Source organism: Sorex araneus, chromosome 5 (genome assembly GCF_027595985.1).
Source record: "Sorex araneus isolate mSorAra2 chromosome 5, mSorAra2.pri, whole genome shotgun sequence".
In the NCBI taxonomy this organism is placed as follows: domain Eukaryota; kingdom Metazoa; phylum Chordata; class Mammalia; order Eulipotyphla; family Soricidae; genus Sorex; species Sorex araneus.
This window is the reverse complement of record NC_073306.1, coordinates 27751582-27812304: the sequence shown is the minus strand read 5'-3', so window position 1 is coordinate 27812304 and position 60723 is coordinate 27751582. Positions and strand designations below refer to the sequence as shown.

Here is a 60723-nt window from a genome sequence, read left to right as displayed (position 1 = left end):
CACTGCAGGCTCATTATCTGGAGGATTTAAACACTTCGCTTTTGCCAACGGTTAAGTTCCGGTGGTGGTAGTGGCGGGGGTGGGGTGGGGAGTGTCTCGCGCAAGCGCAGTGGGAAACCCAGCTACGCGGACGGCCCAGGAAGCCGGAAGTTCTCGTGGCTGGTTGTTGCTGGGAGACTAGAAGCGGACAGTTGGCAACTCCTTTGAATTGACTTAAGATTTCTCCCTAATGGCTAAAGTCAGATTTCTCCCTAATTTCTTTTTTTCTTATTCAGAGAAGGCCGAATGTCCAGTGCAAGGGTCTGAGGATACGGTACGGAGTGGTGTGGGAAGCATATGTTGGCGGGAAACCTATCTCTAGACCTCTTCAGCTTCTTTTTTTTCTTTTATTTTTGCTGTTGGGACTAAACCCGTTGGTGCTCAGTACTTACTCCTGACTCTGTGCTCGGGGATCAACCCCGGCGGGCTCGGGGGAGCGGGACTGGGTGGGGGGGAACCATGTGGGGTCCCGGAGAGCGAACTTCGTGCCAGGTAAACGCTCTCCGCCCCCGTGTTGTTCCCTGCGCATCGCTGGGTGTGGCCCAAAACATACACAGAAGAAACCTCAAAAATGTCCAAACTGTTGGGCACAAAGGAATGTGATTGAATTCATAAGTTGTATTTTAACTCCACAACTAATAATTAGTATTTTTAGGATGTGTGATGTCAATATTGGTGTGGTTATAGTTACATTCCCAACTAATTTTAGTGATTAGGCCTTCTCTGCCATTAATCCTCCTCCCCTCCCCCACCAGGGTGAGGAAGATGCAGGCAATTGAATCCAAGGCCCATGCATACAAGGCATTTACCTACTGTTGAGCGACATCCCCTGTCCCACTACTAAATTATTGCATGATTCTCCTAACCATCAAAGATTATTAGTCCTGTTCAATAATCAGGAGAACCATGGTTGAAGAGATAATAGAATGGCTAGGGCACTTGCATGGCACTGTTCCCCAGCATCCCATATTGTCCCCTGAGCACTGCCTGGAGTGATCCCTGAGCAGAACCAGGAAGTAAGTCCTGAGCACCACTTGAACAACTCCTCCCCCCAAAAAAAAACCCACCCCCCCAAAGCCTCCTCCCAAAATAAAACACACAGCTGGTTACTGCAGTCAAGATCATATGCCACTTAATTTCCTCTAGACTGTGCTTTTGTTAGAGTTTTGTTAGTTAGAATATTTGACGACTGAGCTGTTTGTAGGCTTTCTTATCCTGAATAAAACCATTTGGGAGTAAAAACAGGGTTGTGAAGACTTTCAGACTAGGTAAGATACCAATGCCCCCATTGAGTGTCACTGATCCTATCCCTGGAGGTGGGGGGCAAATTACTGGAATCTAGAGCATATATATTAAGGGCTGTTTCTTGGCTTTGAGGAGAGTAGGAAAGGTGTCAGCAGGCATGCTTTGGACAAAGTGTTGGGTAATCCCATAGTGGAGCAGAGATTGCCTGCTAGACTCCACATTAAGCCGAAAGGCAAGAAATCCTGCTGTGCTCAGTTACTTATTGACTTTCTCAGAAGGAGCAGAACAAAAGCAGTCAGATCCTAGAGCAAGTGTCTGTCAGCCAAGTGTACTCTGGGATAAGCAAGTTCTTTGTAAAAAGAGATCCAAGTATCACACCTTGTGATCTTTGCCAAGGGTTACATAAAGAGCAAAGGCTTTGGAGTGGCAGTTTTCCAGCATCTTCAGGGAAAAGCAGGGTGGCCAGCATGTGATGAGCAGAGTGAGGAAGGAAAAGTGTTATATATCTAGAGGGTCCTCTACACCATGTAAGGACTTGGCTACAGTCTTACAGAGTAGGGCACTTGCCTTGCATGTGGTCTACCTGGTTTTGATCCCCAGCACCACTTACGGTGCCCCGAGCACCACCAAGAGTAAGTCATGACTACAGCTGAGTGTAGCTCAAAAACTAAAAATAATTTCTTTAAGTCTTAAAAATAAATTATAGGAACCACTAGAAGATTTTAAATGGTGGACTGGAATGGCCTAATTTCAGGTTTTAAAAGGACCATGGTGGATGTTACATTGAGAGTAAATGGTTCACAGGCAAAATGAGTGAATGGTTAGAGAAGGCTGCTATGGTAATCTAGGGCAGAGACTGCTGGTAACTGGAAGAGTGGGAAATTTTAGATATATTTTATAGGATTTAAAGAGTACTTGTGTATATCCTATATAATTTATGGTTTTCTTTAGAATATTTTAAGGTATCTGAAAGAGAAATGTATACATATAACTTGAACAAAAAGGTTGGGATAAGTATAATACACAAATCCTCATGTAGTAGGCATGGCTGGTCATGGTGATATCCAAAATGTGCATTATGGCCTTAGCCCCACTGGGATGGACCCATATTCCTGGCACTGCAGCATGAGTGCTGAACTAATAGCTGTGTTAGCTGTGGAACCCCAGCCTTCTAAACACCTCTTAAGAGCACCCCCCACACACACACACACATACCCACTCACTGGGCCCTACAGTGCCACTCTGGCCCTACAGGCCAGTTTAAATAGACTAAATATATACTATGTTATTCTTTGATCCATGATTGTATGTATTTATGTTGAAATAGTATGTAGTGGTTATGCTATTGCCAGCTGCTGATAAAAACTTCCTATTTTTCTAATTTCTAATTGCTTTAATTTTTTTACTGAACTAGTTCCAAATTTCATGCTTTAAAAACATGTTTTAATGTGTTTTTAAAATTAGTATTATGAACTGTGCTATAACAAGAAAAAAGTTAAAAAGGGAAAATTCAATGCCAAATTCTATATCCTAATACAATCAGTTGTTTCCATTTTTTTCTTAATTCCCTTTACTTCCTGTCCACGTTGGACAGTCTATGATAATACCTGGTAAGTGTTCAGTCTGCTTATAGGCAGGCTGAGGGAATTAAAGGGCTATTGTTATCACCAGGAACAGGGAAGTTGGAATGAACTATCAGTTCTCATACTTGGCTACTGAGTTTCTCGAAACAACCAACTTCCTTTGCTCTTTTTACATTTCTGAGCTAAACATGGCCACTGCTTTTTATTTTTTAACTTTGGAGGGTTTTGGGGTGGTGCTCGGTGGGCTCTATATAGTGCTAGGATGGAACTAGTCTCCATAATATGCAGGACAAGCACCTTACCTCCTGTCTCAGGACTACTACTTTTTAAGGAAATAACTTCATTTTTAAGGGACATCATACTTGAAGGGATAAAGCCAATCTGTCAATTTTTGCAAAATTCCTTTGATACTATACCTCAGGATAGGTAAGAGTAACTATTTAGGGGTTGGAGTGAAGGTAAGACACTTGCCTTACATGCAGCTCTCCAGTACCCCATATGATCCCACAAGCCCACCAGGGGAAAATCCTGAGCACAGGCAGGTATGGCCTGTAAACCAAAAATATTAATTTAAAAAAATAACAATTTATGTATCATCTCATTTTGACTATTTTATTTTTTTTTTTGCTTTTTGGGTCATACCTGGCGATGCACAGGGGTTATTCCTGGCTCTGCACTCAGGAATTACCCCTGGAGGTGTTCAGGGGACCATATGGGATGCTGGGAATCGAACCCGGGTCGGCCGCGTGCAAGGCAAACGCCCTACCCGCTGTGCTATCACTCCAGCCCCGACTATTTTATTTTTTAAAGGATTTTTGGAATTAAAACTACAATGATCAAGTAACATACACCAGTAAATTATCTGAAAATATTACTTGTCCAAAAGTATTAGCTAAACTAAGTTAATATACCATCATTCTGATTTTACAGACAAGGACCAACCTACCTGTGTATGCAAAATTAATAAGTAAAGATGCTGGAAGATCTTTTTTTTTTTTTTTGCTTTTTGGGTCACACCTGGCGATGCACAAGGGTCACTCCTGGCTCTGCACTCAGGAATTACCCCTGGCGGTGCTCAGGGGACCATATGGGATGCTGGGAATCGAACCCGGGTCGGCCGCGTGCAAGGCAAACGCCCTACCCGCTGTGCTATCACTCCAGCCCCCGATGCTGGAAGATCTTAAAAGTCACCTCCCTTCACTCATCAAACTGCCAGTCGCAGAAATGGACCTCATCAAGCTCAGCTGACAGTTTTTCCCAGTAGGTGGACATACTATCTGTTGCCAGATTACTTTTAAAAAACCTTACATTCTCAGAAGCGTTAATAAAAAGATCCTTTGAAAAAGCATGCAAAGCAGTAAACTTAAATAACAGTAAACCATGCAGATCTGAATAACATGGATCTGTTTTAAAAACTACATTAAGCAGGACCAGAGTACATAATAAACATCCCTCCAGGAAAAAGGTCACATAATGGCTATGAAGGCCTCAATGCTAAGGCCCCTCCCACCTATGCTACCTCACGTCATCTCTTTCTGTATCACCCAGATTGATTTTAGAAGCCAGTTTCCAGATAAAACCAAGAAAGGTGGGGCCCGAGAGAAAGCTCAAAGGGCAGAGTGCCCGCTTTGCATTCCAGAGACTTGGGTTTGATCCTGAGTACCATATGGTCTCACAAACCCTGCCAGGAATAATCCCTGTGTATCATTAGGTGTGGCCCAAACCTCTTTAATTCCTGAAAGAAGGACATCTCTGAAATTATAAGGAAATAACTCCTCAAAGCTATCAAAGATAGAACTTGAGTGATAGGTACCAACTTAATCTAAATCTTCATGAACCTTGGAGTCCTTTGGACAGAGTAAAGCATGTTGTAACAACTATGTTGTAACAATTATGCTGTACAAAGTAATCAGACATAGTCCCTTCAAGTAGCTCTAAATCTAGTTTGGGGGCACAAACACAATACAAGAGAAGTAAAACAAGGATGGGTAAGTGTGGGGGAGATGGTAGTATGTGTAGAAGTACAAAATAGGGGCACCTAACCCATTCTAGGAAATGAAGAAACAGCTTCATGGAGAAGATCAAATCTAAGCTGAATCCTGAAAAATAAATTACATGAGAGGCATGCTCAAGAATGGGTAATGAGGGGTTGGAGCGATAGTACAGTGGGCAACCGGGTTGAGTCCCAGCATCCCATATGATCCCCCGAACACCACCAGGAGTAATTCCTGAGTGCAGAGCCAGGAGTAACCCCTGTGTATCACTGGGTGTAAACCAAAAAGCAAAATTTAAAAAAATGGGTAATGAAAGTATAAGGAACAGATGAACTATTTCTTCTAAAGGGCAGTTATGATAAACAGGATAGATGAAAGGTGACAGGACTCTATTTCTTAAATTTCTAGAGTGACTAGAACACAGATATACTTTGAGAATACTGTGTACAATGAGTGTGTGCTAACAATATCTAAGATCTAATATAGTTAGTAAAAACCATATAGAGGTAGGAGTAAGTTTTGAGGCTAGCCCCCGCTAAATATCTGAGATCAGTTTTCTCACGTATCACAGAAGTTACTGTGAAGAGGATCTGTGGAAACTAATCATCAATATTGTGTAGAAAGAATGCAGATTTACCACCTTTCCCTGTTGTGTTGTGATGACAAGAGGGCTACATTTCCTTGTGGTTTTCACCAGGGGTCACATACTTTGGGTTGTTGTGCTCACACTAAGTTGAAGTACATTAATGATCAAGGGATCCCAAATAGCAGTGCTAGGACCTCACTCATCATGTGGGATGTTTTTTTTTTTTTTTTTTCTTTTGGGGTCACACCCGATGATGCACAGGGGTCACTTCAGGCTCTGCACTCAGGAATTACCCCTGGCGGTGCTCAGGGGACCATATGGGATGCTGGGAATCGAACCCAGGTCGGCCGCGTGCAAGGCAAATGTGCTACCGCTCCAGCGCCCATGTGGGCTGTTTTGAGGATTAAAGTTTTGGCCTCAGGCCTGCCAGGAAGGTATTCTACCAAGTTCCCACACACACACATCTAAAAAACAAACAAAAACCATTGAAGCACATCTTATAAATCCAACATTATTCTGATTCTCAAAATCAGACAATGGTAGTAGAAAACTACAGCCCAATATCTCTGATGAACAGAGAAGCAAAACTGCAGCAAAATCTTGGCAAGCTGAATTTAACTGCTCTTCAACATAGTTTGGAAATTTCTAATGGAAAATTGGCAAAGAACAACCATTGTTACTTATAGATTACATGATAACATATCTAGAAAATGCCAAAGAATCTACCAAAAATTATTAGAAATAAATTAAATTAGTGAAGGGACAGGATTAAAAAATCAGCATCAGTTGCACTTCTATATGCAAATGATGAATTAGAAAAAAAGGAGCCAGGATAACAGTAAAGGGATTAGGTGATTGCATGAAGCTGACTGTGTTTCAAATCATTAACATCACATATGGTCTCATGAACACTACCAGGACTGACTCTTGAGCACTAAATCAGTAGTCCCTGAACACTGTTGGGTGTGGACCCCAAACAAAAAATAAAATATAAAGTGATAATAAATTATTATAGTATTGAAATAAAATACAGAGCCCAATAGAATAAATTGAGAGCTCAGAAATAATTATATGGACAACGAACATAACAAAGGAGTCAAGACTATGCAACATAAAAAGGAGAACATTTTCAACGAATGTTATGGAAAGACTGAACAAAATACAACAAAGTTAAACTAGATAATTATTTAACACCATTTACAAAAATGAACTGAAAGTTGATCGAAGACTTGAATATGAGGCCAGAAACCATGAAATCATAAAACGCAGATGATACATTAATGCACATGGACCACAGAGATGTCTTTGAGGACTTGAATGCAATAGCAAAAATGAATAAATGGAACTACATCAAACCAAAAAGCTCTTGTACAGTGAAAGACACCATCACAATAAAAGAAAAGCTAATACATTGACTGGGAAAGATATTTTCTCATCATACGTTAAGGAAAGAGAAGACTGGGAGGAGAAAAAAAGGAGTAGACAGGTGAGGGAGAGGAAATTTAAAATGGGGGAAAAGGGAGCTGGAGCTATAGTACAGTGGGTAGGGCATTTGCCTTACACACAGCTGACCAGGGTTTAATCCCATAGTGTTCCCTGAGCACCGCCAGGAGTAATTCCTGAGTGCAGAGCCAGGAGTAACACCTGTGCATAGCTGGGTATGGCGCTAAGAAAAACAGGTGAAAATTATCTAGTGTTATACTAAATTCCTCCCTGTAAAAAATACAAGCGCACACGTGCACAAGGGGGTGCTGTGTGTGTGTGTTGTTCAAGGGCTCTCTGGGCAGCGCCGCTCGAGTTCGGTGCTCTCAAGCCGCTGTGTATGGACCAGATCAGGATGACTCCTCCTTGTGCTTTGCTTCTGTGTGTGCCGCTGTGCTCTCTTCTGTCTGTCTCGCTATCTCTGTCATCCCTCCTCTGGTCTCTTTCAACCTCTCTCTGCCGTCTCTCCTCTGGTCTCTTCTAATCTCTCTTCTTCCTATCTCTCTCTCCAGAGCCCTTCTGTTTCTCTCTCTGAAGCCCTTCTGCTTCTCTCTCTGGAGCCCTTCTTGCTCTCACTTCTGACTGACTTTTACTTCTGACTCTGACCTGCTCTCACTTCTGACTCTGACTTTTACTTCTGATTCGCTTTGTGCTCTTTCTTTCCCCTGCTTCTGGCTCCAATGACTCCCTGATTCTCTTTCACCTTGTGCTCTGCTTCTGTGTCTTCTCTCCTACTTCTCTTACAGTCTTAGTTTATATAGCAATCTCATAGGGTGGTGACACAAAGGTGGGTTGAACATTAACAAATCAACAAAGAGGGGTAAGATAATTCCTCCAAGAGATTAACAAAATCTCATCTAAGGAGATTACTCCAGATTAGTAGGAGATCCACTTAAGGGTGGGATCCCATCCAGGATGTGTTGCTTTCTTCTTTCCTCAGCTAGTAATCCACTTAATTAGTTGTAGTAACTCTACTTCTAATATTTCTAGCAATATCATTCTGAATGAACACAGTAAGAGATACATAAAACTTAAAGTTTGGTTCTTCCTGAGGACATCTCACTATATATTCTAGACCACAGTTCTCAGGCCAGGTTAGTCTTTTTAACTCCAGCAGGGTCCTAGTCTCATCATTACTTTTGGATCATGACAGCATTTGTCTATGACCATGCTCTCAACTTATGGTTGATTATTGTGGCTCTTTGGCCTGGCCCATTTTGGTGCCAGGGTAGCTCACAGCTTGCCCTGGGTCCATTCTATTCCTCATTGGGACCCTGCTTATGGGGTGCTAGGAACTGAGGGCAACTGAGTTGAGAAAGCAGATGCCCAGGAGTAAACATTATTGGAGTCAATCAGCTCCTAAATTACAAAGCATAATATTAACTGTCTTCCTGTGTCCATACAGAAAGGACATTGCTTTAAAGTAAACTAAATTCCCTGAGGCAAGGCTGAAAGGAAAACCCAGTGTTACCCTACACCTCCCTACATGGCAAGTTTCTTTTCCTTTAACTTTCCAATAAACTTTGTTTTTTTAAAAAAAAGGAAAGAGGAAGGAGAATAAGTTAAAAATTATTTTTAATAATTTAAAATTTTTATTTTTTTATTTTATTTTATTTTATTTTATTTTTGCTTTTTGGGTCACACCTGGCGATGCACAGGGGTTACTCCTGGCTCTGCACTCAGGAATTACCCCTGGCCATGCTCAGGGGACCATATGGGATGCTGGGATTTGAACCCGGGTCGGCCGCGTACAAGGCAAACGCCCTACCCGCTGTGCTATCTCTCCAGCCCCTATAATTTAAAATTTTTATTAAAATTTTAATAAAATGAGGGACCAGAGGCCAGGTAGTTCAAAAGGCTGAGCACCTGAGGTAGTACCCCACCCGAACTCCAACACACACATACTGAATGGTGCCTTGACCCGATTAACCTTAGAAGTTGAGAAGGAGGTCAAGAATACTGGTTGAGGGGCTGGTTGAAGTCCAAATGGTTAGTCTTTAGAGATATCTATTTCATAGTTTCTTCTCAAAATCCTACTTTCTTCTCTTTACCCTTAGCAGATATTGCACCCTCTCCCCTTTTTTTTTGGCCACAACTGCTGGTACTCAGGGCTTACTCCTAGCAATGCTCAAGGGACCTTATATGGTGGTGCTAGGATTGAGTCTATATATATATATATATATATATATATGACATATAGTGCTTTGCCTGCCATACTGTCTCTCCAGACCTACTCCCATATACAGTTTTTATCTGTAAAAATAAAAATGATCAGAGGTCATCCTTTCTTTCATTAAAACTTCCCTGCAACTATACTCTTAGGCCAAAAGTTAGATATGTGGGGGCCACATCCACAAACCACCACTGGCTCAGCTATACTAGCTGATTTATCGGCCTTGCTCCAGAGACTCATAAATAAATCACAAAAGAGATCAAAAGTGGAAATCTTGAACCTGCTCAAATTGAACAGACCAAGATAAATTGGAGGGGTGTGTGTCAGCCAGGTGCCTGCCCAAGCAGTGCCTCTGGCAGCTACTTGCTCCCACAATCTAAAACCACTGCCATGCTCCAGTCAGACTCCACCTTCTCAGGACAGACATCACGGATATGCTCTCCTATTGGAAATTCAGATATGCGGGTCTTGTGACTGAAATCTCCAGGCTTTCTCAGGGTCAGAATGGGCTGCCTCTCCTCATTTCTTTGTACTCCTGGAAGCATCAGCAGTCTTCCCCAGGAGCCAACTTCAGCACCACTATGTAAGCTCTTCTACTGGCCTTGCGGCAGAGACCCATAAATAAATCTTGAAAGAGGTCAAAAGCTGTAGTTAATCTTGGACCCTCACAAGGCTGAACAGACCAGAGAAATTCAGAAAGGGGTGGGTCAGCCTGGTGCCCACCCAAGCAGAGCCCCTGGCAGCGCTTGCTTCCACAATTCAAAATCACTGGCAGCGCCACACCACCCCACCCCCCACAATTGTCAGACTCCACCATCTTGGGATGGACCTCACAGAGATATTAACCTATTGAAAATTCAGATATGCAGGTTTTGTGACTGAAATCTCCAGGATTTCTCAGGGTTGGGATGGGGTATCTCCCCTCCCCCTCCCCCTCGCTATATCCCCCTCCTTGTACTTCTCAAAGCCTTGGCAGTCATGTCCACACCTCAAAGCTGCCACCCAGTTAAACAAGCTACTCCAGCCTTACCTTCCCAATAAAAATTCTGAATGCCCTGAACAAACACAATAACCTCTTAGTACCTGTATTTCAAACCATAATGCATATAAGAAGAGAGAGGGGAAGGAGATATTTCTGTCAAAGAGGCAAGCTGGAGAGTGGGATAGTGGGAGGGAGACAGGTGACATTGGTGGTGGGAGGTGTGCACTGGTGGAGGGATAGGTGTTAGATCATTGTGTGACTGAAACCCAATCATAAATAGCTTTGTAATGGTCTATCATAAATATTCACTAAAAATTAAAAAAAGAAAAAAGGGGGCTAGTCTATGCTTTTCTATAAAAGGCAAAGACTAGAAGGCAATCCTAGAAGCTTAAATACAAACTCCAGTATAGTATTGCCCAGTAAGTTTATTTTTTGGTGATGGAAATATTCTGTATGTGCAGATATATACATATTGCCACTAGCACTTAAATAAAAATTATCAGTGAGGAACACTAGTTATTAAACACTTAAATAACACTTCAGTAACACTAGTTATTAAACACTTCAATTATCAGTGAGGAACTGAATTTGGGAGGTGGAAGGTGTTGGAACACATCCAATGATACTCAGGCACTCTTCTTGGCTCTATGCTCAAGATTAACCTTTGGTAGTACTCTGAGGAACTATATGCAGGTACTTGGTTGGATGAAACCTGAGTGGAGTCAGCAGCATGGAAGACAAGGGCTTTAATTGCTGTACTATTTCTCCTGCATTAGGAATTGACTTTTTTTTTTTGTTTTGGGCCACATCTGGCAGTGCTCAGGGCTTACTCCTGGCTCTGTGCTCAGGAGTCATTCCTGGAAGTGCTCTGGGAAGCATATGGGATGCCAGGGATCAAACCTGGGTCAGCCACATGCAAGGAAAGTGCCCTACCCACTGTTGGTCCTTCCTAGAATGGAAATTTTAATTGTATTGATATTATGCAATTAGTGACAGATGGCTACTGGATACCATCCAGGATACAGCCTGGATCTTATCTCCCTTTCCAAGCAAACTTTGCCTTTAACACTTATTCTCATTTCCACACTGTCTAGCTACACTTGTTACAGTCTAACTTCAAATTTTAATATAATGCTGATCTGCTTTGGATTCACTTTGGGTTGTCAAATCCAAGTAAGCTGTCTTCTTTTATCACAACGCATCACCACATGATCCTCTTCTCTGGTGGAACACCACTTTCTCCAAGTTTTCTTCCTACCTTTTCAGGCTTTTTTTTCTCAGCCTCTTCTCTCTCTCTCTCTCTCTCTTTTTTTTTTTTTTTTTTTAGCCACGCCTGGCTGTGCTGGGACACAGGGGACCATATGGGGTGGTGGGATTTGAAGCAAAGTTGGTGCATGCAAGGCAAGGGCATGCAGATGCAGGGGCTCAAACCCAGGTGAGTGCTCTACAGCTGAGCTCCAGCCTGGACCTCTCTCGCCCCAACATTATTATTATTATTATTATTATTATTATTATATTATTATTATTATTATTTTGGTCACATCCTGCAGTGCTCAGGGCTTATTCCTGGAAGGCTTGGAACCATATGGGGTGCCAGGAAAAGAACCTAGGTCTGCCGCATGTGAGGCAATGCCTTATGCGCTGTACTTTGCTCTAGCCCCTCTCACCCCAATTTTAAAAAGTTATTAAGTCTTATTCCTCAGTCTTGTTTGTTTCTCTATTATCCTCAATACAGTGGGCAGGGAATAAGTATCATCCATTGCAAAGGGACTGGAGTGATAGTACAGCGGGTAGGGTGTTTGCTTTGCACGCGGCCAACCCGGGTTTGATTTCTCCGTCCCTCTCAGAGAGCCCGGCAAACTACCAAGAGTATCCCGCCCCCTCGGCAGAGCCTGGCAAGCTACCCGTGGCATTTCGGATATGCCAAAAACAGTAACAAGTCTCACAATGGAGATGTTGGAGCAAATCGATGAACAACAGGGATGACAGTGCTACAGTGCTCACTGCAATTAGAATATAATCTTTAATATGTATATGCCATAATCATTTCTCTCCATTACCAAAGGGCCTGAATGTAAGGGCCTGACTTAGCCACCTTGCATTCTTTGTTTTTCATCCTCCCCCCCACACCTCCTCACTTCACAGAATTCTGGTCTTATTGGTCTTCTCCCAATTGCCCTAACAGGTCAGGTCATGTTTTAGGGGCTTTGCACAGCCTTTCTCCTTCAGGACACTTTATGCCCGGCTGTACCTACTCTTGCTCCTTTCTATTCTTAGGTCTGGACGCCTATTCTTAAGGCGTCAATGTCACCTCCTAGAGGCCTGTCTCAGACTACCTTATCAGAATCCCATCCATCCCTGGTCATTCCCCCCTTTCTCCCCTTTCTCGCTATTCATGTTCATTTGCATATACTCTCGTGTCGGCTCGCTCAGGTCGCCCAAGCCGACCACGGGTTTGGCTTGGCCGAGTGTCGAAACTTCTCCGACACGGGAGGTCGCGACAAAACACCTGCTCGACCCACGACTGAACCGGGTCACAGCCGCGAGAGAAGGGGCGGGGCCCGGCGGGGAGGGGGCCGCGCGCAGGACAGGGGCCGCAGCGGAAGCCCCGCCCCTTCCGGTCGCTCGGGCGGGCCCGGAGGCGGGGAGGCGGAGGGCGCCGGCTCGGCCCGCCCCTTCTCCCCGCCTCCCCGGGCCCGGGCGGCTGTCAGCTCCCTCAGCGTCCGTCCGAGGAGCGGTGTATGCTGAGCCGCTGCGGGCGTCCGCTGCTGCACGTCCTGGGCCCGAGCTTCCCGCTGCCGACCGGCCGGCCGTTTAGTCTCCGCCCTCAGCGCCTCATGAAGCCGCTGGTTGTGTTCGTCCTCGGCGGTCCCGGAGCCGGCAAGGGGACCCAGTGCGCCCGCATTGTCGAGGTGAGGCCCGGGCAGCTGACCGGATCCGGGCCCCGCGGGCTCCGGGTCCCGGCGCCCGTGGCGCGGTGGTCCGCGTGGCCGGTGGTCGGGGGTCCGCGGGCGCGCGGCATGTCGGGACTGGTAGTTCAGGATCGCGCGCCTCCGGAGCGCCGGGATCCGAGGGGGACCGCCGGGGGGTCGCTTTGTTCCTACGCCCCGGGTTTTTTCTGTGGGTCTGGACACCCAAGTTTGTCGGGAGAGTGGCCTGGGAGAGGAAATTCCGGGAGGCAGCGTGTCGCCGGCCGGGCCGTGGGTGCGGGCTGAGGAGCAGGATGTGGGCTTGAAGGTGTGCGCTGTCCGGTGTCCGGGGTGGACACCCGCGGCGCCCCCTCGCCGCCCTCTCAGCCCCGCAGCGTCGCCGCATCGAGGTGGTGTCCCCAGAAAGGAGCCCCGGGGGGCGCGTGTGTCGGTGACCCGTCCTGGGTCCCGGGCCGCAGGGGCGTCGCGGGCATTAGAGATCTGCGACCCGGCTCCCTCAGCACGCCCTGCCGCCACCTCACTCCCTGCCCGTCGCCAAGTCACAGAGTCACTTCCTCCCTCTGTCGCAGTTGCCGCCTCGGGCACGTCAGAAGAGGTGGTGCGCCCTGATTTAAACTCGGAGCAGAAAAAGCCTCCCAGACCCGAAGTGTGTGTTTCTTTGCCACCCCCTGGTTCGCTTCCCCGGAGTGATGTGGGTGACCAGGGACGGCCCGCTGGGCGCGCGCCGACGCGGTGACCCGGGACGCGAAGGGCTTGGAGAATCTGGGCAGTGTTTGGGTTTGGGAGACAGGGGGGACCAGAAGCAGGAGAGGCGGGCTCCGGCGGTGCCCGAAGAACACCCGAGAGTACCTGAAACGCGGTGACCCCCGAGCGAGCGTGGACTCAGAACTGAAATGACTGCGTCCTCTGTGGCGGGATTTGGCTGATACTAGCCGCGAGCTTTCACTTCTTGCCCTCTGGGTTCACACACCCTCCTCTTCTCCCACATGTTATATTGTCTCAGTTAAGAGCCTACATGCATATCTACTTCATGTGTGTTCTACAGCAGTTTTTTTTTTTTAGGAAAAAAAGGTAGGACTAATTCAATCAGCATATGCACAGACGTATAATATACAATATAGTCCAGTAGTAAAATTTTAAAATATTTTTGTTCTTTTCACTATTAGACACAGTGGCAGTTGAATTATTTTAAGGTCTTTTTTTTGTATATGTAAATAATGTGATAGAGGCAGTGACTTCAAGAGTATCACTGTATCACTGTCATCCCCTTGATCATGATTTGCTCCAGCGGGCCCAGTAACGTCTCCATTCATCCTAGCCCTGAGATTTTAGCAGCTCTGTTACTCATCTTTCCCAGTGGTGCCCGCATTAAGGCTCTTCAGGGTCAGGGGAATGAGACCCATCATTGTTACTGTATTTGGCATTCAAGAGTATCAAACAAATAAGGATTAAAACCTAACTTTGCCAATTACTGTTTCTTTAGACCCAAAGAAGTTATTTTTAGCTTGAGTTACTTTGTAAAAAGGAAGAAATAACATTGTCTCACATAAGATTTGTGACTATTAAGTGAGGCAGATATCTGGAAACATTTTTTTGTTTGTTTGGTTTTGGTTTTTGGGTCACACCCGGCGATGCACAGGGGTTACTCCTGGCTCTGCACTCAGGAATTACCCCTGGCGGTGCTCAGGGGACCATATGGGATGCTGGGATTTGAACCCGGGTTGGCCACGTGCAAGGCAAACGCCCTACCCGCTGTGCTATCTCTCCAGCCCCTAGAAACATTTTTTAGAGTCTTTTTTAGTTTGTTTTTGTAGCACAGCATAGATCTGTGCTCAGGGATTGCTCCTGACTCTGCACTCAGCAGTTACTCCCCGGTGCTTGGGGACCATATGGGACGCTGAGGATCAAATCTGGTTGAACTGGGTGCAAGGCAAACTCCCTACCTACTGTACTATTGCTCTGACCCCGCCCCCACCTTTTTAAAATTCTGAACTTCCGATTCCTAACTTCTGAGATTGATTATTTTTACTTTGAAGTAATAGTGTATTTTTTTTTTTTTGCTTTTTTGGGTCACACCCAGCGATGCACAGGGGTTACTCCTGGCTTTGCACTCAGGAATTACTCCTGGCAGTGCTTGGGGGACCATATGGGATGCCGGGGATCGAACCCAGGTCGGCCGCGTGCAAGGCAAACGCCCTACCCGCTGTGCTATCGCTCCGGCCCCGTAATAGTGTATTTTAAAGATGGTTTATGACTCATATTTGAAAGCCCTTAAATATTTTGTTTCTAAATCATAATGTGACTTTAAAAGACTGTGCCCAAACTATTAATATACTCTGGTAGGATACTACTTCACTAGACTAAAAATAATCCACATTTTGTAACTAGTGTTTATTCTAGTACTTAATAATGACATAATTATAGTGTGTGTGTGTGGTGTGGTGTGTGTGTGTGTGTGTGTGTGTGTGTGTGTGAGAGAGAGAGAGAGAGAGAGAGAGAGAGAGAGAGAGAGAGAGAGAGGATCTGTGTGTGTCTGTATGTATCTGTGTTGAGTGTTTTACTGCTGAGTAACATCCCTGGCTATTAACATATAAATTTTAAGACTGTTATCAAATAAGATTTTAATAATGGGACACTTTCTATATTATTGTTTTAAGTTCCTGTAGCTATATAAGCTTAATGTTTTCAAACTGTAGCTTTATTTTATTAAAATATTTGTTCTAGTTCCACTTGCTATAAACATGAAGGTCATAGCTACAAATTCCAAATAGTAATTGGTCACCTATCTGAATGAACAATAAAATACTTATATTCAGTTACATGGGAAGTTTTAAGTCTCTGAGAGATATTTTGACTCTGTATTTTATTTTACAGACAAAATTGAATATTATACAAGCAAACATAACTATTCCAAAAGATTGTAAATTTCTTAACTTCTTCTGTAGGGAAAAAGTTAGGGGAAAAATTATATAAATCCAGGTTAACCTCCTCTTTCCCTTCCCCAGTGCCATGCCAATGCAAATTTAGTTCACATGATAGATGAAATGTAGCTGAATTGTTTCTTGGTAAAGTTGATTTTTGACTCAGGTTGCCCCAAGTTCATCTTTGGGGGTCTGACTATGGAATGCTGAGAATTTCAGTGTTCTAATGTCCTAGGGCATTGTAGTTAAGAGTGAGGGTATGACCTATGGGAAGTTGATACATAATTTTTTTTCTTCATGGAAACTAAGTCTACCACAGTTATCTTTTAAAAGTAAAGAAACGTTTGTTTTTTGGGAGGTGGGAGGGAGACACTGACTTTTTATGTTTATTTTTACTGCTTTTTTGAGCTTTATTTGTTGTATTTTGTTTCTAAATCTGTATCAGCTAGTACTTAAATTGCTTTTGAAAATTATCTGTATTAAGCTATCAGTGGAAGTAAATATTCTGAAATAACTTGCTTGTTACTAAAAATCATGATCAAGGTACTGTGTCATTTTAAAATTTTATTTTATTTTTAAATTTTACAAAGTTGTTCCTGATTTACTACATTCAATATTCCAACACCAATCCCACCACCATTGCACATTCCTACCACTATTATTTCAATTTTTCCAATCATTCCTCAAACCTGCTCCTATAGCAGACACTGAATACTTTATTTTATATTGCTTGTATAATTTGCTAAAAATGACCAAAAAATGTTTCCTTAGAAGAAAGTGCAAATATTGTTGTATCTCACTATGGAGCCATTAAGCCCTGTAGAAGAGATTATTAACATGTAGTTATAGGTTAAGCTTTGTAAGTTTATATTTTCTTAATGGTTGCCTTCTACTTAACATCCCATCCAAACTGTCATTTTTTAATTTGAGAAGGTCAGACACAGAGGTGCATAGGGGCAGTTCCTAGCATCGTGTTCAGGAGTGACCCTCAGTGGTGCTCAGGGGGACCATAGTTCCTGCTAAGGATTCACACTGCATCGTCCGCATTCCCCCAAAAAGGCCACCTGCCCCTGCATGCAAAACAAGTGGTACATTCTGTACTTTTTCTGTGCCACCTTCTTATTTTTGATTTTTTTTTCTTTTTTTGGTCACACCTGGGGATGAACAGGGGTTACTCCTGGCTCTGCACTCAGGAACTACCCCTGGCGGTGCTTAGGGGACCATATGGGATGCTGGGAATTGAACTTGGGTCGGCTGCATGCAAAGCAAATGCCCTACCCTCTGTACTATCGCTCCAGCCCCATTATTTTTGAAAATTTTTAATTAAAATTTGTTTTGGCTCAAGAAAAATGACCATACTGTAACTTAAATGTTTTTGAAAATACAATAATTTTGCATTTAGTTGAAAGGGATTTGAATTAATTTTTTAATCAAATTATATAGAATAAACAAATTATTGTAAAACAGTTATCCATCTCAAATTTCTTTATATCCATACCAAGTTGCTTTCTGTAATACCCCCGCACCCAAATTCTTTTTTATTATGATTTTCTACAGGGTCTATTTGGATAACTCATACTTTGTTTTTTCTTTTTGGGTCATACCCGGAGATGCACAGGGGTTACTCCTGGCTCCGCATTCTGGAATTACTCCTGGCAGTGCTCAGGGAACCATATAGGATGCTGGGAATCGAACCCAGGTCAGCTATGTGCAAAGCAAACACCCTACTCGCTGTGCTATCACTCCAGCCCTGGGTAACATACTTTGTATGGCCTCCTAACCTACGGTATCACTATCACTGTCATCCCATTGCTCATCCAGTTGCTGGGGTGGGCGCCAGTAATGTCTCCATCTGTCCTAGCCCTGAGATTTTAGCAGTCTCTCTTTACTTGTCCTTCCCAATGGTGATGCATTGGAGGCTCTTTCAGGGTCAGGGGAATGAGACCCATCATTGTTACTGTCTTTGGCATATCAAATACGCCATGGGGAGTTTGCCAGGTTCTCTGAGAGGGAGAAGTAGACAATAAGAGGTCATGCGGCTGCATTTGCTTCTGGGAGCTTTGTTTTATAGTTTCTGGATCTTGGCCGTTAATGGGATTAGATGGCACTGGGGGCAGTTAGTGGGTGTGACTGCCTAGCTACTGGGAAAAGGAGGATCTGGGTGAAGGAGACCTAGTCCTGATCCTAGTAGGCTTGGAGATGCCAGCCTGGGTCCTGCACACCTGGGTTCCTCTGCCGGTTCCTTCATGCGTGAGGCTCATCGGAGCATGTGGAGAATGGCCGTGAGCATGGCTGTGGCTGGGTTCCGGAGGTCTTCGGCTGCCAGGGCTCTGCTCTGGGCAGGGAGGGAAACTCAACCCACCCCCTTCCGAGGGGCCACGGTGAAAACAGCCAGGCGAGTGGGCAGAAAACCCTGCAACCTACTATACTTAACTTGCTATACTTACAAAATGTGTATGATGTGAAAAATCAGAAAACATTATTTTTAAAAAGTTCTTTTTGTTTTCAGTATTCAATCAGTATTGAGACTGTTGTGCCTATTCATGAATCAGTTTTGTTGTCATTTGATTGTTTTTTGTGTATGTATTTTATTTGAGGGCCACACCTGTCAGTACTCAGGGATCAGTATTCCTGGTTCCGTGTTCAGGGATCACTCCTATCAGAATTCAGGGAATCATATGGGGTACCTGGGATCGAACCCAGGTCAGCCCATGCAAGGCAAGTGCTCTACCCACTGTACTATTTATCTGGACCTTCATCTAAGTCTTTTGTGTGCTCTTAGTGAATTATTGATATGGTTGTGAAAATATGCTTAGTATTCTAAAATTTCCAAGCTCCTAATTACAACTTGCCAAAGCAGATTATTACCTCTCATAGAAGAAAGTAGATTTAAAAATCCACTGGACCTTAAGAATGGTCTCTCTCTTCTTGGTAGGATAAGGTGGAGTAATTATTTTTTACAGGAAGTTTAAATTGTTGAATTTGTTCAAGGGCTGTAGCACAGACTGCGTACAGGAGTCCTACCCTGGCTTTAATCCCTGGAATCAGATAGTCCTCTAGCACCACTAGGTGTAGGCACCTCCACTATAAAAAGAATATTATATGTTATTCAGGGCTAGAGTGATACTACAGCGGGTAGGGTGTTTGCCTTACACGCGGCCGACCCGGGTTCGATTCCTCTGTCCCTCTCGGAGAGCCCAGCAAGCTACCAAGAGTATCTTGCCTGCATGGCAGAGCCTGGCAAGCTACCCGTGTTGTATTCGATGTGCCAAAAATAGTACCAAGTCTCACAATGGAGACGTTACTGGTGCCCGCTCGAGCAAATCGATGAACAACGGGACGTCAGTGCTACAGTTCTATGTTGCTCAGAATTTGGAGTAGAGGAGAATATATTTGAATTATTTACTCTGAAAACTTATTTTGGCCTTTACATTTTAAGGTACAAATATAGTTCATGCTAGTTGGGAATAGTTGAATTTCTTCTAATCCTGAAGTCACTAATATTAATCATCTGGTAACTGATAACTAAATGCTTTCCCATCTCTGTCTCAATATTCTTACAAATAAGGATGCAAATATTTATCTTCTAAAAAAGTAAAGCATATTTTTCCCAAACTGTGCTCAGGGGTCTGCAGATCACTTTAGGTGATGGTTGGCCTGGTTGCAGGCCTAATAGGTTGGTGCTCTGACTGGGCCCAGTGGTGGTAGGGCCACACCTGACAGTGCTCTGGGAACCATTCAGTGCTAGGGATCAAATGTAGGCCTTTTGCATGTAAGATATGCATTCTGTTCTTTGAACATCTCCCCCTGCTCCTATTTTATTTTTTGAACTTCCAAATGGACTGGAGCTATAGCACAGTGGGTAGGGTGTTTGCCTTACACGTGGCCAATGCAGGTTCAATTCCTCCGTCCCTCTCAGAGAGCCCGGCAAGGTACCAAGAGTATCCCTCCCACATGGCCAAGCTTGGTAACCTACCTGTGGCGTATTCAATATGCCAAAAACAGTAACAACAAGTCTCACAATGGAGACCTTGCTGGTGCCCGTTTGGGCAAATCGATGAAAAATGGGACAACAGTGCTACAGTGCAGAACTTCCAAATAGACTGTCCTATTTTTAACAGACTGTTTCATGGCTATGCTTTCGGGTCTTTCTATAGATTTAATTAATTTTTTTTTTTTTTTTTTTTTTTGCTTTTTGGGTCACACCTGGCGATGCACAGGGGTTACTCCTGGCTCTGCACTCAGGAATCACCCCTGGCCGTGCTCAGGGGACCATATGGGATGCTGGGATTCGAACCCGGGTTGGCCGCGTGCAAGGCAAACGCCCTACCCGCTGTGCTATCGCTCCAGCCCCAGATTTAATTAATTTTTTAAACAGCTGTAGAACATTCCATAATATGGATATTACCCTAGGATGGTACTGAGCGATATCACAGCGGGTAGGGCGTTTGCCTTGCATGCAGCTGACCCAGGTTTGATTCTGTCGACCCTCTCGGAGAGCCCAGCAAGCTACCGAGAGTATCTTGCCTGCATGGCAGAGCCTGGCAAGCTACCCGTGTTGTATTTGATATGCCAAAAACAGTAACAAGAAGTTTCACAATGGAGATGTTACTGGTGCCTGCTCGAGCAAATCGATAAGCAACAGGATGACAGTGACAGTGACCCTAGGATGATTGAATGATTGTACCATTCCTTTGTAGATGGGCAAAATAGTTTCAGGAATTATTTGCAGTGCTTAGGTAAACTTCCTTATAAATATAACATTGAGTGCAAATGCTTTTATTTTTACAAGTAAGTTACTTAGAAGTGGGGCTGCTAAGTCTGGATAGTGCATTTTAATTTTGTTTCATTGTCCTTTGGTACAATTTTATCGACATGTGGTCACATTTATTTATTTATATATTAAATCATATCCAAGAGGGCATTTTAGATATAACAATGAACTATTGCTAGTGGTGGCTCTGGAAATTGGGAAGCAAGTCAGGGTGGGTGGGTGGGCAGGTAGTCTTGAGAAAAGAGTGCTTTCTTCTACCCCTCGACCATTTGGATAAATGCCTGGTATATGTCAGAACTGGAAAATTAGCTGTGCGCACCTATACTGTGGGACACTCGTATCCCACCAGCTCATGAAGTAGCCATCAAACTGAGCATGAAGTTCTTCACAGTGTGAGAGATGATCTGTCACCCTATTACTCAGGGAACCATGGACTCAGGCTGGTGTGAGAAACTATTCTTTTCAAGAAAGGAAAGTCTGTCCTAACCTCAGCATAGGGGTTCCAGATCCATGTCCTTCCTTCGCAGGAAATAATTTCAGGAGGAAATAGTGAAACAAGATAGTTTTTATTGAATGAAATTAGAAAAGTTAGAGAAAGAAAGGAGTATCTGTTCAAGAAAGAACTCATGTTTCTCCAAAGTGGAAAAAGCGGAAAGTGTCATGTGCTCAAGGGAGAACATGTACTTGAAAAAGCAAGCAAGCAAGCAAAAATACATAGATGAATGTTCAGGAGTGAGAGTACAGTGAGTAGGGCACTTGCCTTGCACACAGCGAACTTGGTTTTGATCCCTGACACCCGTATAGTTCTCCAGACCCACCAGAAATGATCTCTGAGTACAGAGCCAGGAGTAAGCTCTGAGCACCCCTGGGTGTGGGCCCCCCACCCCCGCCAGCAGAGAACATTTTCAAGAAGGAACAAGGACTTGAGAGAGCAAACCAACAAACAAGCTAAGAGACATAAAGAGACTCTAGGGAGAACGTGGACTTGAAAGAGTAAGCCTGTATTTAAATTTTAATTTGTATTTGTCATTACTTTAAGATCATGCTTATTACAGTTCTATTAGCAGTATGATTTTTCTTTTTTTATTTCTTTTTCTTTTTTGGTGGGAGGTTATACCCAGCTTTGCTCAGGGCTTACTTGCTTGCTCTGTGTTTAGGGATCACTCCTGGCAGTGCTCAGGGGACCATATGTGGTGTTGGGTATTGGACTGAGTTGGCTGTGTGCAAGGTAAGTGTCTTACCCACTGTACTATACTTCTATACTATACTATACTAGAAAGATAGTATACTTCACTATACTATCTCTCTAGTCCATGATATCCATACCAGGATAACCATGGTATGATTATCATTCATTTTAAGTTTATTTTATTTATTTATTTATTTATTTATTTTGCTTTTTGGGTCACACCCAAGGCAAGGCAAACGCCCAACCCGCTGTGCTATTGCTCCAGCCCCTGACTCATTTTAAGTTTTGCAGTTTCTATTTTCAAGGTTTTTCTGAGCACAATTCTCATTTTCTCTAAGAAGTCCATTTAGATAAGCTAACTTAATTAACTTTAATTTCTTTTCCCTGGGTATGTAGCTCAGTGTGAGAGCACTTTGCTTGCATCTATGAGGCCCTGTGTTTGATCCCTGGCAATGCTTCCCTCCCTGTATTTGTGATTTATTAAGAGAGTATTTTTGAGGAATAGTCACGCTGTGTTGGTAATTTTTGAAATGAAAAAGGCATAGATATATGCTCTCAAAAATTCAGTGATTGGGGGCCAAAGTACAGGGGTTAAGGTACTTCTCCTTGTAGGCAGCTGACCCTTGTTCCATTTCCTGTACTACGTGGTTCTTTACCACCACTGGGTGTGACCACAAACTTCAGTGATTGGGGAGACCAGCTAATCAATGATTATTATAATATAGAGTGACAATTCTAGGATAGAAATAAGCCAACCAAATCATATAAATAAGAACATTTGGAAAGAAGCAGCTGGGAGGTTTTATGGAACAATGACCATTTAAAGCAGAGTTGGCCTTACCACCACTGGGGGCTTCAATTCTGAGTAAACCTACATAAGTGACATTAATGCCGAAATACTTCCTGAATGCAGTTTTTTCAGGGATTCAGACTTCTAGAAGCTCTCTATTTAGATCCAAGGTAGATACAGTAGAATTTCATAAAAAAAGATGTGAAAAATGTTGTAAATTTTAAGGTTTAGTATTAAAATGTTTAAGAATTGTTTCTCTTTTAGTTTTACTTTCTTAATTTGATTGTATGTCTTGTTTTGGAGTCACACTCTCTGTTCCTGGGGCATATGGTATCTGAGGATTGCTCCCAGAGGTGCTTGGAGAAACCTTCCAGTACTAGGCATTGAACCTGGGGCTCTTGCATGCACCCCCTCCCCTTTTTTCTTTTAATTGATGTAGGACTACTGCTATTTATTCAGCCGCTGATTAAGCTGATTGAATTGGGCATGAACGACACATTAATTAAAAAAATTTTTTTTTAAATAGAATATTCTTGAGATAGACCATTACAAAGCTGTTCATAATTGGGTTTTACTCATACAATGATCCAGTACCCATCCCTCCACCAGTGTACATTTCCCACCACCAATGTCCCCTGCTTTCCTACCACCATCCCCTAACACTCCACACCCCCCCGTACCCCGCCACCTCTAGCCTCCCTCTATGGGTGGGAGGCACTTTCCATCTTGCTCTCTCTATGCAAAGCCTTTTGAATTATCTCCCCAGCCCAAGATTGTAATGTCTGTTTTATTTAGAGACCACACCTGGAGGTGCTTAAACTGCTCCTGGATCTGTGCTCAGGAGTTACTCCTGGGAGTACTTTAGGATTATGTGGTGCCCAGGATCTAACAGGGATTCCTGCATGCTCTAGCTCTTTGAGCTATCTCACTGCCCCCACAGCTGATTTTTTCTCTCTCCTCCATGTTGATAGGAGTCAAACTGGGGACCTCATACACTCAGAGCAAGTATTCTGCCACTCAGCCACATCCCTACCCCACCAAGATTATAAAATCTTTAAGGGTGATGAAGTTATCTTGTGTTCTTGCTTATTCTGCTGCATACTGTTAGAAATGCCTACTCATCCTTCAGAGCTTAGTTTAATATAGAGTCCTAAACATTCTCAGTTTGGGGACCTTAATATCCAATTTTTTTTTTGTTTCAACCACTATAGTCTACAAGAAATCTGTTACAATTAGTAAGTATTAAGATTCAAACAATACTTAATAAGTGCTTTCTCACAATATAGTAGCTTTTAATAAATATAAATTAAAAGAGAAAGCAGCAATTTTATTCCATCTTTAAGTAACTGTAGTTATTGGTGGTTAATGCTTGTTCATCACTGCATAGTTTCTCAATCTTTGTGGGTTTTTTCTCCTGCTTTTTGGGAGTGGAGTGGGCCCATACCTGTGATACTCAGGAATTACTCCTGGCAGTGCTCAGGGGATCACATGGGATACGGGGATTGAACCCAGGTCAGCAGTGTGCAAGGCAAGTTCCCCACTTGTACCTGCTGGACTATTTCTTCAGCCCCAGTTTCTTACATTTTGGAATCAGTATGCTTTCATTCTCATTTCTTTGCACATTAGTTTTCATGTTTATCTTGCTTTTATCACTGTCCACAGAATTCAACATCATAGAGATATGTCTTAATAAAGAACATATTAGGGGGCTGGAGCCATAGCACAGCGGTAGGGCGTTTGCCTTGCACGCAGCCGACCCAGGTTCAAATCCCAGCATCCCATATGGTCCCCTGAGCACCGCCAGGGGTAATTCCTGAGTGCAGAGCCAGGAGTGACCCCTGTGCATCGCCGGGTGTGACCCAAAAAGCAAAAATAATAATAATAATAAAATAAAGAACATATTATCTGACGTTAAAGCTTAACTATTCTGAGCTGGCAATTTACTTAATTATCTAACAGATGACTATAATGCTGTTTCCTGAACATTTTAACCCAGAGCACATTTTTGAAATTGCTGTTGTGTTTAAGGACATTTTGGCTTATAGTTTGGGAATCAGAAAATTTAATGTTATTTTGTCCCTCATATTTCCCCTTCCCCCAACCCCCAATTCCACCCCCATTGTCCCTCACATTTTAGAGTAGGTTGAAATTCTCTTTTTATATTTTCAGAGAACTTCATTACATTGATCAATTTTGTGGTTCATTTTTGTTTTATGATTATTAACATCCCCAACAGGGTGAGAACCCTGGATTTCTACATTTAATTTCATTTCTTTAATGTCTAGTACAATGTCTTGCATCAGTGTTTAATTTTTTTTTTTTTGCTTATTTTTGGGTCATATCTGGCAATGCTCAGGGATAACTCCTTGCTCTACACTCAGCAATTACTCCTGGTGGTGCTCAGGGGACCCTATGTGATGCCTGGGATTGAACCAGGTGCAAGGCAAGCGGCCTATATGCTGTATTGTCTTTCCATCCCCAAAGAACCCAAACACTTTAATATTAAGCAAGAATTTGTATTTGTTTTTCATTCATTTTCCAAATAATTCAGAGTCAGATGGGGCTAGAGCCTGTCTCTACAGCTTAGGATGCAAGGCAGGAAGCATTCTGGACAGGACACCCTGACCACAGAGGGCACATCACATACACCTCTCTCAGACCAGGACAGTGGAGACATGCCAGTAAACCCAACATTCAGGTCTTTAGACATGGGAGGAAGCTGGAATGCCCAGAGAATAATCATGCACACATGGAGAAAGCATGTGGTCTCCACACAGATAGTAGTCAGGACAGACTGGAATTGACTTTTCCCCCTCAACATTGTGACAAAAGGATGTTTGTTTATCAAAACATATTCAAATACTGTTGTACATCTTCATATATAGGCATCTTCTCTCTTGCCTAATCTATACTCAATCTCTAAAGTTATAGATTGAAGCAATAGTACAGCAGATGTCACTTGCCTTGCAAGCAGCCTACCCAGATTCGATCCCTGGTACCCCATATGGTCCTCTGAGCCCCACCAGAAGTGATTCCTAAGCATAGAGCCAGGAGTAAACCTAACTCTTTAAAACAAAAAATAAAGTCAGTGAAGGAAATACCTTGACTAGTGTAGGTAGCTACACTTTGGTAAGCATTCTTAGTAACTAGACTGAAGAAAAATTGATTTGAAATAATGTGAGTAAATATCCAAGTATCACTTCTGTGTATTGTCTATTAGGCAATGCATGGACTTTGTGACTTGAGCCAAGTTGTTTGATTTTTTGCATTTGTTTGTTTGGGGACCCTGGGTTAGCTGCATGCAAGGCAAGAGCCCTACCCTCAGTATTGGCTCTTTAGCCCCAAGTTACTTAGTTTATATGCCTCAGTTTCTACATCTGTAAATGAGAGTAATAACACATACATATCTGCCTCAGGGATTTTAGGACTAAATGAACTAATGTTAAATACTTAGAGCAGTTCCTGACTTATGATAATTCCTATATAAGTGTTAGTTTTGTATTATTATTATTATTATTATTATTATTTTTTTTTTTTTTGCTTTTTGGGTCACACCTGGCGACACACAGGGGTTACTCCTGGCTTTGCACTCAGGAATTACCCCTGGCCGAGCTCAGGGGACCATATGGGATGCTGGGATTTGAACCCGGGTCGGCCGCGTGCAAGGCAAACGCCCTACCCGCTGTGCTATCGCTCCAGCCCCCAGTTTTGTATTATTATCACTATCATTTTTTTTGTGTGTGTGAACTCTGACCCATTTAAGACCCAACCTTCATTTTGGTTGATGGAAAAATTTTCCCCTGAAGTTGTATTCTGTAAAAAACTAATGCTCGCCTAGGGGCGAGTGCACTCTCGGCTCTCTGGGCGGCTCTGTCTCACTGCCCGCGTTCGGTGCTCTGGAACTGCTGTGTGTGGACTGGATGGGGACGGCCAACGGTCAAGGAAAGGCGAAGGAAGAACGAGGACCAAGCTGGTTGCTGATTAGTTACCGTTTATTCAATCTTCCATCTTTCTCATCTCCCGCACTCCCAGCTCTGCTCCGGCCTCTCTCTGGATCAACTGCTGCTTCTTTCTGGCTTCTCTGTCTCCTCCTTGTCTCTCCCACCTTGCCCTCTAGGCTACACCCAGCCAGGTAGCAAAATCAACATAAGAAAGCCCTTCCTGAGGGCAGGGCATTCCAAAGCCCTTCCTCACTCTTAAGGTTTTTTTCTTTTCCTTAGTCCAAGAACTTATTCACTTATGAATGCTAGTTATTTTTGTATGGACATAGCAAGGGATACATTGAGGCTTGCAAGGCAGCTCTCCTGGCAACATCTTGTCACAGCTCGACCACAGCACTCAGGCCAGATTAATCATTCCTCACCCTAGCAGGGTCTAAATCTAGTTATCACTGTTTGGATCATGACAGCATCTGTCCATGACCAAGCTCTTAACTTATAGTTAAGCATTAGGCACTTTGGCCAGGCCCATCTCGATGCCAGGGTAGCACACAACTCACCGCTTGCCCTGGGTCCTTCTCGTCCCCCGTCGGGACCGTGCTTTGGGGGTGCTAGGAAATAAGGGCAGCTGAGGCTTAGGTCAAGAGAACAGATGCCCTGGAGGAAAATATCATGTAGAGTCAAATGACTCCCAGGTTACAAAAGCATAACATTTGTTAAGTCTTCCTGTGTCCATACAAAAAGGACTTGTTCTGAATAAACTATGCAAAGGACTCAAGGAGAAGAGAAAAGTATTATTTACAAATCAACAGAACACTAAGAAAGAAGCTACAAGTAAACAAAGAGGAATAGGAGCACTGTAACGGGAGTAACCCAATAAACCTAAACTACCTGAAGCTATGTTATCCTACAGTATTCCATCCCAGTTCTTTAAGGTTTACCTGGAAAATGTTTAAACATACCTTATTTAACTTAAGTCTAATATTAATTCCTTCACTTTCCCCTCAAACAATGAAAATAGTTTAGGACACTTGACTCTGTTTTCCATTCTGTTCTGTTTTCTGGTTTTAAATTCTATATCAACTTTTTCTTCTTTAATCTGCACACAAATATATGTTAATTTAAAAAAAATTGGGGGGGACCCACACCCAGAGTGCTCAGGGCTTACTCCTGGCTCTGTGCCCAAGGATCTCTCCTACAGGTTTAGGCGACCATATATGATACAGGAATCGAGCCTGGGTTGGGTGTGCAAGGCAAGTGCCCTACCCTCTGTACTATCTCTTAAGCTGTTAACTTTTTTATAGCAGAGATATAATATAAAAAACATAGATATAATGCTATGTTTTTTATAGCAGAGATATAGTGTTTTGATTATGGTATTCATGTACCCTTTTTTATCCATTTTTTTTTGCATCTCAGTTTTCCTTCTGCAATAAGTTTATTTTTTAAAAAAAATTTTTTTTAGGGGGCCAAGTTGATAGCACAATGGGTAGGGCATTTGCCTTGCATGCGGCCGACCAGGGTTCATATCCCCTGTGTCCCATATGGTCCTTCAAGCACCACCAGGAGTAATTCCTGAGTGAGAGCCAAGAGTAACCCCTGAGCATTGCTGGGTGTGGCCCAAAAAGCAAATAAATAAATGAATGAATGAATGAATGAATGAATGAATAATTTTTTTATGGGGGTATTGAGGCTACACTAGGTGTTCAGGGATCACTCCTGGTGGACTTGGAGGATCATATGGTGTGCTAGGGATCTAATCTGGGTTGGCTGCATGCAAGGGAAGTACTCCACCCACTGTTCTATTGCACTACCCCAGTATTAAGTTTTTCTAAAAAATCTATTAAAAGATGTTGCTAGGCACAGTAAGGTTGACACATACTCAGGGGTTATTCTGGAGATTATAAGTAATGTGAGCAGATTGTCTTTGTCATAAAGGTGTTATTTCCAGAATGTCTTGCTTACAGTTTTGAACTCCAGTGTCTGGAGTAGGGATTCATCAAAATGTTTTCTTTTAAATCTTTGCTGTGTGCCTTTTGGGTTCTCTCAACAGAGTATGTCTCTAAATTTCCATCTGTTTCTAGGCTATAAAACTGAGCTGTTGTTTGTCTCTTTTTATAAGTCTTGACTTCCTGCCCTGCGGTGTGTTTCTGTGTTTCTGTATCATACTTTTATTTCTCCTTTGTTTAGGGAATGTATCACTTGCCAGAGAAGTTTTTATCTAAACATTTGAATTGATTTTTGCTGCTATACTTTCTTTTTTTGGTCTTTAGACCATGCTCAGTGATTCTAGGAGTTACTCTTGGCTCTGCACTGAGGAATTATTCCTGGCAGTGCTTGGGGGACCATATTGGATTCCCAGGGATCAAACCCTAGTCAGCCGAATGTGACACAAATGGCCTACCCTCCATACTGTTGCTTCACTCAGCTTCCAGATGTGTTTTTTTGTTTTTTTGTTTGTTTGTTTTTAAATTGAATCACCGTGAGATACAGTTACAAAGCTTTCATGTTTGAGTTTTGGTCATATAATGATCAAACACCCATGCCTTCACCGGTGCACATTTTCCACCACCAAATCCTCATCCCAACCTTTCTCTTGCCTGTGTGGCAGACAGTTCTACAATACTCTCTCTCTCTACTTTGATTACATTCAATATTTCGACACTGGTCCCACGATTATTATTTGGAATTTTCCCGCTACCACTCAAACCCGCTGAAAAGGCAGTGCTAGAAATTTATTTTGTATTGCTTGTTATGAATAGCATAAGATGTCTGCACTCCTGGAATTCTAAAATTTTAGAATAGGGGACTGGGGAGATCTCTGCAGCGAGCTGCTTGCTTGGTCCTGAGGTTCTTTTGTGTGTCTCTGGATCATGGCCATTAAGGAGCTTAAGTAGTAGCCAGAAGCAGTTTGTGGGCTTCATCTCAAGGGTCTATGGGGCCGTGCAGAGGGATGAGAAGGGCTGGCCTGTCACCCATCCCTCATCCCGTGAGGCCTGGCGTTTGCCATTACTGCTCCCTTGTACCTGGGCTTCTCATTGGGTTCTGGAAGATTCGGCCACCAAGATTTCTACGGGTCAGGTGGAGGGACAGCACCTGCTCCTGTCTGGAGTAGCCCAGTGAAATGGACCTAATGCAAAGTCTGGAGGCATTTCCGCAGCTTGCTGCTCAGTTCTGAGATTCCTTTGTGTGTGTCTAGATCACAGCCATTAAGGAGCTGCAGATATATGAACCCGCGTCAGCCGCATGCAAGGCAAACGCTCTACTCGCTGTGCTATCACTCCAGCCCCTGCAGATGTATTTTTTAATTAGAAGTTTTATCCCTCTGTGAGGCTGCTTTGAATTTCATTTTGTCTGTTCTCTTAGGATTTGGTATTAATAAAACATTTAAATTATTAATATTGCTTTTTGGTATTTTCTGTTTTACTTATTTATTAAAATTCTTTTGTAAGCACCAAATACTCCTGGGCTTAGGAGGACACTCCTACCAAACCTGTTGTTAACCGGGTTTTGTGAACCAAGCTTAGATCTTGTGATGCTGAGGGCCCCAAGACCTTATCCATTGATGCCTGAGGTACAGGGCATGTACTGCCAGGGACAAAACTCAGAGGGGAGCACATGCCAGGCAGATATTCCATCCCTTGGAGCCATATTCTTTTCCCCATATTTTCCATGTAAAGGAGTATGGATGGTTTTTTAAAATTAAAGTACATATACACATTTTTATAAAGTAAAAGTTCAAGTCATGGAAATTACAGCTGTTTTGAATTTTATTCAGTTAAGTCTTTCCCTATCTCAAGACTTTTTCTTGGAGCTGGAGAGATAATATAGGAGATGAGACACTTTTCTTGGATGTAGCGAACCTTGTTCAATCCTCAGCATCACATGCACCACATATGAGCATCGCAAGGGGTAACTCCTGAGCACAAAATCAAAGATAGCCTTGAGCACCAGTGATACTTAAAAAACAAACAGATACTTAAAAAACAAACAAAAGATTATTTTCTTTTGTACTGTTACTGTTTTGGCTTCTCTTTGACTGTTTTAGCACTTTAAAACACCTGGACTTTTGTTTTACATATGGTATGATGCAGGAATATAACTTTATTCCAAGATAGTAGACTATTTGTACTATAAAACTAGAGTATTATTTATAATAACAGTTGATCTTTCCCCCACTGAGTTTTTTGTTTGTTTTGGGGCCACACACAGCAGTGCCCTGGGGTTACTCTTGTATTTGCACTTAGGGGTTACTCCTAGCAGTACTATTGGCCCAGGTTACAGTTCCTGCCACTACATGTGGTCCCCAGAGCACCTCCAGGAATGATTCCTGAGCTCAGAGCCACGAGTAAGCCCTGAACACTGCTGGGTATAACCGTAAAAAGCAAAACAAACAAAAAATCAAGAATGATCTAAGAAAGGTTAAATAAATTTCTCATTGTCAAACAGGGTGGTGACACAATTTAGTTATTATACTTATAATTCAGAATTCTGAGTTATTTCATGCACGGTTTTAATTTTTTTATGATTCACTCTGATTTTGTGTGTTTCTCTAAATGTTTCTCCATGAGTTGAAAATTTTTGCAGATACCTAAGTGTCATGTAATAATAATGCATTCAGAGTTTGGTCTCCTTTATACATTTTTCTCAAATCCTCAAATTGACTTCTAAGTTCAAATAAATTTTAGTTCATAAAAAGAGGGGCCGGAGCGATAGCACAGTGGGTAGGGCGTTTGCCTTGCACGCGGCCGACCCGGGTTCGATCCCCGGCATCCCATATGGTCCCCCAAGCACTGCCAGGAGTAATTCCTGAGTGCAAAGCCAGGAGTAACCCCTGAGCATCGCTGGGTGTGACCCAAAAAGCAAAAAAAATAAAATAAAATAAAATAAAATAAAATAAAAAAAAAATAAAAAGAACCTGAGGTATTAGAATATTATTTTCAGGGAGCTAGAGAGATAGTACAGTTGGTATAGCATTTGCCTTGCACATGACTCACCCTTATTTAATCCCCGGCACTGCTGATGGCCCTCTGAGCCTCACCAGGAGTCATTTCTGAGTGCAGAGCCAGGCATAAGCCCTGAATACTGCACCAGGTGTGGTCCCCAAACCAAAAATAAAAATAGGAGATAACATTTTGGGGAGCTGGAGAGATAGTACAGTGGGTAGAGTGTTTGTCTTGCATGTGGCCAACACAGATTCAATCCCTGGCACCCCATATGGTTTCCCAAGCTCAACAGGTGTGGTACAAAAAAAAAAAACCAAAAAAAAAAAGATTTTTGTAAAAAGGCTCATTACCAGTTGCGTTCCCAAGTAGTTCTCTCTCAGAGTGACCTTTTTTACTTTTGGTATCCATTGGAGAAATAATATTCTTTTTTTTTTTTTTTGCCTTTTTTTGGGGGGGTCACACCCAGAGATGCTCAGGGGTTACTCCTGGCTTTGAAGTCACTGGCGGTGCTTGGGGGACCATATGGGATGCCAGGGATCAAACCTGGGTTGGCTGCGTGCAAGGCAAACGCCCTACCCGCTGTCCTATTGCTCCGGCCCCTAATATTCTTATTTTAATGTTTGCTTTTTAAAAATAAGAGACCGGTACAATTGTCCAAATTATGGAACCAGCTCCATACCGAGAGACTTTCAGAATGTGAAGTAGAAGCTCTCCCACAAGGGTCTGTGACTGTAGTTCTGTTGCTTTTTCCTGCCTTTAAAGGCTTTTCTTATGTCAGATATAGAGGAGATGGATACAGAGAATTTCAGCAGTGTCTGCTGTTTCTCTTCTTCAGTCAGCAACAAGAGAAAACGCCTTTGTTGTCCCTGATTATACCTCTCAGAGCCCTTTGAGAGGTTCCTGGAGGAAAAGCCTGAAAGAAAATGAACCTCTTATATCTGCTGTTCCCAAGGATTTCACATCATACAGATTAGCACTCATGGAGTTTATCAATTGTTTAAAGATTCTGGATAAATCTATTGTAGTAGGTTCAGGCCACATCTTTCTTTTTTTTTTTTTTTTTTTAGCTTTTTGGGTCTCACCCGGCGATGCACAGGAGTTACTCCTGGCTTTGCACTCAGGAGTTACTCCTGGCGGTGCTCAGGGGACCATATGGGATGCTGAGGATCGAACCCGGGTCAGCCGCGTGCAAGGCAAACACCCTACCCACTGTGCTATCGCTCCAGCCCAGGCCACATCTTTCGGTGTGTTTCCCAATGTTAGTGAGTCTTAGATCATACTTTTTTGTTGTTGTTTCTGGGCTACACCTGGAGGTGCTTAGTGATTATTCCTAGTTCTGTGCTCAAGGATCACTCATTCCTGATGGGCTTGGGGCCATATGGGATGCTGGGGGAGTCAGCCGCATGCAAGATATATACACTATCTCTGGTCTGCCAGCTATTTAGTACAGGGAATAGAGCTGGGGATGTAGCATGTACCCACGGCACCACATGGCATCCAGAGCATCACTTGGTCTAGCCCTGGAAGTTCCCCAAGCAGCACCACCAGCTGATTCTGCTGTACCCTGGCATCCAAGCAGTGTCTAAGCAGTGTCACATCCTTGGGCCCTATCAGTTCAGTTAGCCGAATTTAGTCAGCAGTGGCTCCAGGGCCTCTTAAAGTACTTCTTAGGATCCCCCCTTCTCCTCTCTGCCCTATAAAGTTTAGTGATTAACATTTTGAAGCAGGGCCAGAGAGATAGTACAGTGGATAGGGTACTTGCCTTGTATGTCATGACCTCGTATTGATTCCCAGCACCCTGCCAGGAGTGATCTCTGAGCACAGAGCCAGGAAGTCCTGAGCACTGCTTAGTGTGGCCCACAAAAAACTATTTTGGGGGGCTGGAGCAATAGCACAGCAGGTAGGGCGTTTACCTTACACACGGCCGACCCAGGTTCAATTCCCAGCATCCCATATGGTCCCCTGAGCACCACCAGGAGTAATTCCTGAGTGCAGAGCCAGGAGTAACCCCTGTGCATCACCAGGTGTGACCTAAAAAGCAAAAAAAACAAACTATTTTTGAATTTTTACTTTTGTATAAAGAAATAGTAACTTATAGTTACAGAAAACAAATAGTAAAATACCATTTATGTAATAAGCATGTTCTTATACATACATTTAAAATATACTAAAAGTATGATAAAATTACTGACAAAGTATTTTAGTTCTGCCACAATTTGGTCTCTCGTCCTTTAAATGGTTAGATGTGTATTCTCCAATGTCACAGGAACTGAGGTAATGCTAGGCTCTTACCACCTGCAATACTATTTGGGTTGTGGCCATGAGTGTGTTGTTTGTAGGCTCTGCAGTGGCTACAAGAATTGATTATTGATTAACAAGATCAGAGAAGTATTTCTTAAGTTTAACAATACTGTGCATATTGATTAATATTGGAACTATTCAAATGATCTTCTCTGAGTTCCTGAAATTCATACAGGTGTCTGGGCCTGATCTTCAACTTGGATGATTTTCTGTTTCTTTGCATGGGCAATGAGAACAGCTGAGATGAAGTAAAATAAAATACTGGAAATTACCAACATTTAATGAAACTGAAATGTGGACATTCCGGTTCACAAATGCTCTCACTCCCATTTGGTCTATGAAATAGATCACAGAGTCTTTAATTATCTGAGATGCCTTGCATAATGTTAGCAGGCTAATTGGGCCTGTACAAAGGAGGAGGCAGTATGTTTATTGGATTCAAACTCACCCAACTCTAAGTTTTATTTGTTGTTGATTCTTCAAGCAGACAGTGTCACTGAATTCCATAGGAAAAAGAAAAATTATGCAAATACCAGAATTACCTTTATGTAATAGTAGGGATCAAGTCACTTTAGCAGGTAGTATTGAATCAATATCTTGTAGCCTACTTCTCCCTCTGGGAGAAACTTCTGAGAGTTTCCTGCCCACATGGGACAGCCTTGCAAGCTTCCGATGGTGTATTCATATGCTAAATCCAGTAACAAGCTGGATCTCATTTCCCTGACCCTGAAAGAGCCCCCAGTGCGACATGACATCGTTGGGAGGGCTGAGTCATAGATTTCTAAGATCTCAGGGAAAGGATAAAATGAGAGGTTATTGAGCCCGCTCGAGAAATCACTGATTAACGGGATTTCGTGATCGTGATTGAATCTTTTGTGAATCTCATCATCTCATCAAATTACCCCCCTTGAAACAACATTTATCCTCCCTTTTGTAGATATTCAATAAGCATTTATGAATTAAAATCAAAATTTAGGTGCTGGAGAGATAGTACCTCAGTTATGGGGCTTGCCTTGCACATGGCCAATATGGTTTCAATTCCTGGCATCCCATATGATCCCCCAAGCTCTACCAGGAGTGATTCCTGAGTTTAGTGCCAGGAGTAACCCCTGAGCACTACTAGGTATGGCCCCCAAACCCAAACAAATAAAAAATTCCAAATGTTATCTGAGTTAAAGCTTCCTTATATGAAGAGAAAACATTAAAGATAATAAAATAATGTTATAATCACCCACGTTGGATTATATCCTTCCTTTTCTCTTTTGCAGGATTTAAGCTTTTAATATATCACTAATTAGGGGACCAGAGAGATAGTACAGCCTCACCAGGAGTGATCTTTGTATACAGAGTAAGTCACCAGGAGTTGCCCCAAAACACAAACAAAATTGTTAATATTTGTCTAGTTGTAGTAATATAAAGGACCATTTTGTACTTGTTGAGAACATGGTTCTTTTTCCCCTCCCTCCAAACCTTAGTGTGTGATATAAAAGTTACTGAGTTGTGTGTGGGAAATGGAAGGTAGTTAAGATAGAGGAGCTTCCATTATGACAGTACTAGTTGGAAATGATCACTCTAGACAAGAACTGAGTGTTGAAAGCAGGTAAAGGGATATACATGATAACCTTTCAGCATCTGTATCGCAAACCATAATACCTAAGTTAGAGAGAGAAAAAGAAAGAGAGGAAGAGAGGGAGAGAGGAGACGTGCCTGCCATAGAGGCAGGGTGGGGTGTCGGATGGCTTGAAGGGGTGGGAGGGAAACTGGGGACACTGGTGCTGGGAAATTACACTGGTGGAGGGTGTTGGGACACTGTATGACTGGAACGCAATTATGGACAGTTTTGTAATGCTCTATCTCACGGTGATTAAAAAAAAGTTACCGAGTTGCTTTTCAATTTTTTAAAGGAGAAAATGAAAGTGAAAAATTTAGTTACTCTAAATGAGTTGAATTTATACATTTGTCAGTAGGAAATTGCTCTTTTTTTGTTTGTTTAATGGTAGCTTGTGATTATAGCTATTGTAGTTTATAGTATGTGTAACCTGCTGTGGTTTTGAATGTTACTCTTCAGACTATAGTTAGTGACCCACTAGGCTTTAATTGCTAGAAAATTTCAGAGAATGTGAAATGTTTTGGTTAAGCCTGGGAAATATCTATTCTTGCTTTCCTCAGAATTGGCATCCATGACTACTTAATGTTAGCAGAATGCTTTGCAAACATGTTCTTTAAAGTCTAGCTGTTATTAAAATACCATAATAACTAGTGTGTGATAGTTGTTTTTCTTTTCTTTTTTGGATAGAAACCCTAGGGTAAGAAGAAAGCTTAGGAAAAAATCTTTAAGGAAAATATAGTACAAAAAGTTAACTGGTAAAGGGGGCTGGAGTGATAGCACAGCGGGTAGGGCGTTTGCCTTGCACGCGGCCGACCCGGGTTCGAGTCCCAGCATCCCATATGGTCCCCCGAGCACCGCCAGGAGTAATTCCTGAGTGCATGAGCCAGGAGTGACCCCTGTGCATCGCTGGGTGTGACCCAAAAAAGCAAAAAAAAAAAAAAAAAAAAAAAGTTAACTGGTAAATATGATTATTTTTAAGGGAAGAATTTTTATTTATTGTTAACTTGTTTGTTAATTTTTTGTTTGTATTTTTAACTTTTTTTCCCCCCTTTTGTCAGATTTAGATTTTTTTCCCCCCTTTTGTTGTTGGTTGTCATTTGGTTGTGGGGGACCACACACACTTGATTATGGTTCACTGCAGATTGTGCATTTTATTGTAGCACCAGGGAACAGTACCATCAGATTGTACCCAGCATACGGGATGTTCCCAGGGATGAAACTGTGGCTTCACATTTGCAAGGCAGACACTCTACCATTGGGCTATGCTTGGGCCTTGTTAATAGACAATTTTGAAAAATGGAATGTAGATTAGAAATAGAAAAGCACATATGGGTTTCGCATGGTTACATATATTTAAATCCTTTGGTTTCCTTGAACCTTGCAAATAAGGTTGTTTTCTCTCATTTGGACAGCTGTATAATTATTCTTTTTTAAAAAAAATAGCATTTGCATACCTCTACAGTTTGCAACTTGTTTCTTTAAAAAAAATAAATAAAGGGAGGGTGAGGGAGGTATTCAGGAAATGCCAAAACCATTTTAATGCAATATAAAGTTTGCAAGTTTGGGTTCTCCAATGTCAGAAACTAGTACATTACTAATTTTTGGTGTTTTAAGTGTATATGTTGTTCCGACAGCAGAGGCAGTTTGTACAGAGCAGTCAGTATTGTTATTCCCAGAGCATTTGGCATTGTTTAGTATTGTTTATCCTCTGCATTTATTCAGTATTACCATATGCTGTAATCTCTAGAACAGATGAGAGCATCGGCAAACAGATTTCCATGCAAGAGTCAAGTGAGCAGTGGAAAATGAAGCTGCTATAAAATCTTGTGGACATAAGTGTGTGTGGGGCTGAGGGTAGGTAAGATAGAGAAGAGATCAGTATGACAATAATAGCTGGGAATGATTATGCTGGACAAGATCTGAGGATTAAAAGTAGGCAAGGGGTATTCTTTTTTTTTGCTTTTATAGTCCAAGGTGTATTTCACTTGTTTCAGAGACTTTCACATTATTGAATTTAAGAACAATTTATTAAGGTACAGCTATTTTAATGCTATGACAGTTAAGTGCAGGTTTCAAGGTAGGAAATCTTAAATTTAAATGAGTTTATGTCCTGCAAGTTGTAGGAACTCAATTAGCCCCAAAAAGTAAAATATTATTGAGTTTTTAAAAACTGATATAGGAAACTAGAAGCAGAAAATTACAGGGTTTTTTTTTTTCCATGTGTGCTGGAAAAAATGTGTATTCTTTCTTTTTTAGGATGCAAAGCCCTATATAGATTAGCCCTCTCTCTTCTGTCTCTTCCTTCAAAGCCAGTTTTCTTGCTGAGTTTTAATCTTGTTGATCTATCTAAAAGTGATAGGGCAATGTTGAAGTCTCCAACTACTATTGTGTTCCTAGCAATGTCTCGTTAAAATCTGTTAGCAGTGGTCTTAAGTATTTATCTGGTCCCTCATTGGTGCACATACATTTAGGAGTGTGATTTCTTACTGCTCAACATATCAGTAAGGGATATTCTTGATAACTTTTCATAGCACTGTAGCACTGTCTTCCCGTTGTTCATCAATTTGCTGGAGCGGGCACCAGTAACGTCTCCATTGTGAGACTTAATTACTGTTTTTGGCATATTGAATACACTGCAGGTAGCCTGCCAGGCTCTGCCCTGTAGGCGGTATACTCTTGGTAGCTTGCTGGGCTCTCCGAGAGGGACAGAGGAATCGAACCCGGGTAGGCCGCATGCAAGACAAATGCCCTGCTGCTGTGCTATTGCTCCAGTCCATTGATAACTTCACTGTCAATATTGCAAACCACAATGCCCAAAAGAGGGGGGGAATGGAGAGAGGGAGAGGGAGAGGGGGAAAGTGAGAGAGTGGGGGGAGGGAGACAGAGAGAGAGAGAGAGAGAGAGAGAGAGAGAGAGAGAGAGAGAGAGAGGCAGGCAAAGCACCTGCCATAGAGAGGCAGGTAGGGAGTGGGGGGTGATGGGAGAGAACATGGGGACACTGGTGCTGGGAAATGTACACTGGCAGAGGATGGGCGTGGGAATACTGTATGACTGAAATCCAATCATGAACAGCTTTGTAATGGTCTGTCTCTAGTGATTCAATAAAAACGTTTAAAAAAAATCTTGTGGACAATAGTTGGAGAATGCTTTTTGAATATTGTTTATAGTAAATGGGAAAGTAGGTCACACCTCTTTTTTACACTAATGTTTTCTACACTCATTCCAAACTTTTACTTATGCTTACTGGTCAAAGACATTTACAATGATGTGATATGGAAATAATTTTGAAATAACAGTTTAAATAATTAAACAACTTTGTATTCTTTCACTTTCTGTAAACAATGGGGAGGGTTTTTTTAAGCTTACTATAACAACAACACATTTGGTAATTTCTTGTAATGGAAGGGGTTGTATGACTCTAAGAGACATGAAAAACATGAATGTTCTATAGTTTTTGTTTATCCTAATCAAATTTTATGTCTAATTTTAGTCAGAAAAAAAAGACAGTTTAGAACTAGTTTTCCTGTTATCTTACTGTTAGCTTACTTTAGTGAACAAGAAGTTTAACCAAAATTTTTTGGAATAGAAAAAGAGTAAATAGTGTGTGTGGCTTCTCTAATTCAAACAATTTTTTTCCACCATAGCCTGGATAATTGGAAGACTCTTCATAAAATGTACAATAGAAACAATCTACTGTAATAAGGGTTGGGAGTGTGGGGCTGCCTTAAATTGTAACACTAAAATTAAAGAGAATTTGAGTTATCAGATATTTATAATACTCACAAAGATAATATAAAAATTTAATTAAATAAGCGTACAAATTTGGAATAGGTTTATTGTTGGCTTTATTTGGGAGGGTTTGTTGGGGCACCATACCTGGTGATGCTCAGGGTTTGCTTAGTGTTCAGGGGATCATATGGTACTAGAATTGAACCCAAGCCTCAGGCATGCAAAGCATGTCCTCCAACTCACCGAGCCATCTAATAGTCTGTATTATCTATAATAATGATCACTAGCCAGAGAGATAGGTCAAATGATTGGGGTATACAGGAGCCCAGGGTTTAATCTCTGGCACCTCCTGGTACCTCAGGCACAATGAAACAACCTTGAGCTCCAAAATAAGAATAATCACCAGCACCATTGGGTGTGGCCTCCCCAGTTAAAAAGTGATCACAATCATACGGTACTAGCCATCTTTTATAGAATATTCATATTTATTTTCTCAACCCTCTTTTAATCCTCACTGTTAATTTATGAAATAGTTAAATTCTCAAGTTAAGATGAGACCTCTCTAGAGAAGTAGGAAGTGGACTTAGTTGGTTGGTTGATTGGTTGATTTTTGGGTCACACTGAACTGTGCTCAGGATTTACTCCTGGCTCTGTACTAAGGCATCACTCTTTGTGGTGACTGGGGAACCATATGGAATGCTTGAGAGATTGAATTTGGGTCAGTCATATACCAGGCTGGGTCATACCCCTTGAACTCTGTCCCTAGGAAATGGATTTCAAAAATGGTAAGGAAGATAATGCTAGGTAGAGAGATAGTGATATTCCTGGCACCAGAGTGGTCATGAAATCTAATTTTATGGAGGATATAAAATTTGTACTTTTAGCTGAGAAAGAGGAAAAACCAGAATGGGATTTTATTTTAAGTTGAATCACTGTGAGATACAGTTACAAAGCTTTCATAATTGAGTTTCAGTGATACAGTGATCAAATACCCATCCCTGCACCAGTGTACATTTTCTACCACCAATGTCCCCAGTATCTCTCCTGCCACCCCACTCCACCTGACCCCCTGCCTCTTATAGTAGACAATTTTCTTTCTCTCTACTTTTGAGCATTATGGTTTGCAAAACAGACATTGAGAGGCCATTATGTTTGGTCCTTTATCTACTTTCTGCACACACCTCCCATCCCGAGTGATCCCTCCAACCATCATTGACTTAGTATCCCTTCTCTGTCCCAGCTGCTTTCTCCTGCAGCTCATGAGGCAGGCTTCCAACCATGAAGCAATCTTCCTGGCCTTTGTCTCTACTGTCCTTAGGTGTTAGTCTCATGTTATTTTATATTCCACAAATGAGTGCAGTCATTCTTTGTCCCTCTTTTTCTGACTCATTTCACTTAGCATGATACTCCCCATGTCCATCCACTTATAAGCAAATTTCATGGATTCATATTTCCTAACAGCTACATAGTATTCCATTGTGTAGATGTACCATGTACCATGTACAGAACTAGTTGTCTGTTCTCAGGCCCTTGGGTTTTTTCCATATTCTGGCTATTGTGAACAGTGCTGCAGTGAACTCACAGGAGCAGATGTCTGTGTTTTTTTGCACCCCCAAGATATATTCCCAGAAGTGGTATTGCTGGGTCATATGGAAGCTCAATTTCTAGTTTTATGAGGAATGCCCATATTGTTTTCCAGAAAGACTGGACCAGTTAGCATTTCCACCAACAATGAAATTTCTCCCCACATCCACACCAGCACTGGTTGTTCTTGTTCTTTTTACTGTGTTCCAGTCTCTGTAGTTTAAGATGATATCTCATTGTTTTGATTTGCATCTCTCTGATGATTAGTGATGTAGAGCATTTTTTCATATACCTTTTTGTCATTTGTATTTCCTTTTTGAGAAAGTTTCTGTTCATTTCTTCTCCCCATTTTTTGATGGAGGTTTTTTTTTCTTGTACAGTTCTACTAATGTCTTATATAATCTGGATATTAATTCCTTATTTGACGGGTATTGGGTAAATAATTTTTCCCAGAATGGGATTTTTGTAAGTGGTGATGTATACAATTAAGATATGTTGGATTTAATGAAGGGAGGCAGAGATTTTATAGAGGATGAATGCAGCCAACAGTGATCAAAATATTTTTTAATTGCATAGATTTTTGTCAATATTTCTTTAAATATTCTTAGTAATATTTAAACTTTATATTTGTGAAGGAATGTGATGGGATGTTAATAGCATTGAGTAGTTACTTAAATTGAGAGATTTTTTGGTGTGTGAACATTTACCATTACCATTTGTGGTTAAGGTTATTTATTAAGCAAGCTGGAATTTATAAAATTTCTTCAATATTTATATGATATCAAAAGCAGAGCATGCTTATTATATAAAATAAGTGCATAAAATTAAACTGAAGGAAAAAACTTTATAGTTGTACCACTGGGGTGAAATGTATTCTGATATTTTCCCCTTATATATTGTTTCTTTCAGAAATATGGGTACATACACCTTTCTGCAGGAGAACTACTTCGGGATGAAAGGAAGAACCCAGATTCACAATATGGTGAACTCATTGAAAAGTACATTAAAGATGGAAAGATTGTGCCAGTTGAAATAACCATCAGCTTATTAAAGAGGGTAAGGAGTGTAAATACCAACCAACTTAAATCAGGAGGGAAAAGAGAAATTTAATCAACTTTTCTTTTGACTAATGAAAAATTAGAGTATTGAATTTCTAGCTTGTGAGAGCTGTCATGGTATTTAAGAATGGCAGAACTGGAAATTCTGCTTTCACCTAGGAAGAAATTGGACTGTGTAAGGATCTTGGTCCAGGATTAGCTAAAGCTTAATATTCACAGGCATACATTTTATCCTTTTTCCCAATATATGGTCACTTTTTTCCATTTCTAGGTTGTCTTTCTTTACCTTCTCTCTCTCTTTCACTTTCTTTATCTCCCTCTGTCTCTCTTTCTGTCTTGTGTGGGGTATTATTTTGTTGTTGTTGTTGTTGTTGTTTTATCATAGCATCCTTTGCATGACCCACTATGGAATTTCATTCACAGACTTACTCTGTTACTCGTTGGACTATGAGCCCCTCGAGGACCATAACCTTACTCTTCATGGTGCTGAGTGTGGTCCTTGAATGTTTGCTGAATGAGTATAACATTAATGAACCATTTCAGATAGTTTTCACTATCATTATTGGGATAGAAAATGATGTAGCAAAAATCTCAAGGCATTCTATAGATGTGACTAGAGAAGCAACTAGCTACTGGGATAAAGCCAACCCTCAGAAAAGAAATCAAGAATCTTAAGAGTCATTGTTCTTTAAGAAGTAGGAAACATAGTGAGAACTGAGGGGACAGAATATCAGTTTACTTTAGGATAGGGACTTCTCTGAAGTTTGTCAAAGTCAGGTCTCTCTGGGACTAGTCAGTGGTGAGGACTTGGAGGTGAAAGATCAGCATTGACTGTTTCAAACTTTTCATCGTGAAGTGTGTTACCCTTGTCCTCCTTAATGTAATTTTTCCTTTGTTATCTGTTTTAGGGTAGCCAGTGATACTTATATTTACTTAGCTTCACTTGAAAAACAAAGAGTAATGACACCTACGCTAATAATGCTAGCTAGCAGTCTCTACTTATCCACAACATTTTATTTTACATCTTGAATTTTAGCCAAATTTTAAACCTTGTAGAAGCAACATCATTCCTACTGCAGCAAAATGAGTTAGGAAAGTGAAAGGGAAAACAAAATAAGGTCTCATGTGGTAGGAGCAAAGATAAGGGTCAATGCTTATCTTTTTCTTAATGCTATTCGTGAACATTTATGCAAAATAGACATGAATGTATATGTGAAAGAGATGTAAACTTACTGTAGACAATTTATGAGTTACTGAAAAAATGGTGCAATAGCACATGTAGACAATAGAGACTTCACCTTGAGGCAATCATGTTATTACAGTGGACCATTTCCTTTAATTCTGTTTTGAAGGCATCCTTCGCTCTCGATTTATAATTTAAAGAATACCATCTACCACCCTGCTTAAGAAATTGAATTCTGTTTTAGTATTGAATTTAAATCTTTCTTTTCCTTTAGGAAATGGATCAGACAATGGCTGCCAATGCCCAGAAGAATAAATTCTTGATTGATGGGTTTCCAAGAAATCAAGACAACCTTCAAGGTTGGAATAAGACAATGGATGGGAAGGCGGATGTTGCATTCGTTTTGTTTTTTGACTGTAATAATGAGGTAATTAAAAGTCTTTAACTGCCCATGTAGGCTGTAAGCAACCATTATTCAATTAATGTAGAAAATCAAAGTAATTTTTTACTTAAGTTTGCTTGCATTTTATATATATATTTTGCTTTTTGGGTCACACCTGGCGATGCACAGGGGTTACTCCTGGCTCTGCACTCAGGAATTACCCCTGGCCGTGCTCAGGGGACCATATGGGATGCTGGGATTTGAACCCAGGTCGGCCGCGTGCAAGGCAAACGCCCTACCCGCTGTGCTATCTCTCCAGCCCACTGCATTTTATTTATTGAATGATATATTTTAATTGGTTGATTGAATGTATAGAATAGTATTGTTTTGCTGTTGAAATAATAAAAGGTATTTGGTTTCAGCAACCTTGTGGACCTAAAATTTGCTTCATTTTCAAAATAACAAGAGTTTTATTTTGTTTCAAAATAAGAGGTTGGGCTGGAGGGATAGTACAGCCAGTAGAGCCCTTACCTTTTATGTGTGCAGCCTGGGTTTGATCTTTGGCATCCTATATGGTCTCCAGGGCACTACTAGGAGCAACCCCTGAGCACTGCTGGGTGTGAGACAAAGACAAAAAAAACAAAAAAGGTTGGTTTGTACAATTTTATTAGGTAATAAAGCTGAACTATTGTTTTCTTAGGTATAAGAGAATGTCTCATCTTAAGGTATTATTTATAGAAAAGAAAAGAAACATTTCTGGGAAGTTGGGAAACCCTTTTTTTTTTTGGTTTTTGGACCAAACCAGGCTCAGGATCATTTCTGTCAGTGCTCAGGACCATGCAGTATCCAGGATCAAACTTGGGCCTCTAACATTCAAAATATGTGCTCAGCCTCTTGAACCATTTCTGATCCAGGAGAGCTTTGTTTCCAAGAAACATACAGTACTAGAAAGATGGTACAGCAAGTAGGGTGCTTGCCTAGTAAGAGGCCAACCTGTGTTCAATTAACCTTTGAATAACTAAATTAATTTCTCGGAATCATTTAATTAAAAGCCCCGACTCTCTTTGCCAGCTGAAATAAAAACTTTAATTAATGCCAATAGCCATAAAGAGTAAGAATCGAAAGTAGTGCCTTACGCAAGTTGACTGCTTTTAGGTTTAGAATTGAGAATGTGCCTCTGGTAGAGAGAGACTTGCTGTAGCCTTTAAGTTGTTTTAAAACTCCTTTCCCAACCCCCCAAAATATGTTTTCCCTTATTCTTCAAAGTTAACTTCAGAATGTTACCACAGCTTTATAACTAAGGAATGTTTATTCACAACTAACAAGGGATACTTCATTCAAATGCAAATGTTGACTCAAATGTTTGGATATTTATGGAATTAATTGAAAAGTAAGCAAAAATGGAACAAGGTTTGAGGCATGTAATTCATACCTAATAAGTTAATAATATATACTAGATGGAACCATATACATACAGATCTTCTTTTTATTGCGGTTTAAAAAAATACACAGGAAAAACTGAGTCAGGAATTAATTTTTATTACGTTCTGTACTTACTTAACCTAGTTTATATAAATTGAACCACATGTTTAAATTTAAAAGGACCTGAATGTTTATTAATAAATTAGATACATTGAATTTAACGCAGACTTTTTTTTGGGGGGGAGTAATCTTTTAAACCTTGATTCTCTTTTCTACCAGATGGAAATGTATATATTTGTAATTTTAATAACTTTATTTTTCTTTTTAGATTTGTATTGAAAGATGTCTTGAGAGGGGAAAGAGTAGTGGTAGAAGTGATGACAACAGAGAGAGCTTGGAGAAAAGGTACTGTGTAGTTTTTACACATCCCAAACTGAGTTTGGAACTTGAGTAACATTAAATAACTGCTTCATTTTGGTTCAGAAAAAAAGGAAATATTATGACTTTTCTAATAAATGTCAGTTGAGCCAGACCCAATGTTGTCTTCTGAGATATCCTATGAATGGATGCTTAGAACTTTGCAATATTTCTTTCTTTTGCAGAATTCAGACCTATCTTCAATCAACAAGACCAATTATTGACTTATATGAAGAAATGGGCAAAGTCAAGAAAATAGATGCTTCTAAATCTGTTGATGAAGTGAGTATCTCTAGCTTGCTTAAAAAATATCAAGTAAAAATGATTTTTGGGAGGAGCTTGGCAAAGAGAATGAAATATTATAGAAAATAAGATGTTTCCTTCCCCTCTCCCCCTTTGTGGGAACTAAAAGTAAACTAGACTTTTTCTCCATTTTGAATAGAATTTAAAACAGACTTTACAGCTTCAGACTTGATCTTAAGAAGTAGGTTGTTCACACCTAATCAGAGAGAGAGAACAAAAGGGAATACCCTGCCATAGTGGCAGTTTGGGGTGGGGGGAGATGGGACTGGGGAGGGTGGGAGGGATGCTGGGTTTACTGGTGGTGGAGAATGGGCACTGGTGAAGGGAAACGTTCTCGAACTTTGTATGGGGGAAACATGAGCACAAAAATCTATAAATCTGTAACTGTACCCTCACGGTGATTCACTAATTAAAAAAATAAAATTAGGGGCTGGAGTGATAGCACAGCGGGTAGGGCGTTTGCCTTGCACGCGGCCGACCCGGGTTCGATTCCCAGCATCCCATATGGTCCCCTGAGCACCGCCAGGGGTAATTCCTGAGTGCAGAGCCAGGAGTGACCCTTGTGCATCGCCAGGTGTGACCCAAAAAGCAAAAAAAAAATAAATAAATAAATAAATAAATAAATAAATAAATAAAATTAAAAAAAAGAAAAAGAAATTTGACCCCCCCCAAAAAACAAAAAAAAAAACCCAAAAAACAAAACAAAACAAACAAAAAAAAAGAAGTAGGTTGTTCAGGGGCCAGAGAGACAGTACAGTGTGTCAGGCACTCCCTTTGCATGTGGCAGACCTAGGTTTGATCCCCAGGATCCCTCAAATCTGCCAGGAGTAATCCCTGAGTGCACAGCTAGGAGTACTGGAGGTGTGGCCCAAGAACAAAGTAAGAAAATAAGTAGGTAGTTCATTAATTTTCCTCCTCCGCTCCCTTTCCCTTTCCTTCCCTCCCCTCTCTTCTCCCCCCTCTCTCCCTCTTTCCCTGTCTTCCTCTCTTCCTTTGTGTGTGTGTGTAAGAGTGGGGCAGTGTTTGGGCTATACCCCACAGTGCTCAGGGTCTATTCCCGGCTTTGTGTTCAGGGATGACCCCTGACAGTACTCAGGAGAACCATATGTGGTGCCAAGGGTCAGACTGGGTCAGCTGCATGCAAGGGAAATGCCCTTATCTCTTCTACTATCCAATTTTGAGATCTTTTCTCAAGCATTAGAAAATTGGTGTTTTGTGAGCTCTGATTTGGTTTATGTTCATTCGTTGAATCTCAAACATGAATTACAAGTCTTCTAGCTCAAAACTCTTAGGCTCCTTTTTTCTCTTTAATCACAGAACACAAAGCTCCATAAGTGCAGACACAGCATTTCTCTCTTCCTTCATGATTCACTGGTCTATAAAATGGGGTTGTTTTAAACCCCAGAAGATAGTTCTTATTTCTCTTAATTAATATCTTTTCTTTAATACCTTGAATCTTAAGCTTCTGGATCAGAGGCTCCAAATTTACTTGGGTTGCCATCCCCTTTTCAGAAAAAAAAAAATATCACCCATTGCTCCCCTGGAAATCTACTTTCTCTAAGTAAACAAACAGAAAGTGCCCCCCAATTTCTCCTAAACCTACTGTGACACCACAGGATTATTCCAGCCGAATCCCTCTTTCCCTCTCTTGGGGAAATACTGCTTATGACCTTTCATCATTATTATAAATTCATTCTTTTTAAAATTCTACTTCTGTATGGAGAAATATGAAAACTTAAGTGTTTTAGAATTAAGAAAGAAAAGCCACTTCAGTTTGCATTTGATCAAATTATGATCACCCATCAGAGGGTTTTTGTTTTAAAAACACTGATATGGGGCTAGAGAGATAGTGTAGTGGGTAGGGTACTTGCTTTGCATGCAGCACACTTAGATTCAGTCCACAGCATCTCATCCTGAGCATTTTCAGGAGTGACTCCTGAGACAGGAGTAAGCCCTAAGCACAGCTGGGTATGGCCCAGACTGACCCCACCACCCAAAAATCCAACAATAAAATTGGGACTTGAGAGATAGTACAGTGAATAGGCCTTGCATGTGGCCAATCCAGGTTCCATTCCTGACATTCCCTATAATTCCCCCAGCATTCTGGAAGTGGACCCTGAGTTTAGAGCCAAGAGTAAGCCTTGAGGTCACTGGGTGTTTTGCCCCCAAAACCAAAATAAATGCATCAAGATTAAAAAAAACCCAATAAAATTAAATCTAACATTCTTACTATTTTATATATATTTATGGCATTTTGTTATCTAAAGCAAATTTGAATAGATAAAAAATTAAATGTTTTAATGGTCCATTTTGAAAATCAATGTAAAAGTGGCTGATTTTATTATTTTTAATTGAGGTAACGTTTATACATTATATCAGTTTCAGGTTTATATCATTGTAATTTGGTATCTTTATATACTGTAGCATTTAATCAAAAGACTGGTTTCCATCTATCACCATTCAACTATCTTGTTATCCGTTTGGTTCTCTCCTCACCACTACTGCTGTAAAAGTAACTGTTTTTAGTAGAAATTAGCTATATGACATTTTAATAATACCCACTTTAATAATTATTATCTGTTTCCTTTATAGGTTTTTGATGAAGTTGTGAAGATTTTTGACAAAGAAGGCTAACTCTAAATATGTTTAAAATTCTAGAAATCATGCTTGAATATTGCTTTGATAGCTGCTATTACAACCCCTTTCTAAGGCGATTTTAATATTTCTTAATTATATCTCAGTTAATGGTGGGAAAATATGTAGTTAAGATAAATTACATTAAAAAAATTTTTTGATCCCTGGAATAGACAGTGAATTTGGGTCTAACTTTGTTTTAGCAATGGTGCTCACAAAACAAAGAAGGATATCACCTAGTTCTTTGTTTTTATTCAAAGAGAATATCCCTGTTATAGTTTGTGCCTTCTGTGAGCAGAATTTTTAGTATGTGTACGCATCCCTCTAGTAATCACAACTAGGTTTAAGGATTCCCCTTTCTCCTCTCTTGCAGGTTTTAAATTTCCAACCTGCTAAGTGAATTTGTGGACCAAATTCCAAAGGAACATTTTGTGTAGTCCTTGCACTATGTGTTTGGTAAACAAATATAGAAAATGAATTCCTAGTCATGTTTTAGTATTTATGAAATAACTGAACATTTCCTATAGAAAGATAAGAAAATTAGGCATTGTTTTACCACAACTTGTACAAAGTTGTGTGAGAGGGTGTATTTTTTGCATCCCAGGTATTGGGATGGGGCATTGGGAGTTCACAGCCTGGCAGAACTGTCAGATTCATTCTGACATAAATCTGAGGGTAAGGGGCAAAGAGCCCTCTAATAACATGTGTTCCTTATGCTCATATGTAGTGTTGTTGATAATTAGGCTGATTGACAAAATTCTTAGCAGGGGAACCTTGAAGAGCATGTACTAGATTTATGCTAAAATAATTCATTTAGTGTTTTGATAACACTTCTTGTTTTTTTTGTTTGTTTTCTAGACTAAATAGAGGATTAGTAAGAAGAAATGTAATGGTTAAATTTCCCGTTTGTATTTTATTTTCTTGGATTTTTTCCCATAGTTACTTGTTTAATAAGATTTCAAAATCATTGCACTTTGGTAATAAATAAATAAATATATCTTATAAATGTTTGATTCCCTTCCTGGCTACTTTTATTCATTAACTTCTTTTGGGGGGCATTGTGTTAAAGGTATAGAATACTTTTTTTATTTGGTGTTTTGGGTCACACCCAGCAATGCTCGGGGTTACTCCTGACTCTGTATGCAGGAATTATTCCTGGGGATGCTTGGGATACCATCCGGATGCTGGGGATCGAACCAGGTTCGGCCACATGCAAGGGAAACACCCTACCTTCTGTACTGTTGTTCCAGCTGTAAAAGGTTTAGAATTTTGAAAAAGACCATTGAATTTAAAGTAATTTTTCCCAAAAAAATCTCTGAGAAATTTGTTTTCTCCTTTTTTTTTTTTCTGTCATCACTAATGCAAAATGGGACTCAAGGTTCTAAATATGAGACTAGAAATATTTCTCATTTTTAGCACTTACACTCTTTGGTACACAGGGTTAAAATCAGACAGGAAATTTGTCTTTGTGTAATTAGATTTTATAAAGTCATTGGGAGTAGTAAGGACATTTTACGAATGTTGTAGTTGATATATCTGTTTCAAAGTATGCCATGAAATTCACTTATTATTGATACTTTTTTCAACATGCCTACCATTGGAAAACAAAGCATCCAAAAGTACTGTAATGTACTAAAATTCATACTGAGATTTTCTTTCTTCAAATAGATTGTAATGAATTCTTCCCTAGTGATTCAGTCCAGCTAATACAAAAAGACTTTACTGATGTTTATTTAAATAGCAGCATGAAGTAAGGGTAAAGAGTAAGATTTTAAGACTATTCCTACTCATGTAAGTGAAAAAATCCATCAAGGAGGAGATCTAAATATTTATATTGAAATTATAAAGTAACATTAAGGTTGTTAAAAGACTGCTGAGTCTAGGTGCTTTGCTTCCTTTCATCAAGTATCTCTGTGGCATTGGAGAACAGAGTATGAAAAACATAGTAATTACAAAATTATGAGGTTTTGCTTTTTGTTTGCTTTTTAAGTAGAAAAACATGTTGGCAACTCTTTGGAGTTGATTGCAATAAATCTGTCTCCACTAGTTTAGTTTTTCTGTTTGTTAAAGATACAGTCACAGGAAGATTTTGACATTCTTTAAAGATTCCAATGAAAGCCTTGCTATTTTTAAAAATTAATGTTTTTCCATTTAGTGATGTTGGATGTATATTAATTATTCAGTAAATAATCCCAATAAAGTTTATGTTACAGCCTTTGCTTTTCACTGGTTTAGATTTGTGTTCTCTAAAGCGTATTGAAGAGCAAAAAGTATCAGATTCAAGAAAAGGTCTTTGCACAGTGAAAGCAGAGTTCAGGATCCAGGAGGATTTTCTGCTCTGTGTATTATGTTTGTGCATCTTGAATGAAGCAGAAAGCTTAAGTTTCTCCCACTCCTTCAAGAAGTGATTTGGGCTTAGGCGTGAGCAGCCTACAGCACCAGTTGTTGGTGTCTTTGAGGGGGAGTGAGCAGGAGGCTGCGTGTCTTTTCTTGGGCTCCTGGCTTCTCCTGACTCCCAGTGATTCCTGGAGGTAACAGTGGTGGGAAGTGGGAAGAACTGGCCACACTAGCCTAGGGCAACATCTTTTCCCTGGAGATTTAGTTATTTATCTTTGAACACATGCAAATGAATTCTAAGCATTCATTTGTATTTTCATAGAGCCATGCCCAGCAGTACTTGGGGGCCCAAGAGCACTCTGGGCAGTGCTCAGACCCGGGGAGGGGAGCCCATTGATGGACGCACTTGGCAGTGCTGGGGATTGAACGTGGGTCCTTGCACGTATGTGCTCAATCACTTGATCTGTCTCCTTAACTCCAAAGCACTTTTATTTCAGTGAGAGAAAGGGAGTCCCAGAGATACACTGGATAAGGCACTTGCCTTGTACTTGCATGCGACCAACACAGTTTCAGTCCTTTGCACCACATACAGTTCCCTGAGCACCGCATAGAATAAGGAGCAGAACCAGGAGTAAGCCCTGAGCTCCTCTGGCTGGGGGACGGGGTGGAGGGTGGGGAGAGATCTTGAGTTGTTTATTGTGGATGCAAAGGAAAAGATGAAAATGGTCTTATCTGGGAGGCCAGAGCGGTAGTACATCAGGTAGAGCGTTTGCCTTGCACGTGGCCGACCGGGTTGGATTCCCAGCATCCCATATGGTCCCCTCAGCACCGCTAGGAATAATTCCTGAGTGTAGAGTCAGAAGTAACCCCTGAGCATCGCTGGGTGTGACACAATAAAAAAAAGAAAAAGAAAATGGTCTTCACCACCTGCCTCTTTTTGTCTTCACCTGTGACTCCTCTGTGGTCAATCTGGGCCCCGGGTGTGCGGGTGTGCTCCCTTGGGTGTGCTTCTGGTTGTGGTGTGAATTCTAGACTTCTCAGTCCTTTTTGTTTTCTTTGGTTTTTTTTTTTTTTTTTTTTGCTTTTTGGGTCACACCCGGCGATGCACAGGGGTTACTCCTGGTTCTACACTCAGGAATTACTCCTGGCGGTGCTCAGGGGACCATATGGGATGCTGGGATTCGAATCCGGGTCGGCCGCGTGCAAGGCAAATGCCCTACCCACTCTCAGTCCTTTTTGTCAACTTACCAGATCCAGTCTCTTATCAGGGTTCAGTGCTTTTATGGGATCTTTAATGTCCCTGCTTACTAGAGCAAATCTTGCTCTCTTTTGTCCCTCTTCAAAAAGGCTTTTCTTGAATGACTTGGTCCTCCTGAAATCCAGACAGAAGAAAAGTGAATTTAGTAATTTTTATCCTATTTAGAGGGACCAGAGCAATAGATAAGCCTTTCTCTAGGTCAAGTTGTTTTCGTCACAGAAAATCATTTTTGTTGTTCTTGCTGTGCAGCCACAATGGGTGGTATTCAGGGCCCATTAGGGCAGGGATTGAATTTAGGACCTCACACATGCAAGACGCGTGCGCCACCATATGAGTACATACTCTGGCCCAGGACACAGACCTCCTGTAGACAGGGAAGTCCAGATATACTGCAGAGGATTCTTCCACATCCTGCTGATTAGACATGCAGCTCCGCCTTCACGCTCTCAGTGACAGGAACTCATTCCTCAGCAGCCTGCTTCATTGTTGGGGACTCTGACTTTCCAAGATTTCCTTTGCTTCTGATGTCCTCCTGTCCTCACACCCATACTGAGAACATCGACTCTCTCTCCCTCCCAAGGTCTGGAGAAGGTGGCAGTGCTCCTTTTAATACAGTGGCAGCCAGTAATGCAGGATGAAACTGCCCTGCCATGTCCAATTGGTGCTCAGTGACACCTCTGCAGTGGGAGAACATTGTCATCTTTCTGCAGTGCTTCTCTCTTCTCACCCATGAACCTCAGAGATGGCAACTAGGCATCTATTTGACCTTTCAATTTGGATAAAGTTGTCCTGGATTTGCTGATCCTTCCAGCACATCGAGGCGATCTGGAGGAAAGATTTTCCTTTACGCAGCAGGGCAGGGAATTTCCAGTACCTACCCCTGTCCTTTCATTTAGGATGGTGATTCTCAAAGTATTAGATTCGTTTTCACCTGGAAAAGAGAAATGCAGATGTGGGCTGCTGCTTGCCACTCCAGAACGGGAGCCAGGAGGGAGGGGCCAGGAGGCTGGATTGAGCAAGCTCTCTGGGTGATGTAGATGCATTGGAATGTTCAGGAACCACTGATTAAGACTCGCCTGGGAACCTCTTTTTTTTGGTTTGTTTTTAGGCCACACTGTTCTGGCTCTGTGCTCAGGAACCACTCCTGGTGGATTTGGGGAAACCTGGAATGCTGGGGATCAAACCTGGGTTGGTGTGTGAAGCAAGTACTCTACCCACTGTACTATCCTCTCCAGCCCCTCACTTGGGAAGCTTTTAGAATTTAAAGGAACAGACCTGAGATTCTTCTCGCTCCTTCTCTCCTTTTCCTACCCCTCTTCCTTTCTTCCAGCTTTGCTCACAGTCCTGGGGCCATTCTTCCCATCACAGAAGGTTTTATGGTTTGGCGCTTAGCCTGGCAGTGCTCAGGGGGCTGCTAGGGCTACACTGGCATTGGGTATGTACCTGTATTGCAAACCATAATGCACAAAAGAAGAGAGAGAAAAAAAGAAGAAAAACGTCTGCTGTAGAGGCCAGCTGAAGAATGGGAGAGGGACGTGGAGGGGGGTTTGGGGTATGGTGGGAAGGAAATGGGACATTGGTGGTTGGAAATGTACACTGGTGGAGGGATGGGTGTTGGGTCATTGTATGATTGAAACCCGATCATGAACAGCTGAACAGCTTTGTAATGATGTCAAGTTGATTCAATTAAAAATTTTCTTTTAAAAAAGAGGGCATTGGGGGCCGGAGCGATAGCACAGGTAGGGCGTTTGCCTTGCACGCGGCCGACCCGGGTTCGATCCCCGGCATCCCATATGGTCCCCCAAGCACCGCCAGGAGTAATTCCTGAGTGCAAAGCCAGGAGTAACCCCTGAGCATTGCTGGGTGTGACCCAAAAAGAAAAAAAAAAAAGAGGGCATTGGAGGGGCCGGAGTGATAGCACAGAGGGTAGGGTGTTTCCTTGCACACGGCTGACCTGGGTTCGATCCCCGGCATACCATATGGTCTCTCCAGCACTGCCAGAAGTAATTCCTGAGTGCATGAGCCAGGAGTAACCTTTGTGCTTCCCTGGGTGTGATCCAAAAAAAAAAAAAGAGGGCATTGGAGTATCACTCAGTACTAGAACATTTTTTTTTTTCTTTTTGGGTCACACCTGGAGATGCACAGGGGTTACTCCTGGCTCTGCACTCAGGAATTACCCTTGGCCGTCCTCAGGGGACCATATGGGATGCTGGGATTTGAACCCGGGTCGGCCGCGTGCAAGGCAAACGCCCTACCCGCTGTGCTATCTCTCCAGCCCCAGTACTAGAACATTTAACTTGCATATTTGAGGCCCAGGGCTTAAAACTTAGGAAGTAGAAAACAGCTACAATGTAATCCAACATTTCCGCTCTGGGTATGTATCTGAGGAATAGGAAAACGTATCACCAAAAGTTTTATCCACCCGAATGTAAAGTACATCATTACTGACAATAGCTAATATATAGTAACAACCAAACCAAAGACTGAATAAAGATAATGTAGTATGTACACATAATAAAATACTATTTAACTATGAACAAAGATGAAAATTTCCATTTTGCAGCAAATGGAAGGACCTCAACTGGATTATCAGAATCAAAATAAGCCAAAAAGTGAAAGTGCTAAATTATTTCACTCGTGTACAATTTAATGATTTAAAACTAATGATCCAGCAAAATAAAAAGTCAGTAGCCATTGACTACAAAACTAAGATTACCTGAGGGAAAGATGGTGGGGTGGGAGGCAGGGGATGGCTTTATTTAATTAAAATTTTTTATACACCTGGAAATGCTCGGCTCACTCATGGCTCTGAGTTCAGGGATCACCCCTGGCAGTGATGAGGGAAGGGCACTCTGGTGGTGGGATCGGTGTTGGGACATTTAATGCCTGAAACAACTATATTATGGACAACTTGGTAAATCAGTGTTATAATAAAACATTTTTTAGTAGGGCTGGAGTGATAGTACAATGGGTAGGACATTTACCTTGCATGTGGCTAGCCCAGGTTTTATCTCCAGCATCCCATATGGTCCCCGAGCACTGCCAGGAGTGATTCCTGAGTGCAGAACCAGGAGTAACCCCTGAACATTGCTGGGTATGACCCAAAAAGCAAAAAAATTATTTAAAATATCCCTCTGGTCTCAGTCAAAGGGGTCAGCATCTCTAAAACTTGGCTTGTTAGAGTGACCAGTTAGTTCAACTGACACATCAGATCCTTGTCTGAATGTGATTAGATTGTGATAACGCATTCTTTATGCATGTCACTGGTATCTGTGTGTCAGCCAATGAAACAATGACTACAAATTAAACAACTGCTTTCAAAAATCAAATATTCAAGCTATGGATATAGCCATAAAATTTCTCAAACCATAAGTTAAGTAAGAGAGCCATGTTCTTGAAACCCACTTTCATCAGCAAAATACCCAAGAGAAAGGAGAGGGAACAGGTTCTGGGCTCTTGAAGATTTAGAACTAAGAAGTGGTGTTTGGTGGGAGAGCTTCTGGGTCACAGGAGGGAGCTCCTGTAGGAGCCAACCTGCTTGTGAACCCATTGAATCTGCTTCTCTGTACAGGTGCTCTCCCCAGCCCCTCCCCCAGCCCTTCTAGTTTCTGAATCTTCCATCAGCACATGGAAGCAGCACGCTTAACTTCACACTTAAGCCCATTCTGAGTCTTTCCAAGTATGTAGGCTGAAGTCTCAGCCCCAAATACAGGAAGAGCCAGTCTGCTTGACCGTGACGCCTACTGACAATGGCACACACGTTCTTCCTGACAGCTATTCCATACTAGAGCCTTTTCAGTGGGATAATTCTGACTCCTCAAAGTTAGCTATTACATTTTAGCATCCCACCCAATAATATGAATGATGTACCCATTTTGACCACTATTGCATTTGAAAAAAGGATAATGATTGTGTTTTGTACACATTACTTTGTACACAGACAAGTTCTATTAAAAAAAAAAGTCTTACATTTGATCAGCTCATACATATATAGTAGGCGCTTAGTTTGCAGGCTGGGAACTGACCCTAGTAGGTGAATCAAGTGCTTTAAGTCATGTGCTTCTCTCCAGCTCCAGCAGGTGTCTAGACTGAAGTCCTTGCCTCCCTGGTGACCTCTCAGGGCCTGGGTGAGGTGCTTACCACAATTTTGTGGAGGTCAAGCCACCAGTGTCAGATGGGATGAATTTGGGCTTAGAGGAGAGGAATAGCATATTCCAGAGAGAAAAAATCGTGCTTGCAAACGGAGGGCAGTGGGACGAGAAAGGGGTGGGGCAAACACACTTTATTGGAGGGTGTATGCAAGCAATGGGAGCATGATCATGCAGAGATAAGGTGGAGGTAGCCAAATGGACAAGCCTCCCTCACACTTAAAAAAAGAACAACTTTACATATTTTTTCATTGAATCACCTTAAGATACACAGTTACAAAGTTGTTCGTTATTGGGTTTAAGTCAATGTTTCAACACAGGTCCCTTCATCAGTGTATATTTCCCACCAAAATGTCCCCAGGTAGTTATTGTTGTTCTTCTTCTCTTCCTTCTCCTCCTTTTTCTTCTCCTCCTCCTCCTTTTCTCTCTCTCTCTCTCTCACTCACTCACTCTGTGTGTGTCTGTCTGTCTCTGTCTCTCCCTCTGTTCTTTTGGGCATTATGGTTTACAACATGGGTACTCAAAGGTTGTCATGTATGTATATTTACCTCCTTTCAGTACTCAGTTCTTTGGACAAACCTTTAATGACAGGTAAAGGGATGTGGGTCCAGACTGAAGGTTCATTATTGGACTGGCTGAGCCCAGTTGACAGTTGCTTCCTGGAGCTAACTCTTCTTTTGCTCCTCCCATCTCCCCTCTCCCCTCCTTTCTCTGTCTCACTCTATTCTGTCTCTTGTGTTTTATTCTCAAGGCACAATGTTTTTTTTCCCATCTCACTAGGGACGGTTTGCAAACCCTCCCTGGCTTGGCCGGAGTTGGGTCTGGGCCCAGAGCCGGCTCAAGCACGCTGGGAAGCGAAGGTGGCTCCCAGGAACAAGCAGCCCACAGAGCTGTGTCTGTTATTTAAGAAAAGTTTATGGGTTTTCGGCTAATTGCAAAAATACATAATAGATGCTTTTCGCATCTGCTAGTTATTCTGAAGCAGGCTTGCATCCAAGAGCAAACTTTAAACAAACAATAAGATTATGAAGCTTAACTGTTTCAATGTGTAACAGAAAAGCAAGCCAGGACCCTGAAGCTTTCACTAACATACATGCACCTAGACACAAGCAATCACAATGACATACAGAAATGGATATTATGTCCCCGGTGCATAAAAATGCATGCTTCATACTAACAGCCTGTACATGCATGTCCAGCTCACACACGTGCCTAATTACTAGCAACAATGCACATGCCCTTAGACATGCACAAATATACATCTATACCTTCACGTACATGTATAGCATGATTGGGCAACACATAAATACAACCCCAGGTACAGATGCAGTTACATAAACAATATTTACTACAGAGATGCATTCACACAAATTGTCTATACTTTTAGGTCCTCCTGAAAGTGAAATCTCCTGACAGGAAAGCAAATCGGCTGGGGCTGAGGGACCAGCTGGCTGGTATCAGATGTAGTTACTTAATATGGCCACTAAGGGGCGCCCAGGATCTATACCGCCTCCACCTTACACTAGCTGGGCCAGCAGGTCTTTCAGAAACCACAAGCCTGCTCCTTCCAGTTCTGGATGGCTACGCAGAGCTGGGAATCTTCTTGCTCCCAACTCCCACCCTTAGACCCACTATGCTCCTCACCATCCTACCCTGTCCCAAACCACTAAACTAACTGTCCTGCTTTCTAGCTAAAGGCGTTTCAAAGCCCCCTGGCTCACTGCTTTGGAGAACAGCTATCAGGTCTCCGTTATAAAGTGGCCTCTACTGAAACCTTCCCAGGAGCAGCCCTTGAAATCCCACTTATTTCTCTTTTCAGCTCCTTCCAGTCCAGAGTTAGCAATGGATGTGAACATAACTGAATGAATGAATCGCTCAGCTCAGCTGCAGCTGGAGAGATCACTCACATGCCTCCCGGCTTTCTTTCTGCTTTTTTTCCCCTAAGAAAGATCTCAGCCTCAACACATGGCGAAGGCAGACAGACCCAAGATGCCATGAAGTCAGGCCCTTTCAGTGACTGACAGCCCTCCCCATTGGTTAGCTCGGGCTTCTAGAAAAGTCCTTTTCCATAAACATTCTTGGAGCTCCTTCTCCATACCAGGCGCTGTGACAGGTTCTGCAAAGACCAGATTTCTGTCCCTCCATGAGTTAGCTGTGTGGTGAGGGTGTGTTTACAACCCGTTCACAGCACAGCTAGGAAAACGGGCAGAAGGTGTGGTGAACTTTTTGGAGAAGCCTGGCAAGGCATCAGGGACATGCTTAGGAGCAAGCTGAACAGCCTCACAGTCCTGGCGAGACAGTCACACAGCTCTAACCCCGAGTCTGTCTGTGACTGCTGATCCCAGAGGTTGAATCTAACCCTGGCCTGGCTGCCCACAGGCCGAGGCTGTCACCATGAACAGGAGGAGATGGGGGCTGCCAGGTGTGTGTTTGCAACTGCTGAGCGCACAGCATTGCATGCTTGGCACATGTCCCCAACACACGCAGGTCGCAGTCTGAGTTCTGCACCCACAACATCATCCCAGACTCTCCTCAGTCTCTGAGAAGGCTCTGGCCCAGCTCATTCACCCTGTTGGCACCGTGTGGTGCTGGGCAGCTAACCCCAGCCTTCAGCATGAAAGTAGCCATTTTTCCAGCCCTTTTTGTTGGATTTTAACTTCTCATTTTGGATTTTTGGGGTCATAATCACAGTACTCAGGGCCTATTCCTAGCTCTTTTTTTCATAACTGACCTTGGTGGTGTTCTGGAGACCACTGAAATGCGGTCAGCTGCATGGCCACAGGCAAAGGCGTTAACTATTGTGCAACCTCTCTGGCCCTGGATATATCACTTTTCTAATTGATTTGTTATGCCTCATATTTTTCTTATATTTTCTACCTCCTTATATTTTTGTTTTACTCTTTGATGAATTCCTTAACTTGAAAAGATTATTTCTATTATATATAGATATATTTGTATATCTATATATAATACACACATATACATGTGTATATATACATACACATGTATATATATGTGTGTGTATGTATTTGTCATTCTATATATGTGGGGAAGGGGGAGAACTGACTTGTTGGATGGTTGATTTTTCCTTCACCCCACTCGATTTTTCTCTATAGCTGTCACCACCTTCTTCTGTGAGTGCACTAAGAGAGTGAAAGGTTTTGTTTGGTTCCTTCTAGTCCAGGGTTGTGTGTCTCTGGCTGTCCACTGTCACTCTAGAGAAATGAGATGAAGTGCTGGCTAATGAGCCAACAAGCCCTGGGTGGGCCAGCCAGTCACTGGGTCATTCATGTCTTGTCACCCATGCTTATCTCCCCCTGCCCACCCAGTGCCAGGGCATAAAGCTCTTTTTTGTGTCTGTGAGATTTCTCCAGGGACCCCAAAGTTGTCTCCTGGAGAGTCAGCTCTGGCCAGCAGCATGGCCCCAGCCACAGTGTCAACTCTCCCTGCTTCCCGCTCCACGTCCTACTACCCCGATCTCCCTTCCACACTCTCCACAAGTGATTTCTCTGCCCAGCACCAGCCTCAAGCCTGCCCCTGCTCCTGGTGTCCTGAGGGGGTCTGTGGTATCCTGTCTACTGAAGTCACCTCCCCAGTATTTTTATTATTATTATTGTTTGTTTACAATTCTAACGAAGTATCCTGTGGTGTATTCAATATACCAAAAACAGTAACAAGTCTCAAAATGGAGACATTACTGGTGCCCGCTTGAGCAAATCAACGCACAAAGGGACAACAGTGTGTTACAGTGATTATTATTGTTTCTTATGTTTGAGGACCACAATCTTCTATTTTTTTTGCTTTTTGTGTCACACCCGGCGATGCACAGAGGTCATTTCTGGCTCATGCACTCAGGAATCACTCCTGGCAGTGCTCAGGGACCATATGGGATGCTGAGAATCGAACCCAGGTCGACCGCATGCAAGGCAAACGCCCTACCTGCTGTGCTATCACTCCAGCCCCCGAGGACCACAATCTTGGCTTGCACTCCCTCATGGGTTCAAGAGACCATATGGGTTGCTGGTAACTGAACCCAGGTTGACTGTATACAAGGCAAATGCCCTATTCACTGCACTATCTTTCTGGGATTCCACTCCCCATTACCTTTATTTATTTTTTTAAAAAATTTATATTAATTTTTTAAAATTTTATTGAATCATGGGGCTGGAGTGATAGCATAGCGGGTAGGGCGTTTGCCTTGCACGCGGCCGACCCGGGTTCAAATCCCAGCATCCCATATGGTCCCCTGAGCACCGCCAGGAGTAATTCCTGAGTGCAGAGCCAGGAGTAACCCCTGTGCATCGCCAGGTGTGACCCAAAAACCAAAAAAAAAAAATTTATTGAATCACCATGAGAGAGTTACAAGCTTTCATGTTTGGATTACAATCTCACAATGATCAAACACCCATCCCTCCACCAGTGCACATTCCTTACCACCGATATCCCGGGTATACCCCCCCTTTTCCCACCCTCCCCTTGCCTCCATGGCAAACAATATTCCCCATACTCTCTCTCTACTTTTGGGCATTATCGCTTGCAACACAGACACTGAGAGGTCATCATGTTTGTTCCATTTTCTACTTTCGGCATGCATCTCCCATCCCAACTGGTTCCTTCAGCTTTCATTTTCTTAGTGATCCCTTCTCTTTTCCATCTGCCTTCTCCCCTCTGCTCATGAAGCAATCTTCCAGCTATGGGGCAATCCTCCTGGCCCTTGTATCTACTGTCCTTGGGTGTCAGCCTCATGTTGTGTTATTCTATACTCCACAAATGAGTGCAGTCCTTC

General features: G+C 42.0%; 1 protein-coding gene across 1 annotated transcript; it reads left to right on the top strand.

Annotated features, from left to right (window-relative positions):
* Window positions 1-12699: 12699 nt before the first annotated feature.
* Window positions 12700-49211, top strand: CMPK1 (cytidine/uridine monophosphate kinase 1). The gene is made up of 6 exons (XM_004620514.2): window positions 12700-12996; window positions 41705-41851; window positions 43311-43463; window positions 45169-45245; window positions 45443-45539; window positions 48153-49211. Exons 1-6 carry the CDS (start codon window positions 12826-12828, stop codon window positions 48192-48194), a joined length of 687 nt encoding a protein of 228 aa, XP_004620571.1. The 5' UTR covers window positions 12700-12825; the 3' UTR covers window positions 48195-49211.
* Window positions 49212-60723: the final 11512 nt, after the last annotated feature.

What these genes read in the sequence shown, in the direction of transcription:
- CMPK1 (XM_004620514.2), top strand. Translation starts at nt 12,826, where the DNA reads ATGCTGAGCCGCTGCGGGCGTCCGCTGCTGCACGTCCTGGGCCCGAGC. An exon ending in TTTTTGACTGTAATAATGAG is followed by an intron (nt 43,464 to 45,168) that starts GTAATTAAAAGT and finishes TTTTCTTTTTAG; the next exon opens with ATTTGTATTGAAAGATGTCT. An exon ending in AGAGAGAGCTTGGAGAAAAG is followed by an intron (nt 45,246 to 45,442) that starts GTACTGTGTAGT and finishes TTTCTTTTGCAG; the next exon opens with AATTCAGACCTATCTTCAAT.